The following is a 72,089-nucleotide window of genomic DNA, read 5'->3' as shown; positions in this document are numbered from 1 at the left end:
TTCCCATTAAACAAAGATCTCATAGCATCTCCAGGGGGCAGAGGGGAAGCTGTATGATAATGTGTCCTCTAGTAATTCTGGAGCACGAGACCTGTGTGCAGCTCAAAGACTTGCTTCTAAATGCTCAAACTCCATTAATATGTATTATATATCTTATGACACAAAAAGGAATTTTCCTCACCTTTTTCCCCATGCGTTTCAAATTTTTTGAAAAGATACGAATTTATAATCTAAGCATTATTTACATATTTTCAAATCTCCAAGACTACTCAATGTGAAATTTCCCCAAACCTCTCACCCTTACTCTCCAGGCCTCCTAGCCAAGATAATCTGTAAGTACAAATGCAAGTCACATGGTGAGGACTCGCCCATTTCCCTTCTCACGAGGGAAGCGTGGCTCTGACCCAGAGCATTCTCTCCACTTGCTTGCTATTAGACCGGCCATTATTTCACTGTATCTTCTTCTCAGCCTTCCTTTTAGGACACATTCCCCACTCCTGGCACCTCTGCTCCACCATTGTTGTTTCCCAGCTCATTTCCCTAAAACTTTCCTTGCAGTGGCACCTGTGACTTGGCTTCTCCATGATATTTTATGTGAGTGAGGGATTGAACAGATGGGGTAAGCTAGAGATAAAGAGAAAAGACACCGAAGAGGGAAGCAAAGCAAGATTGGAGGAGAGTGGGTGGGAAATGAAGAGGAGAGATGAGGAATATGAAGAGCTGGGACAGAACTGCAACTGGAGGGGCAGAAAGGGAAGCAAGACGATATTAGAGAGGACCAAATGGGGTATGCAGAACAGGAAATGAGAAAAATGGAGGAACTGGGTAAGATGCCTTGAGACTATTAAAAGATAAGAGGAAGAAAGTGGGGGATGAAATTAGTGGGTCAGACCTGAGAGTTGTGGGCTTCCCAGTCTACGCTGTCCAGAAATAATTAACTCCAGTGGCCCTGATGCCATCATCACAGTCCATCTTCTCCATTAAGGAGGAAGTGATTGATGTTTTAAGTTATGCTGAAGGTACAAAAAATAGCACATAGAGGACTCGTTTTCTCTTTCTCTAAACAGAGGTGCTCCTAGAATGTCAGGAAGAAGGTTTACTAGATTAGAAAACAGAAGAAAAGAGTGCTGGGTATTTTCTCCAGCTACAGATCTAAAATGTCATCAAAATTTGTGGCAAACTGCCCAACTGACACTCCCTATTTTTGAGTCATGCTGGCTGATAGTGTCACAGACATCGGGAAAAGAGGTCTTTTTCCATGTCTTACTGCGTCATCAGACAAACTTCAGGACACAAAGAGTGAGTCTCCTTCAAGGGTCAAGAAGACTGTTGGGGAAGTCCTGTGATGTGATTCTAATCTCACTTCTCTCACTCAGAAAGCTCTTCACCTTGAGTCAGTTGATTACTTCCTGTGGGTCTGTTCTTGACCAAAAGCGCTAGGTAATATTAAGGTTCTTCCACTGCGAATATTCTCTGAGTCTGTTAGTTTGAATGAATGGAAGGACTGTATCTATTTACCCTGAGAGAGCTACCACCTCTTCCACCGCCACTTCTTTTGCTGCATTTAACACCTGCAGCCAAGCAGAGCCTGCTGTTTATCTCCAAAGATCTGGCATTTCTTTTAGCTGCTATTTACTTCAAGCCTCAAGGACATATTTTTGTCTTGGCTTCCTTGTCACTCGGGTGGAATGGAGCAATTGCGTCCATTATCATAGAGAATGGCCAAGGCCTGATTCCCAGCTCTGTGTTCACCCCCTTCAGGATCATAGGGTTTCTTTAACAATTTAGGAGACTCTGTTTCTTTTGGAATTTTTCTCCCTTTTTATATTACAAACTGAAAATATCCTTGCTACTTAAAAATTCTAGTATAATAATACATCATGTTGTAAATGTTCAAATAGTACAGAATGTCATCACCACCCTTCTGTGCCATCCCCACAAAAATCTCATCTTTAAAAGTAACTACTTCATTTCATGTTTAGCTTTTCAGCAGTGAACACACACAAACACACACTCCCACACATACATTCAAAACCATAATATTTTGTAATTTTACTTTCCTCTGTCTATATTACATAGTATAATTCTTACATGTGAGCCTACAAATCTACCTTATCATTTTTAAAGCCTGCACAAGATTCCATTTTATGTAAAATTATAATCTATTTAACCAAACCCCTATTGATGTAATTTAGTTCCTGTTTTTGCAACTGCTAATACTTAGATTAGTAATTATATATCTATCTGATATCTGAAATTATGTGATACTGAGATTAGTAATCATGTATCTCTCAGAATATCTAAAATTACTTCCAGCAGCTAAATTCATGAATGTAATTTGTGTGTTTGTGTATAAGCACACGGTCACTAAAGGAGATATAAAATTTCAAGTTGGATAAGTATTCTGTCTTTGTATTTGCCAAAATAACTGTACCCCATTTTACATCCAGAAGAGCAGGGTATGCAAATGCTTCTTATGACACATCTTTGACTTCATTGGATGTTACATATGTATTTTTTATATTTGAAAATTAGATGAAATATTGTATTATTTTAAATTTCAATTTCTACATGTATGTGTGTGGTTGAATAATTATGTACAGTCATGTGTCACTTAATGACAGAGATATATTCTGAGAAACAAACTGTTAGGTGATTGTGGTATGTGGCATGGCCCACTAAACACCTGGGCTATGTGAAATAGCCTGGCAATAGCCTGCTGCTCTGACCACTGCCATGTGCGCAGCCTTGTTGACCCAAACATCATTATATAGCACATAACTCCATTTATTTGTTACTTGCATTTCTCCTTTGCAAATTTCTTGTTCATTTTTCTTTTGTTTTTGCCTGTTTGGTGGTGGTTTATCTTCTGGTAAATGATTGGTAGAAACCCTTTCTGTTTTAAAATGGTAATACTTTGCCTTATATGTTGCTAATGTATTTTCAAATTTCCCATGTGTCTTTAACTTTGTTTAGAGTACCTGCTGCCCAAATTAAGTTTTGTATCTTATGAACTTTTTCTTCTTGGTTTTATGTCATGCTTAGAAAAAAAAAAGCTTTTTCATCTAAATGCTGTATATACCTGATGTTTTTCTAGTATTTTTACATTTTAAGTCAAATATTTAATATATTTAGAGCTTATTATTGTGTATGTTCTGATTTTTTCCTAGTAGATAATTGTCTCAACACAATAAAATACATTTAATTACATACACAGTGTATGTGATATTATATATAAGAGAAAAACATAAATTCATCAAAAGTAAAAATATTTGAACTGAGACCTGTGCTGCCACCCAAAAGGCAAGTTTGCATTTGAAGCACAGCCAAGAGAACTCCTTATCAACACACAGGAAATGACCCAGCCAAGAGAACTCCCTATCAACACGCAGGAAATGACCCAGCCAAGAGAAGAATTCCCTATCAACACACAGGAAATGACACAGGATCAATAATCTCCTCTAGAATCCCCAGCAGAACTTCATCTGCATATTGTCCAGAATTACCCAATCTATGAAGAATCAATAAAATGCATTCACCAAAGTAAAGAAAATCCAGCAAGTCCAACTCTGAAATGAACTAGATGTTGACACTAACAGAGAAAAATTTTAAGCTGCTGTTACAATTACCCCAATTAGGTAAAAAATTGGACATGTTTTCAATAAATGAAAATATCAGCAGAGAAATAGAGACAATACTGTGTATACTGTGTACACAAGGATACAAGGATGCAGAGTGGAAGGATAGAAAATGGAAACTCAGAAATGTGAGTGGGGGTGGAGTATGAGAACAAATTACTTAATGGGTACAATGCACATGATTTGAGTGATGGAAACCCGAAAACCCTGACTTGACCACTATGCATTCTATGCAGGTATCAGAAATATGAGTGGGTGGGAGGGGGTGGATGATGAGAAATTACTTAGTGGATGACAATGTACATGATTTGAATAATGTCCCCCATCTCAAGATCTCAAACTTTAAAGTCTCCTTTACTATATAAAGTAGATTCCAGGATTTAGGTTGGATATCTTTGGGGCCCATTCTTCTACCTACCACAATCAGAGAGGAATTCTTTTCAGTGAGTGAATTCTTTCCTCTTGATTCATAGATGTGATTTCTTCTCTCAGACTATGCTGAGAGCTGACTTTAACTGGAAGTACTGAGGGAAATGTAAAATGTTCTTGAGAGGACAAGAATCATCTCACGTGACACATCTGCCTCATATCAGATATGTGCATGGTCTTCAGGCAAAAGGAGATTGCTTTCCTCCAGCGAGGAACGGGCTTCTGTCCTGGCAAGTGAATTCAGGGAAATTCAAGGATTCCAAATTCTCATGCTTATCCACTGAACATCCCCATTCCAGAACTCAGGGTCTCACACCTTCCCTACCAGGGCCCAGATTTTAACAGAGGAGACCTGCCCGAGCCACACATGAAACCTGTGTAGTAGCTCTCCTGCCCTACAATGAAGTCTTGGGGGTGACTTCCACACTGGGTGCCAATGGCTGCAGAAGATTCATGTCTCATTAAGTGTTGCCACGGAAGGTTTCTGGTTTGTGAAACATCCCCTGAGCTGATACGAGGCTAACCTGGGACTGTTCTTCTTCTAGTCTTCCAAGAAAGCTAATAAAAGTCTTAAAATTCTAAAGGTCTTATAATTACCATGGTTCTCATAACATTATCGTGTTAGAGCTGACATATAACCTAACATTTCGTCTTCCACCTGCACCTCATCCCAATCTATCACAAGCAAGTCTTTGTAATTATGATGTCATCCTCTAGGGTTAATGGCCAAACCCCATACCCAAAGAGTAGTGAATAATGAATGAGCCTGTCTCAGAATTCCCATGGGAAGATTTGCTTCCTGGGGCTGCTCGCAAAACCAAGACTCTTAGTTGGGTTCTCTGCAAAGCAGAGCCTGAGACAAGATGTGCATGCGTGGTCTAATCAGGAAGTCGTCTCAGGGAGCATGAGTGAGAATAACGATTTGAACGGTGGAACCAACACAACTGATTCACAGAGAGGGTGAGGTAGAGAAGGGAGAATTGTCCCTTACTAAGGGCACATGACCAAAGTCCTCTATGGACAGAGAAGGAAGATCCATCCCTTTGTGAGGAGCATATAACTGAAGCCCCTGTCATGGAGGCAGAGACTCAGCTGTGCAACAGCATACACAGTGCCTCCAGTATGGGGTGAAGCCAGCAGCTGGCATTTCCTTCTTGGCCCCACTCTCCATTGTGAAGTTGCCCTCTGTGTTTTTAAGCTCCCTGTGTGCTGAGACAGAGTAAGCTCCCCACTGCTCATGGCATCAGAGGATCCCAGGGATGAGGTTACTCTGTCAGCTTGCAGTGGAAGCCTGCAGGGAACTGTCCCCTCAACCACGGCTGAAATCTGAAGACGGGTTAAGCAGATGTGAGGCAGAACATCTTATATGTCTGCTACAATCTATTTCACAGAACTGCAAAGACTGAAAGAGACTCCAGGCTTGTCCAGTTCTTAGCACATTGCCATGTACATAACACACACCCATGAATGGTTTCCATTTGTTTGTTTTTGCTGTTTTGTTGGGATGGGTTCTCACTTTCTCACCCAGGCTGCAGTGCAGTGGTGCAATCATGGCTCACTGCAGCCTCCACTTCCTGGGCTCAAGCAATCCTTTAACTTCAGCTCCAGAGTAGCTGGGACTACAGGCCTGCACGACTATACCCAACTGATTTTTGTATTTTTTGTAGAGATGGGTTTTTGACATGTTACCCAGGATGCGTTTTGAAATTCTGGGCTCAAGTGATCCTTGTCTCAGCCTCCCAAAGTGCTAGAATGACAAGTTTGAGTCACTACACCCAGCCACAGATACTCATAAATGTTGTCAATTTATATGTGGATGAATTGTTGAACCTCTATTAGCACCTTAATAAATTTCATATTCACAGCAGTGGTCTGTCCAGGAGGATGAGGAAGCTGAGGCCCCAAAACTGACTTTGCAGCTTGTACAAAGTCAAACCTCTAATAATTAGAAGAATATGTTTGTCTACACTGCTTTCCCTCCTGCACCAGAATTCCCTGGTGGGAGAAGAAAGAGCCCTCTCTCTTGGGCAAGGGAATGTTAGCTGAGCATTTGTTAGTGGGAAGATGAGTCAAAGGAACACACGCCTACACCTTCCCACAGTTTCTGTTCATTCATCTGTGACCTTCACCACGGATCACAATTCCTAAGGGCCTGGCTTAGAAAATAGTGTTGGTCAGCAGCTTCCCAGGAGTCCTTCTAGCATCATAGGGCTCATCTCCCACCACCTCCAGAATCGTTATAGGATCCACAAGACACAGTCCCAGTGGCTCCCACTAACAAGACCCCAAGAGAGCAGGCACCACACTACTGAGGACTCACCAGGAAGCCGGATTTGAAGAAAGCTTTTCCCTCTTATCTCCCTTCTGGGGCCTCTCTTCCTCCCTCTGTGGAGATCTCATTTGGAAGGTTGGTAATTGAGACAGCCTCACATTGGAGACATCCTCTTGCTGCAGAGGCTCCAATGAGGTGTGTGTTATTCACTGAAAACTGCAGGTCAGTCTCTAGTCACTGCCTTCACTGTAAGCCTAGGTAGAGGAGTGTTTGTGGAAGTAGCTGTATGACCTAAAAGGGCTGGCAGGCTTCATGTTCTGTAAGGAGAAAAGCAATGAAGAGCAAAATGAGAAGCCACTATCATGCCTCCCAGGCTGCAAATCTGTCAGCACTCTCTGTCCTGGCTAAACATTGGAAACACCTGGGAAGCTTTAATGATGCACCTATACCCAGGTGCCAAGAACTCAACCAATTAAAACAGTCCTTGGGGAAAGGCCTTGGCATCAGTATTTTCTTCCTGAGGTTTCTCAGGTGACTCCAATAATCTTGGGCCCTGAGCACCTACCTAATCTAACAAAAAGTCAGGAAATGTGGTTGGAAATACTGAACACCCAACCTTCGCAAGATATCTCACAGTTTCCTAACTTTTCTCGGTGTTGCCTTTTAAAATATCAAGTCTTCTCCCTTCAGGATTATCAGTAATTGTAAAATAAGCAGGGACTATGCTTTAATTTGAAGGAGTGGCCAAAAAGAGCTAATAGTTGGAAGTGTCTGTCCTGTAAAATTCTGAAACAGCAGTGATCAGGTGGGTGCTTTAACAAATCCTGGGTCTTACCTTCAGAGATTCTGATTTAATTGGCCTCGGGGTATAGTCTGGCCATATGGACTTCTTAAAGCTCCCCATATTTCTACAGTTCAGCCAAGGTTGAGACTCACTGCAATACACTTTCATAGGGCATCAGAGAGGAATGAACGGTAGGCTGATCTCCTAAAATCTTTACACAGAAAAAAAAAACACATGCAGGAAGGTAGTGTGAATACTGATAAACGACCTCAGGATTTTAAGAGTCACGAAACCCATCTGATTGTGCTTTGACAATTGGGGCAGCAATGGAATCAGAGACCACTGGACACATTCCTGGTAATGAAGAAAAGACTCAAATCACTGCAGGATGTCAGAGAAAAGGCATTTACTGGTGAGCCCGGAGATAGCGCATCACCAGAAATGGAATTTGGTTGACAGGAAGTAAAATAGCCTGGGAGAGCTACTGTCCACATCCAGAACCCACCCAAGGCTCTTCTGTGGATAGCCAGTATCGCAGCATGCAAGGCAGGGACTTCAAAATGTACAATTCATAGCCATGGAGAGGACAGGAATAGTTCGATCATTCGTTAAAATGTATATTAATAATCATTATAAAAATAATTTTATGTTGAAATTTAAATTCTCCAATGAAAACAGCTAAAACCATTATATTGCTGCTTCTCTTTGAAGACCACATTTTAAGTATACAGTTTTGCCTTTCTTTTTACTCATTTAATAACTCACCACAATAATTTGCTTGATTTTAAAGTCATTTTTGTTAATGTGAACTTTTTAAAATTATTTTTTCTAGTGTATTATGATATAGAGAAGAAAACTACATATTATTGTATAATATTTTTATATTTACTTTTTATCTTGCAACTTTCCTATACTTTCATATTTTTAAGAGTTTTCCAGCTGGGTTCGGTGGCTCACACATGTAATCCCAGCACTTTGGGAGGCCGAGACGGGTGGATCACCTGAGGTCAGGAGTTCGAGTCCAGCCTGGGCAACATGGCAAAACTCTGTCACTACTAAAAACACAAAAATTAGCCAGCCATGGTGGCAGGCGCCTGTAGTCCCAGCTACTCAGGAGGCTGAGGCAGAAGAATCACTTGACCCCAGGAGGAAGAAATTGCGGTGAGCCGAGATCATGCCACTGCACTCCAGCGTTGGCCCGGAGGCTCCAGAAACGGGTCCTGCTGCTCACCAAGGGAGGGGCTGCATTCGGGCCATCCTGGGCTCCTATGACAGCGAGCTGACCCCGAGCGAGTACTTGCCCTAGCTGACCCGGCGCATGCATGCGGGAGGCCGAGGACTTGGTGCAGAAAGTGCACTGCCACAGCGCTGAGATGGAGGCTCAGCTGTTGCAGGCCCTGGAGGAGCTGGAAGGCTCGTTCTCTAGCTCCAAGCCAACCAGTGTCCCCTGCATCTTCACCTGGCACACCAGCTTCCTCTGCAGCCCTTCCAGCTCCTCCTGGAGCAGCCTGTTGGTCTCTCTCATCTGACTGCAGGCGCCCGCTCTCCTCCTGCAGCTGTTCCAGCCTAGGGAGTTACACCAGCTCAGACTTTACAACTGCAGCATCCTGCTCTTGCAGGGACAGCTTCTGCTCCAGACCCTTAATCCTCTGCTTGTGGTCTGCTCTCACTTCCTGGTTGGCCTGGAGTTCCTGGATTTTCTGATCAGCTTCCTGCCATTTTTTGTGCTCCAGGTCCAGCTGGGCCTGAGTGTCAGGACTCCGGAAGACCTTTCCAGATGCATGGTGGAGCTGCAACAGAGGGAGCTTGCCTTGAAGAACAAGAACAGCGCTGGAGATGAAGCTGCAGATGCTAAAGTCTCAGTCCAGCTGCGCCTCCAATATCCTCCTCTAGCCAACTCTGCTCTCCCTCCAGCTCCTTGACCTTCAACCTGAGCATGTCCACCTCCTCCCTGGAAAACAGTCTCTCCCAGCTTTGCAGCTTGGCCTGCAGCTGTTTCTCTGACTCCAGGCACTTCACCTGCATCTCCTGGTCCATCAGGCTCCACTGCAATTTCGAGATCCTCCCCTTCAGTACGCGTTGATTGTCTTGCCGGCCTGGGCCAGGCTGTTCTCTTCCTCACGCAGCCTCTTGCTGGTGATGCCCAGGCTCTGCCGACACTGCCTGTTGGCTCAGCTGCTTCTGCATCTTTTAACCTCCGCCCGGGCCTCCCACTCCTGAAGCTGCAGGCTGTGTGTCAGGAGCTCCTGGTTGTGGTGGACCTCGTGGTGTTTTCTCTGCTCGTACTGCAATCTGCAGAGAACCTGGGGCCGAGGTGGGAATATCCAATCCAGACCCTCCCTCCACACGCTGAGAGATGAAGTTGTTCAAAGCTTACAGGGTGGATATAATGGTGGTGTTTTCCCGCAGGTTTTCCATGGTTGCTTTCGAGATTAGGGAGACTGTCCTGCAACTGGCTGTCTGCAAGCTGGAGCCCAGTGGGACTGATGGTGTAATTCTCAGTCTGAGGGGCAGGGTAGAGTATAATCAAGGGCCCCGTGGTGGTAAAATCAGCAAGGATTGCAGAAATTCAGAGGAAGAAAAAATTGGCGCTGGCTGGAATAGGACGCAGAAGCTTCGCAAAAAATATGATGGATGGAGGGGGGAAGGAGGGTCTTGGAGGAGACAAATAATTTATATAATGTCCTTATCACTAGTTAATACATAGAATACTATTTGATACATTTACCAGGAAAAAAAAAACACATTTTTTATTCCTAAACAAATATAATCATACTTGTAAGAGATAAGAATAAATGGAAAAATTTTAGTAATTACATAGAGTACACTTATTTTAAAATTCTATAGTTCCCCTCAAGATAGTGATTGCCCTGGTTGCAAAGCATTATTTGCAGTTGTATGTCAAAGCCGTGTTGTGTCTAAAGAAAGACTACCTGACACTTGTTTCCAAATTGTTTCACTTACAGAATTTGTGCTTTTCCTAGTGTCAAAGGTTTTTAAGTCAGAATGACTCCATCTTGAGTAAGGGCTAAGAAAACGAGGCTGGGACTTGCTGGGCTGCATTTCCAGAAAGTTAGGCATTCCTAGCCTCTAGATGTTTGCTGTTAAGGGAAGAGATTGATAATGCTTACTTAACAGGCCCAGACTTGAGAGTGTCCTGATATCCCCATATATTGAGAACAGAAGCATTCCTAATTTTTCATTAAAGATAATAGTATCAACTCTTGCAAAACACAGGAAAATTAATCCTTTATTAGAAACCCATGATATTTTTTTAAATGCTAAATTTAAACAAGTATTGTCCCTAGCATGACCACATTCTTCCTCTTACTTCCACGAATTTCTGACTCTGTCTGAGGAGCAGCTGTTTCTTCACCACTTTACTTTCTCGAGAAACTTACTTTTACTTTGCACTGTGGACTTGCCCTGAATTCTTTCTTGCACGAGATCCAAGAACCCTCTTTGGTGTCTGTATAGGGACTCCTCTCCTGTAACACTAGCAAGGTCCCTTCCAGAAAGCTCTGATTTAGCAGCACACTTAGATGGGTGCAGGATGGGAACATTCCATAAAGACATATTCACACTCATTCAAAGTCCTCTGCATCAACTCCCCCAGACTTTGATGTATCCTACCTTTAAAATCATGCTATGTCCCAGTCACTCTTGGTTGCATTCCCTTCTGATCCAGTTGAGGAATTCCTCTGGGAAAGTAAAATCTGTCCACTTGTGTTCTGTGTCAATTATTCCCCAACCTGGGACCTCCAGTCAATTATTTCCCCTCTCTCTGGTCCTTTCAATCATTCCCATCCTACTGGTACTTCCCTATCAATGTTTCTAGTTATTATCTAAATGTCATGTACCTCAAAACAGATACATCACCTTTCATGACCCTATTTCAATCGTTTTAGGTTTCACTGAAAGTTTCTCTACCTGTCCATGAATGAATGATCTCCATTTGTTGTCTCCATTTGTCTTTCACATATTCCAATTTAACATTTATTTCCACGACTGACATTTATTTGATGAAGATCCTCTGAATAAATTTTACTTCTACTATGCCTGCTTTCTCTTTAATGTGACAATTGCACTAATGGAAATACAATCACATGTGCCTGTAAATCTCCCAAGTTGTCTCAACTCTCCAAAGAATTACACCATGTCTGTCCACAGTCACCAACAACAAAACTGAAAAGTGACAAGTTGAGCTTCAGGCTGGTGTTTTTCATTACACAAAATCCACATTATATTTAATTAATAAAACTAATGCTTATAAAGTTAACAATAAAGGAATATAACAAACACCTGAAAATACTTCTATTCAAAATCATTTTCCAAGAATAAATGTTTACATTTTATTAGAGAAAATAAAACAATCATAATACATGAGATTTCTTTCAAAACCGTTTTTTTACTGGCACGTGTTCTTGTCCACATGCCAGTGGAGACAGATCCATGAGTAGCACTATTATTTAGATGACCAATTGCATTAATTCTTCATATATTAGTCATTGACAATAGACCCTACAAAGAGTGTATTTCCCATCCTTGTTATAAATTACCGTTTTCATCATCGTTACTTACTCAGCAGTTTTTAGACATATGTTCTCATGGACTTATATGGAATTCCTGAGGTTGAACTTGCTGTGTGATAAATCTTAGCTTTAAATAGAGAGTCTGCTTAAACAGGGTAAGTTGTAAGTTATCTGACAAGGCAATGGATTTGATGTGGAAAATGCACGTTTTCTCACGTCAGGGCCCCTGAAACTCAGGGTTCGAATAGCCTCAGATTACAGAGCCTTTGATAAGTAAAAGAAACAACAAGACTTTTGTAAACCCTGATATTATTAGGAAAGCATTTTTTTTAATTTCCAAGTTTATCAGTAAGATTATGTCTACATAGAGCTAACATTTTTGTGAATTGCCAAGTATGTATTTGGCTCATTCATTGTTTCTTTTTGTCCACAGTTATACAAATTTTTATTATTATTATATCAAAATAATTTAAACCATCTGTTAGGTGAAGCAGTCCCCTTTTCCCAAGACACTTGGATAAAATTGAATCAAAATTTAATTCCATGTCTGAAGGAAGCTTAACACCCTCCTCAGAGGTCTTGAAGCCTCCCAGGTATGATTGAGTAAAGCAGATTGCTCTCCCCATTGAAGGTAGACCTCATATCATCCCTTGAAGGCCTGAATGGAATAAAACTTTGGCTAATAAATAATTTGTTCTCTATGACAGTCTTTGAGCAGGGCATCAGTGTCCTTCTGCCTTTGGGCTCAGACTGGGACTGGAAATTCCACCATCAGCTCTCCTGGTTCTCAGGCTTTTGGATTTGGGCTGGACCTACGTTACCAGCTTCCCTCCGTCTCTAACTTGCCAACTGCAAATCCTGGACTCCTCAGTCTCTGTAATCACACAAACCAATTCCTTATAATAAATCTATCTATGTATCTACCTATCCATCTAAACACTTAGTTAGTTCTGGGGTTTTTTTCTTTCTGAAGGTACTTGACTAATATGAATTAGTACTGAGATTAGTGTGATTTAGTACTAACAGTGGTCATTAGAGAGACAAAATTTTAAGAATAAATTTCCTGAATTTGTTCTGAAGTTTCCAGAATTGGCTCTCTAATCTCATCAGAATTAAAGATGTGAGTGGTTCTGTTTCCAGTGGTAAAGAGAGTGCTGACAGTACCTGGCATGGTTGGAAATACAGATATGCAAAATATCACCCTTGGATAATCCTAATCAACTCTTTATAAAAAGCATGGATGTGGATGACGGTATACACGGCACCTTCAAACATTTCTGACAAACTATTGAATATAACAGTTTAGAACTGGTTGTTCCTAATGGTGCTGGACAAAGTGTAGAAAGAGAAAGATGAGCTTAAGAATTAAAATTCCCAGCTCAAATGCTACCGAAATGATCTGGAAGCTTCTATGTGTGCCCTGAAGGAGACATTTATCTCCTGTAGTTTCAGGTCCAAGATTGCTGAAAATGAAGCCCAGAAATGCTTTCTATGACTGGCTGAATTACAATTCAGTTTGAACTACCAGCCTTGTAGAGTATTTACTGTTAAAGTGAGGGCACTGATTGAGAAGGAATGGAATCCAAATATTGGAGTGGAGATCTGATATGTGGGAAGACCCTGATGAAGCTGGAAACATTGAACCACAAAGTTATTTTCTGCTGGAAGATGCCTCCCCAGCCCAGTGGGAGCAGCCTCTCTACCCCCATTTGAAGCATTAACCTCTCAGGGACTGACAAAATTCTAGTGGCCTCCCCTAAGAAAGCTGCCATCAAGACAATGCTGAATATTCTCAGGAACTATGCCCACCACCTTTATTTGCTTCTAGATCTATAACTAGACTTATCTCAGCAGGCCCCTAAAGCTGAGGTATAAAGTGTGGCCCATGAGCATGTAGTGCTCCACTCTACAATAATTATTTGAGTTTTTAAAATTATACAGACAGAAACCTAGGAAACATGTGAGAATGGTTATTAAGGGTGTGAGATAATGGTGGAGGAACACCACTTTATCTCAGGCTGAAGTTATTGGTATGTGTTTCCTAAGTATAGATTATACATCTAATGTGCATCTCAGGAGTCAGAAAGGGCTTAACACTTTCTTTGGTTTACTAAAGCCTAGACCAAAAGGTGGCCTACAGTGAGTAAGTTGGAAATGCCAGACCTGCCTTGGTTCAATGTATAGATACTCCTCTATTTACCATGAGGTTACATCCCATTAAAGATATCATAAGTTCAAAGTATTACAAGTCAAGATGCATTTAATGCACCTAACCTACCAAATATCATAGCTTAGCCTATCCTACCTTAAACATGCTCAGAACTTACCTTAGTCTACAGTTGAGCAAAATCATGTATCATCTAATCACAAAGCCTATTTTATAATAAAGTAATGAATGTCTGATCTAATGTATTGAATACTGTACTGAAAGTGAAAATCAGAATGCTCATATGGGTACTAACCGTTAATGTGCACAGCTGAAAGTGCATGCAGCCTGAAGAACGTTTGAAACATTGAACTAAAATTAATTGCTGGCATTGGTTTCTCTCTCTTCTGGTGAAGCTTGAGAATGAAAGTGATACAGTGGGCTTTGGGGACTTGGGGGGGAGAGTCGGAAGGGGGCAAGGGATGAAAGACTACAAATGCGGTGCAGTGTATGCTGCTCAGGTGACGGGCACACCAGAATCTCACAAAGCACCACTAAAGAACTTACTCATGTAACCAAATACCACCTGCATCCCAATAACTTATAAGAAAGTAAGAAAAAGCATTTTAAAGTACAGACACAAAAACCACTGGCAATACGGCACACTCACAGTACACAGTAGAGTGGGGGTTGTTAGCCCTTGTGATGGTGTGATTGGCTGGGAGCTGTGGCTAACTGCAGCTGCCCAGCATTACAACAGAGTGTCATACAGCAGATCTCACCTGGGAAAAGATCAAGATTCAAAATTCAAAGTGTGGCTTCTACTAAATGTGCATCACTTTCACACCATTGTAACATGAACCATCTTAAAGGGGACCATCTTTAGAGGAAAGGATTCAAAAGCGTAGGGAGATTGGAATGTTAGAATAGATTCGTCATTTCAGATCTAACCACCCACGCTGGAAGAGAACAGAAGAAGTACTACTTTTCACTGCTTTGTGAGAAATGAATTTGTAAGGAGAGCCTCAGCAGCTTTGTGACTGCTCTTCACTGCAGGCAAGACCTTACAGTGGAGAATGAAGTCACTGTTTGGGAAACCTAGACAATGGGAGTAAGTGGATCCCAGGATGGCAGGAGCCAGGGGGCAATGCTGAAGTCAGAGGGGGTGTGGTTCCTGTAAGGGAGGCGGACTCAAGGCAGCAGTCACAGTCATCTCACTCAAGCACATCTAGTACAGCACAGTGTTCCCAGAAGTGAAATACTCTGGAAGACTACTAAGTTCTTACTTTCTCTGTATATGTAAGGTTGTTCTTGTATTGCTATAAAGAAATGGGTGAGACCAGGTAATTTATAAGGAAAGAAGTTTAATTGGGTCATTATCTTACAAGAAGCATTAACACTGAGATCTGCTTCTGGGGAGGCCTCAGGATCATGTCAGAAGGCAAAGCTGGAGCTTTCATGTCACCTGGTGAAAGCAGGAGCAAAAGAAAGAGTAAGGTGCCACACTTGTAAACAGCTAGATCTCATGAGAAGGCACTCACGATCACAAGGACGGCACCAAGGGAATGGTGTGAAACTGTTCATGAGAACTCCACCCCCATGAGCCAGTCACCTCCCACCAGGACCCACCTCAACCCTGGTGATTACAGTTCCTCCTGAGATTTGGCCGGGAACACACATCCAAACTGTATCATTGTAGAAGCAGACCTACAAACAGAGTCACAACTCCTCAATTAATATCCAGATTAGAGCCACTTTACAGTGCCAGAACCCCCTGAATGAAAGGGAGGCCAACTACTCTTGATGAAGGAGCCCCTACGCTGCAAAAAAATCACACTGTTAAACTTTATCACATCTTCCCCAAAGGTAAGGTACCATTTAGCAGGCGAGCTATGCAATGGGGAAAAGGAAATAATCAGGCCTCTTAGAAACTACTGGACACTGGTTCTGAACTGACTGTAACTCCAGGAGACCGAAACCCCCTCTGTGGGCCACCAGTCGGAGTAAGGACTTATGGAGATCAGGTGATTCGTGGAGTTTAGCCCACGTCTGTCTCATAGTGGCTCCAGTGGGTCCCGAAATCCATCCTGTGGTTATTTCTCAGTTCTAGAATGAATAATTAGAATAGACATACTCAGAAGCTGGAAGAATTCCCACATTGATGTGTAAGGGACAAGAGTTGTTATGGTGAGATAAGCTAAATGGAAGCCACTAGAACTGCCTGTTCCTTGGAAAGTAGAAAACCAAAATATTCTGCCTTCCTGGAGGGGTTGCAAACATTGATACTAGCATTTAGGATTTGAAATATGCAGGGGAGGTGACTCCCACCACATCCCCCATTCAATTCACCCATTACAAATGAGTTGTGCAGAATGACAGTAGATTACGGTAAACTTAACTAGATAGTAACTCCAATTGCAACTGCTGTATCAGATGTGGTTTCGTTGAACAAATTAACATATCCTCTGATATGCAGCCATTGACATGACAAATGCTTTTCTCCTCTGTATCTGTTCATAAGTCTCATTACAAGCCATTTTCTCTCAGCAGGCAAGGCCAGCAGTCCATCTTCACTGTTCTGCCTAAAGCAGATATATCAACTTTCTGGGGCAATGTTAAAATTTATTTTGCAGGATCTTGAGTACCTTTTGCTTCCACAAGATATTACTGGTCCATTACACTGATGACATTATGACCATCGGACCTAGTGAACAAGAAGTAAGAAGTATTCTAGCCTTACTGGTAAGACATACACATCAGAGAATGGTAAATAAATCCAACTAAAATTCTGGGGCCTTTTACCCCCGTAAAATTTTGAGTGGTCCAGTGGTGTTGGACACGTCAAGATAGTCCTCTCAAGGCGATGTTGCTTTTGGTCTCTCCTACAACCAAAATAGAGGCTCAACACCCATGGATCTCTTTGGATTTGAGAGGCATCATATTCCTCATTGGTGTGTGTTACTCTGACCCATCTACTGAGTGACCTTGAAAACTGCAGCCTTTGAGTGGGACCCAGAAAAAAAGAAGGCCATGTAGCAGTCCAGGCTGCTGTGCTAGCTTCCCTGCTATGTGGGCCATATAATCCAGCAGATCCAGTGGTGCTTGAAGTGCCAGTGACTGATAGGATGCTGTTTGGAGACTTCGACAAACCCTGTAAATGCATAACAGCACAGGCCCTTGGAATGTTGGAGCAAAGTCCTGCCGTCTTCTGTGGACAACTCCTCTCCTTTTGAGAAACAACTCTTGGCTTGCTACTAGACCTTAGTAGATACAGAGCTCTTAACCATGGGCCACCAAGTTACCATGTGATCTGTGCTGCACGTGATGAGCTGAGTATTATCTGATTCACCAGGCTATGAAGTTAGGCATGCAGAAGAGAACTCCAGCATTTAATGGAAGTGGTATACACATGGTCAGGCCTGAGCAGCCTCTGAAGCACAAGTAAGTTATATGAAAAAGTGACCCGAAGGCCCATGGTCCCCACATCTGTTACACTGCCTTTTCTCTTTCAGCCTGCCCCTATGGTCCCATGGGGACTTTCCCGTTATCAGTTGACAAAGGAAGAGAAGACTTGGGCCTGAATTACAGAGGGCTTTGCATAATATGCAGAAACCATCTGAAAGTGAATAGCTGCAGCACTGCTGCCCCTCTCTGCGACATCCCTGGACAGTGGTGAAGGAAAGTCGTCCCAGTGGACTCAACTTCAAATAGTGTACCTGCTTGTTCACTTTGCCTGGAAGAACAAATGGCATAATGTGTAAACCTAATTAGATTGGTGACAAGGAGACCTAGGAAAGAGATCTGTGGATGGACCTCTCTGAGGGAGTGAAAAAAACATGGTGATATTTGTGTCCCATGTCGATGCTCACCAAAGGATGACCTCAGCAAAGATTTTAACAATCAAGTGTATAGGCTGACTCGTCCTGTGGATACCTGCCAGCCTCTTTCCCCAGCCACTTCGGTCATCACCTAGTAGACTTAGGGGCAAAGTATCCATAATGGCAGGGATGGAGGATTAGCCTACATGGACTCCCACTCACTAGGGCCAACCTGGCCATGGCAACCATGAGGGCCCAGTGTGCCGGCAACACAGACCAGCGCTGAAGCTTTGATATGCACCTGGGCTGATCAGCCAGCTACCTGGTGACAGATTGATTACCTTGGATCACTTTCATCATGGAAAGGGCCATGTTTTGTTTTTACTGGAATAGACACTCTGGATTTAGAATTGCCTTCCCTGCCTGCAATGTTTCTACCAAAGCTACCATCCATGGACTTACAGAATGCTTTAACCACAGTCATTGTTCTCCAAACAGCAGTGCTTCTGATCAGGGAATTCAGTTAATAGCAAAAGAAGTGCAGCAATGAGTCCATGTTAATTGAATTCAAGTTCACTGGCTTTACTGTTTCCTACCCCCCTGAAGAGGCTGCTTTTGTAGAATGGTGGAATGGCTTTTTGCAGACTCAGTTACAGTGTCCACCAGGTGGCAGTACTGAGCTGGAGAAAGATTCCTCAGGAGTCTGTATGCTTTAATTTGGCCTCCAAAATACGATGCTGTTTCTCCAAAAGCCAGAATTCACAGGTCCAGTAATTAACGGGAGAAAGTGGAAGTGGTCTCACTCACTATTATTCCCTCCTGATCCTACAACTTTACGATCGGCTGGCCTAGAAGTCTGGTTCAGATGAAAAATTGCTTCCATCAAGAGACACAACAGTGCCTTTATAGAACTGGAAATTAAAACTGTTACCCAGTGACTTTGAATTCCTCATGCTTCCAAATCAACAGGCAAGGAAGAGAGTTACTGGGCTAGTTCTGGTTACTGATCTTAACTAGAAAGGGGAAACTGGACTCATACTTCAAAATGGAAATAAGGAAGGGTGTGTCTGCAATACATATACCCTTAGGGGTCCTTGGTATTATCATACTTTGTAATTGCGGTCAATGGAAAATGACAATCACCTAATCCAGGCAAGGCAACTAACAGCCTAGACCCTTCAGGAATGAAGCCTTGGGTCATCCCAGCAAATAAATAATCACGACCAGCTGAGGTGGTTAGTCAAAGAAGGTAGCCATGAATTCCAGCTGTGACCACATGACTAGTTACAGAAATCAAGATTGAAATTGTTATCAGCATTTCCCCTTTTTTGTTATGAATACATACGAATGTATGTGGGTTCATTAAGCAACTATTATTGTTTTTCTGCTGTCTTATTCCTGTTTAACATAGGATGTATTGGCTATATCATTGGATTTAAGTGTTGTTGACTTTATGTTATAGTATTTAAGTTACAGGATATCAAGGAGAAAAGTAAACATCATTCAAGGATTATACCTCCTTTTCTGGGGAAGGGGTAGGTATGTCTTCAGTTGTACATGGGTTTATTATATATTAGACAGAAGCATGAGCTTGCTATTTATTTTCTTTGTTTGGAGATTAAGTACAGTTTAAGGAGATACATATGGTGCCAAATTGACAAGAGGTGGACTTGTGATGAATAGTTTCATGTCAAAATTCGACTATGCTATGAGGTGCCCAGATATTTAACAAAATACTATCCCAGCTACATCTGTGATGGTGATTTTGGGTGAAATTAACATTTGAATCAGTAGACTGAGTAAAGCAGGCTTCTCTTCCTAATGTGAGTAGTCCTCACTCAATCAGTTGAAGACCTAAATAGAACAAAAATTACTCTGACCTTCCAGTAAGTGAGAGAAAACTCCTGCCTGGCTGTTTGAACTGGGTCATAACTTCTTTCTTGTCTTCAGACTAAGCTCAATCATTGGCTCTTCTTGGATTTTGAGCCTACCAGTTCTCAGACTGGAACTTACACCATTGACTCTCCTAGTTCTAAGGCCTTCAGACTTATACTGGAACTATCCCATGGGCTCTCCAACTGCAGAGCTTGACTTCCAAGCCTCCAGAATTACCCAAGTGAATGCCCTATAGTAAGTCTTTCTCCTTCTCTCTCTCCCTCTGTCTCTCCTATTCATTCTGACTCTCAGGATATTCCAGACAGTATAGTCACCTCTGGCTGAAAATTCCAACTTCTTCACTTCATAGATTATTTTTTCTCTGTGATTCAAACATCCTAACTCATAAATAATAATCCACATATACATATAACACATTCATTTATGTTTAATAGCCTTACAGAAGACATGGAGATGTAGCCAAAATTACTGTAAACATAGCCTTATATTCTTTAAAAGTTAATTCCCCACTGTTTTGCCAGCTAATTTACCTCTGAGCATTTCCTAGTATGACCCTCGTTCTCTTTCCCTCATCTCCCACCTTGTCCTCCCTTCTCTTCTATCTTCTGTCTTCTCAGGAGCAAAAACTACATTCATCTTCTTGTCTCACACAAGATAGTTTTGGTGCCCCCTTTGTTGCTTTAACTCTTGCCAAAGGGCATAACTTTGAAGTTTCCATTTTATCCTAAGCAGCTCATCAAGCTAGTACTTCTACATTAGGAATTCTCCTCTGATAGGAATTCTACTGCCAGCCATTAAAGTTATACACATCTTGGTCTCTGCCACAATCAGAACAACTACCATTGACTGAGAACTCATGCTCCAGTCACTGTTATGATGTGCTTCACTGACACTCTCTCGTGTTCTTACAGAAACACCACATAGTCATGCTTTTTCTAACTGCGGCAGATGCTGCTGTGTTTCTAATCAATATCCATTTTCCTCTTATTTTAAATTAAAGGGTGCTGTTCCATTCAGTCCCACTTTACTAGACTTCTGCATCCCCCCGATACTGTTAGTGTTGGTAGTCAAGGGCTCTCAATTGTCCTGTTCTCCTTAGGCCTTCTCCAGACTGAAGGGAGCTGCCTCACCTGGACAGCCTGTAGCTGGAGACTGACTGACACATGGTGCAAATGACTGTTCCTCTTGCCGCAGGTCAGGCCAACTCTGTGACGCAATCCATGCTCCAAAACTTTGGGTGTCAGACTAAGCCACACTTGTGTTGAGATCATCCTGGCTTACGTTGTCTCACCCAGCTTACTATTCCCCTCTCATAAGGTTATTCTCTCAAGAAAAGGTACAAAATCATTGCCGTTGCAGGCTCTGCTTTTAGAGGACCCAACCTGATAGACTGACTGCATTGCAGAAAAAAAATAATGAAGACCATCCAGTTAACAGAAGGAAACCAATTAGGGAATCACTGGAGGCTGGGTGAGTGGCACCCACTCCGAAATGGTAACAGTGGACACAGATGGGACTCAGATTAACCAGTTCATTTATTTTCCATAACCATATTTTATTTTCTTTGTGGCAATTATCATTCTCTGCTATTATAGCATTTTGTGTCTCTTAAAGGTTTCTTGTTTTTGTTTTTGAGACGGAGTCTCACTCTGCGCCCAGGCTAGAATGCAGTGGCTCAATCTCCATTCACTGCAACCTCTGCCTCCCAGGTCCAAGTGATTCCCCTGCCTCAGCCTCCCAAGTAGCTGTGATTACAGCTACGTGCTGTCATGCCCAGGTAATTTTTTTGTGGGGGTGGGGGTTATTTCTGGTAGAGATGGGGTTTTATCATTTTGTTCGGCCTGGTCTGGAACTCCTGACCTCAACCAATCTGCCCACCTCAGTCTCCCAAAGTATTGGGATTACAGGCAAGAGCCACGACACCCAGCCTCCCTTAAAGTATTTTTAAATATCTACCTTTTTAAAAGTTTTTATCTACCTTTATAGAGATACAAGAATGAGGACCTTTCCTAAGTACTGTCATATTCTCCCAGTCCCTAAAACAGTACTGTCAGATAATTATGCTAACTACACTACATATTTGTAAAATAAGTGAATGAAAAATGAATGGAAGAAGACTGATTGAGATTAGCTTGAAGGCTATATGGGATTGAGAGAGCTGATTAGGTAAGTTGAGATAGATCTGGGAATATCAAAAGAACTCTGGAGAATGATCTGATTGGTATATTAATTAAATACTGGAAATTCAGGAGAGAGAGTATAGGGCCTAGGATCATATTTGGGTGACTAAGCCCTTCACTTTAAAAGCTCAGTGTAGAACTTTCTGTAAAACCTTATAACTTGCCATGTTCCTTTTTGGCATTTTGGGTGATGCTTAAGAATGTTAAAGAATAAAAGACTCTTTGTGTTACCTGTACAGTGTATGTAGTAGAATTGTAACCTATTCCAGTTTTCATCTTATCACCAGCAAGCTTTTTAAAGCAGTGGAAACTACTTTTTCAGAAGGTAAAGCAACCTGTTTTGTTCACTGGGTGATTACTTGCTGTGAATACTTAATGATCATCTGGCTTGGAAACGTGTGTGTGTAATAAACTAGACTGCTACTACCTGTTAATTGCACTTTATAATTGCATTTTATCTCCTCTGCACGCCTTCAGAATCCTGGCTCATATCACAGTAAAAAGGTTGTGTACGTAGCTTGACTGACAGAGCTCATTTATTAAAGCTCTAGGGGGTTATGTTACTAACTCTGCCTCATGTGTTTCTATTTTATCTAATATTCTCCATTCAGATGTTCGCAAAAGGTCCATCTTTTAAATGCATAACTGAGGTACATATATGCTGTTATTGTTATTGTTGAAGCTATTGTTGAATAACTTTAGTTATTTAAAGTTAGTAACTAAGTTATTTTTATTGTTATTGCTGTTGAAGTTATTGATGGTTCAATCACTAACTTTTAGGCAACAATTGGTGGATCATTTATTTATTTATTATGACATCTTCTGCTTTATTTTTCTAGGAAAACAATGCTTTTACTAAACGTGCACAGGCGTGGGGATGGGAAGGCAGCAGGAGGAGTCAGGGAGGAGGGGCCCCTGCCTGGAGCGGGGAGGCTGACAGCAGCCACAGCCGGGCGTCACTGGCACGAGTTCCTGGTGACCCCTCGCTAGGCGGCCGCATTGCCCAGGATGAAGCCCACGGCCGCCGCACTGCCCAGAACGAAGCCCACGGCCAGGGACACTGTCTTGCAGAAGGCGCCGCGCAGCTGCTCCACGTGCTGGTTCAGGGTCCGCAGCTGGTCGCGCAACGGGCCCAGGATGCTCATGAGGCGGTGCGGGTGCCCCAGGGTCGGCAGCAAGGCGGCGTTCAGAGGCCGGGGTGCGCGGTCCTCGGGGCTTCCTGGAGCGCGGGAGGCGTCCACAGACCTCTGAGGGGACCGGTTGAAGCGGGGCGTCCAGGCGGGGTCAGCGTGGGGGCTGCGGGTGGTCGGCAGCGGGGCGGCGCCTGCTTGGCCGCGAGCCGGCTCGGGTGCGTTGGGGATGGACCTTGGCCTTGCTGGCGGCGCCCAGACCCCCGGTAGCGGCGGCGGGGCAGTTTACGCCCGTGGTCGCTCGGCAGCCCGGTGAGCTCCGGGGTGTGCTCGTCGAAGAGCCCGGGCGACTGGCCTTGCACCTGGGGGAAGCTGTCCCGGAGTAACCGGTAGTGGCAGCTGCGGCCCTGGCGAGGGCGGTGCACCTGCTGCCGGGCCAGCGCGCCCAACACGCGGCGGGAGGGGGCCAGCGCCTGGCGGAGCAGCGCTCCCAGCAGCAGCTCCGTCTCCCGCGCGCTCCAAGATGCGCGCGGCGCCGAGCCCGGGGACACCAGCTACAGGGGCACCGCCAGCGCGATCGGCGAGACAGGCCTCCGGGGCAGGGTCACCCGGTCGTCTCCAGACGGCGGTTCGGGGTCAGGACTGGCGGAAGACGGCCTCAGGGGCCAGAGCCGCATCGCCGGGTAGGCGCGCGCCGCCCGGGCCGCCCGCACGCGCTCCACGTGGTGCGAGCGGCGTCCGCAGGGTTGCTCCGAGGGCTTCCAGGCCATGAGCTAGCTGCCCGCCGACGTGCGGGCCTTCCTGCGCGAGCACAGAGCCTGCGGCTGCAGCCGGACGCCCGCAAGGCCAGGTGCATCCTGACAGGTCAGGAGCTGCCCTGACGCCTGCCGGAGTTCCAGGTCTACAACCGCGGCAGGAAGTACCAGCGACTGGTCCGCGCCTCCCCGGCTTTCAACTATGCAGAGTTTGAACCGCACATCATGCCCAGCACCAAGAACCCGCGCCAGTTGTTCTGCAAACTCACCCTGCGGCACATCAACAAGTGCCCAGAACACGTGCTGAGGCACATCCAGGGCCGGCAGTACCAGTGAGCTCTGTGTAAATATGCAGAATGTCAGAAGCAAGGGCTGGAGTACATTACTGCGTGCCTGGTGCACCGGAGGAGAAAGAGGGAGGACCGGATGGACGGTGATGGGCCTCGCTTGTGGGAAGCCTTCTGGGAGCCCATGTCCAGTGATGAGGGGGGAGCTCCAAGTGACGACAGCATGACAGACCTGTACCCACCCGAGCTATTTACCAGAAAGGACCTTTGAAACACAGAGGACATGGATGGCACTGATGACTTTTTGACAAACGAAGAGGACAAGGAGGCAAAGCCCCCAGAGCGTCCACTGATGAAGGCAGGAAGGAGACGGACATGGACTGGGGGCTGGTCTGGAAGCGCAGGAAGAAGCAGTTGGGCTCCTTGAAAAAGAAGTTCAAGAGTCATCCCCGCAAACCTAAGAGCTTCAGCTCCTGTAAACAGCCAGGTCAATAAAAGCACATGCTGAGAAGTTTCAAAAAAAAAAAGCTGTTTTCACGCCCGTCTCGGTTGTGGAGCGCCGTGATCGTGCACCGAGGCCCAGAGTGGTCGCCGCCCAGGTCCCGCCAGCCCGCAAGTCAGAGCATGGCGGCCATCCCCTCCAGCGGCTCGCTCGTGGCCACCAACAACTACCCGCGTGAGTAGCCCCTGCCCTCCACCACGCAGACGCCCCACGTACCACCTGCAGGACCCCTAAGGGCCAGTGGGCTGGTGGTCCCCGCACCCCGCCCTGCTGACGGAACCTCTCCTCTCCAGGCCACCTGGGTTCCACTTCCAGCAACAGCTCCTGCAGCAGTACCGGGTGCCCGGCAGAAGCCGTTCCCCACCCCCCGGGTATCCCCAAGGCTGACCCGGGTAACTGGTGGGCCAGCTTCTTTTTCGGGAAGTCCACCCTCCGGTTCATGGCCACAGTGTTGGAGTCTGCAGAGCACCCGGAATCCCCCCCTCCCCCAGGCCTCCCGCAGCGTGACCACCTGTGGCCTGGCTCAGGACACCCTGAGGAAGCAGCCGGGTGGTCAGACCAGCACAGCCAGCGCTGGGCCTCCATCCTGACCTGAGCGATGACCACCAGATCCAAGCCTGTGGAGGCGCTAGGCCACCAGAGCCCCTCCCGCCCCCACAACCCCTGCCACCCCGCCGTAGACTAGGCGGCTGCAGCCAGCAGACCTCCACATCCACACAGCAGACACCAAAAAGGAGTGAGGGTCCGGCTCTCCACCACCCGGCCCGCCCCAGCCCTGAGCAGCTTTCCTGACACCTGGAACTGTGCATCTGACACCAAGCAGAAAATAAACTCCCAGCAGCCACAGACACACACACACACACACACACACACACACACACACACAAACACACACACACACACACACACAAATACACACACACACGACAAAATCCTGACTGCGGGATGTTCAGCCGCCCCGCTGCCGACCGCCCGCAGCCCCCACGCTGACCCCGCCTGGACGCCCCGCTTCAACCGGTCCCCTCAGAGGTCTGTGGACGCCTCCCGCGCTCCAGGAAGCCCCGAGGACCGCGCACCCCGGCCGCTGAACGCCGCCTTGCTGCCGACCCTGGGGCACCCGCACCGCCTTATGAGCATCCTGGGCCCGTTGTGCGACCAGCTGCGGACCCTGAACCAGCACGTGGAGCAGCTGCGCGGCGCCTTCTGCAAGACAGTGTCCCTGGCCGTGGGCTTCGTTCTGGGCAATGCGGCCGCCTAGCGAGGGGTCACCAGGAACCCGTGCCAGTGACGCCCGGCTGTGGCTGCTGTCAGCCTCCCCGCTCCAGGCAGGGGCCCCTCTGCCCTGACTCCTCCTGCTGCCTTCCCATCCCCACGCCTGTGCACGTTTAGCAAAAGCATTGTTTTCCCAGAAAAATAAAGCAGAAGATGTCATAAAAAAAAAAACTCCTGACCTCAGGTGATCCACCTGCCGTGGCCTCCCAAAGTTCTGGGATTACAGGCGTAAGCCACCATGCCTTGCCCAGAAAGATTTCTTCAACATGAAAAATGGAATTACTGAGAACAAGAATGAAACAGTTAAAGATTCGTGTTTTATTGCCAGAATGCTTCCCTAGAAAGTTGTTCCAGCTTATACTTCCAGTAGTATTGCTGGCATTGAGATTTAACAAAATCTCCTGAGTATTAAAGGGAGTTCCCAATGACAATAGGACAGTTCTCTTAAATGTTACCTCTAGGGACAGTTAATCCTGCTTTTAAAATTCTAAATTTATGGTTAAAGATCTGGTAATGGTTAGTACAGTAAGAGAGATGAAAGGGAAGAGAAACATATCAATGTGAAGAGATGTTTCTCTATAAACCATAGAGACAAAGAGAATCAAATGTTGTGTCACACAGACATCACAGCCACTCATGTAATCTCAATGTATGGTTCCATATGGAAAGAGCAGCTGAGGCATGACCAGCTTCAGAGGAGGCTGCTCCGGGGTTCCTGTGTGAGTGCTACAACCTGCAGTTGTGTAACTTGGAGGATTAAATGGGGCTGAAAACAGGAGGATGTATTGAATGTCTGTTTTAGTGCTTTAGGAGTGGTTGAACACAACCCCCCATGTTGATTTCTGTATAAAGAACACAATGTCCATTTTCCATAGAGGATGAAACAGAAAGCCTGTGCACTGGAGATCACTGGGACCAATTGAGGAAAGGGGACAATATTGAAAACAAAGCACTTAATGAAAACTTAGATTCCCAGCTTTTTCTCACTGCTCAGCTTTTAGAATCCTGGCAATAGGGCTTCCTTCCTCTAAAAAGAGAATTCAAAAATATTCATCTGTGGGGATTAGACCAGCTCAATAAAGATAAGTCATAAAAATCCTGACATTAGGCATTTCCCCCAAAAATAGATCTAACAGCAAAATAATGGTCCTAGTGATAGGTTTCTAACACTAAATAACTAGAGGGATTTTAGGTCAAGCATGTGGGCCTTTAACTGGTAAGTAACAACATTTGATCTAAATCCTGGGGTACAGTGTGAGTTCTGGAGAGCTCTGAGTGGTGAAGAGATGACAGGGGCTTCATGGGAGACTTATCCAGCCAGGAAAGAGAATTTTAGAAGGTTGAGCCTGAAAGCAGGGAGGGCATTACAGTGCCGGAGGGGGAGAGGGGATTAGCATTCCTCCCCCCCTCCGGGGGAGAAGTCAGGGAGATGATTAGCATTCAGTCCACAGGGCTCCTGGGTTTTTCTGAGTCTAGAGACTTCTTAAAACATTTGGTATTTCTGGGGTTAATGTCTATTATGTCTTTTCTAAATGGCATGCCTTCTATTTCTTATAGGAAAGTTCTTGTTCATTATAAGATAATTAGGAACTTTCTGAAACTCTAAAGGAAGCTGAATGTTGCAAAGTAAGCTCACGGCTGAAGATATTCTTCCATTTTCAACAATGCTCTTATCAAACTGGGCAAAGAGAAGACTGAGTAAACACACCAGAGTGAACCTGAATCAGGAGAGGCTCAAGCTCTCCCAGGAGCTCCCCTAAAGGGTTTATGTAAGTCTTAGAGGATCTTCTGCAAAATGAAGTTCTCCTAGAAGCAATCACCAACTAGTTCTTTTCACATAAAATATTGATTTCCTGAAGGTAAGAGAAAAACTTAAACACTGAAATTTAATAGAGTTTATTTGAACATTCAGAGGTTCTATTTATTTATTTATTTATTTATTTTGAGACTGAGCTTCCTTCTTGTCATCCAGGTGCAATGGCTCGAGTTCAGCTCACTGTTGCAACCTCTGCCTCCTGAGTTTAAGCAATTCTTCTGCCTCAGCCTCCTGTGTAGCTGGGATTACAGGTGCCTGCCACCATGCCCATCTAATTTTTATATTTTTTGTAGGTATGGGGTTTCACCATGTTGAACAGGCTGGTTTCGAACTCCTGATCTCAGGTGATTCACCCATCTTGGCCTTCCAAAGATTACAGACATGAGCCACCACACCCAGCCCATGTGAAGATTCTCGAGTGGGGCAGTACCAGACCACAGCAGTCAGCGCTCCATAAGGAGGGGCAAGAGGGGCAACTTCGATTGAATATTTGCAGAAGCAAGACAAAGAAAACAATTCTGATTGGTTAGTGTGGAATGCCCCTATTGAGGTTAGTTGGTGGTTTCCAATTTGTACAGTTTCTGATTTATGCAGTTTCTAGTAGGAATTTAAAGTGCTGAGCCATGCTAGTGACCTGTCATTTGAGTATTTTTTAATATACATGTATATTTAATTATTTTTTAAAACCACAATTGGAAAAATTCTTTGCCACTGGGTAGAATGAAATCTGACAGGAAACCCTATGAGTTTTATTAGTGCCATTATTGTTTTCTTTGGCTCCATGTATTATGTTGGTAAAATGACAAAAAAAGGAAAAAATTATAAAAGGCAAATATTTTGTACAAAAATACAAAGTTTTAAAAGCTCTTTAAGTATATTTCATATTATCACTAGGAGTTGGCCTATATATCTGTACGTTTGCGTATTTTTCCTACACTTGGGATTTAAGAAATGTATGGTACTATTTACACAGTATATGCTTAAGTTTTTCCTATAGCTCAACAACCAATGATAGCCTTTTTCTGATTGGAGTGCTCCATACTTTGGAAGATGTAATTTGCATAATTGCATAGTTACTGATGGAGGAAAGTCTATGCGATTCAGTCCATGTGCACACTGAAAATCAGCACATCACACTGGGGGAACATTGTAGTTCCCAAGTCTTTGGGTAATGACAGATGGTAAAAAAACACTAGCTGTCAATTTTTTTCAGTAATTGGTTTTCAGTGCTTTTTTTTCAATCTGATGAGAAGGTGATGCAATTAGAAAGGACTGTCCTTTGAGAGCTGGCTGAAAATTTGCTCATGTGATTCCATCACAGTCTGTTATAATGCAGATGATAATACTGTCTCCCTGTCTTTTTCACAAATGAAGTTATTGATGTCTTCAGACTGGAAATCGTTCCACTGCCCAGCATAAATCAACCTAGCACAGTCTTCTCCTGGCCCATGGCCATGACCCCAGTTATCTGGCTGTCCAGCTTTCCAACTTTTGTAGTCTGGAGATGCCCCATCCAGCCACTTCCATTCATTTTCATTCTCTGAGTCTGAGGCAGATCCAGTGGCTCTCTCTCCCTACCATCTGTTTTTTAATCCATTGCTGTTCTTCTCTAGTGTTTATGAAAATGAGATGTGAACACTTGTGTTCACAGAAAAGCTTTGCATCCTCAAAAATTTCTTTCTCAACGGAAAAATAGTAGCATTTGTCTGTGAAGTTCTTCCAGTGAGGCAGGCAGCCATTATCCTCTGGTGCAGGGGTGGGCTCATTCTGCAGGGCCAGGGGCACCACTGCTTCTGATGGGCTGGGGGGTCAGGGAGACCCTTGGGCCCTGGCATGCCTGGTACCCCAGGCAAACCTGGCAGTCCCCGAGGTCCAGGCACCCCAGGCTCCCCCATGGTGCCCTGTAGTCCCTGGAAGCCAGGAGGGCCATGGGGGCCAGGGAGTCCTTCTTTGCACGGTGGGCCTGGGGGGCCTGGGTCACCACTGGGGCCCTGGGGCCGGGCTTCCTGGGGAAACCACAGGAGTCTTTGGGTCCCTGGGAGCCTTTAGAGCCTTTGCTGCCACACTCTCCAGGGGGACCGACTGGTCCCATTGGGCCTCTCTCACCCACAGGGCCGGGTGGTCCAGGTTCCCCCTTCTCTCCTTTCTGTCCCTTGTTGCCAGTTGGACCAGGGGGTCCCTGGGATCCTCTGTCACCTTTTGGACACTGGGGCTGGGTGGACCTTGCAGTATTGTAAAATTCTTGATGAGCTGACCATGCTTGGAGTCTACTAGCTTCATTTCTTCCATAATCACTGATAAGTTGCTTACTTCAGTGTCTAATCTCACTCTCATCAAAACTTGTTGCATCCTGAGAGAAACAGAATCCAAACAGATGTTGGCCAGGGTATTATTCAAGGAAGTCAGATCATCCTTGTGTTTGGTTAGGGTATCCATGCAAGTGGTCCTGACTTCATTCAGATTGCTAGTCAGCATCTCCAGGTGGTGGGCTGTGTAACTGATATTGCTAATGATATTTACAATATCCATCTCAAAGAGCTGGAAGTGTTCCTCCAGTTGGTTGAACCTGATGGCCGTTCTATTCTCTGCATCCTTGTGTAAGTTCTGCAGGTCTTTCAGGTTCTGCTCGTTGGCCTGAGAGATAGTGATGTTCTCCATCAGATCTGTAAATGAGTTGAGCTGGCTGTTCATATCCTCCAGGGTGTTGTTGTTGGCTTTGGCCAAAGCAGAATTATTGGTAGCCAGCATCTGCAAGCTTTGCACTTCCTCCTTCAGTCAATCTGTGTCCTTCTTGGCTTGAAGAAAAACCTGCTGCAGATTTTGAAAGTCATTCTTGATTTGCTGGATAGCCTGGCTTGTGTCATCCACAGACCGCTGCAGATTCATGATGAGGTTCCTCTGCTGTACCTGGGTCAGGTTCAGGTTGTTGAGGTTCATGATGACCACGTTATGAGAATACATTTGGTTCTGCAGATTACCCTGGAGCACACTGGTATCTTGCTGCAGATTCGTGACATAGCCATTGTACGCCTGGAGGGTTTTGTTTACAGTGGTGATGAGGGAAGTTATTCTCCAAAGTTTCTTTTAGTTGACTCCCTGTCCACCAGTGCATCCCTGGTAGCCTGTAACTTCTCCAGCATATCCTTGTTCTTGCTAGTTTTTTTTCCTGTAATCTCACCAAGTTGCTGACGAATATCTAGAATGTCTGATCTGAAGGTAGAGAGTTCTGAGTTGGTGTTAATAGCTTTCTTCCCAGTTTAGTCACCTAATTTTTTCAGGTCACTTTCCACTGCTATGAGCTTGTCATCATAGGTTTGGCGAGATGTCTCCATGCCACCTGTGACATTATCCATTTTCTCTACAACTTTATATCCCAAAATGGCTACTGTGATTGTTAGCAAGGCACACAAAATGTGTAATAATATGATAGAAAACTTCAGTGCCAGTTATTTTTACGTTTGGTACATTGTGTTCCTTCCTGAATACCAAACCACTTGTAACCGAAGGACTGCACCTCCTCCTCCTCTCCGAAGTCGCCTTTCATGGTGACGGAGGGGACGCACCTCCAGCCAGAGAGCTCCGCGCGAGCGCCACGCCGCTGCCGAGAAAGTTGTCCTGAGAGGCCACTCATTGCATGCCCACGGCAGCTGCACTGCCAGCCGGTTGTCTGCGCCCAGGCCCTCCCTCGCCGTCGCCAGCCCGCGCTCCCAGCCAGCGTGTAAGTATTTTTAATACTAATTAATGATAGAAAACCTGAAGACCTTGACAGCATCTGAGATTTTGTGATTTTTAATGATTTAGAAAAAACAGAAACAATCCTAATAATTGTCTTCCTCTTCCCATCCCCTTTCTGGACATGGTGGAGTGCTTTAACACACAGGACTGGAAGAAGAGAGAAAGAGCCATCGGGAGGAGGAGGAAGAGATGTAGACAGCAAAGGAGGAGAAACGGAAGCAGGAGTGGGGAAAGGGAGCAGGGAAAGAGGAAGAAGAAAGAGGAGGAGGAGAAGAAGAATCAAAAAGTAAAACAGATCCAATTGAGAACTAAAAATCACACTCGGTCTGGGAGGGGCGGGGGAGAGGAGTAGGTGGCCAGAGGCTGTGTACCCTGACCCTTGGACTGCCTGAGACCCCGGCATCCCCAAGGCACCTCCAAAGATGATGGGGTGTGGGGACTCAGAGTTGGAGTCGGTGGACGGGGAAGAAGCCGCGGCGGTCCCGGGGCCACCCCCGGAGCCCCGAGTCCCGGAACCTCGACCCCCGGTGCCCGAGCCCGGCCTGGACTTGAGCCTGAGTCCGCGCTCTGGCATCCCTGAGCCGCGGCACGGCAGCCCTGGGCTGCGGAAGAGGCGGGCGGAGCGGCGAGGCGCCGGTCGGCAGCGGCGGCAGGTCGGTTTCCGCCGGGCACCACCTTCCCCGGTGCGGTCCGAGCCACAGCCCGCGGCGCCGCAGGAGCTAGAGATGGCCGCGCTGCAGAGCAGCCTGGCCTTGGGTCTGAGAGCCGCAGCCGTGCGGCGAAAGCCGTGGAGGAACAGCTGAAAAAGTCGTTCCAGATCCGCTGCGGCCTGGAGGAGAGCGTGTCCGAGGGGCCGAACATGCCGCGCTCCAAGAGGCTCTTCCGAGACCTGGTGAGCCTGCAGGTGCTGGAGGAACCGGTTCTGAATGCCTCGCTCGGGGAGAAATTGGCTCTCCTGCCGCCGCAGTCTCAACCCCACCCCAAAGGAGCCACCTCGGCCAGGGCCAGACATGACCATCTTGTGTGACCCAGAAACACTATTTTATGAATCTCCACACCTGACCCTGGACGATCTGACCCCTCTCCGGCTTCAGCTCCGGCCCCGCCCTTCAGAGGACACCTTCCTCATGCACCGGACACTGAGGCGTTGGGAAGCGTAGACCCCAACCATCCTTGGAGGGCTAGTTCGTATTTTTGTGTTAAACTATTTTTCAGAATAAAGTAATTTTGCTAATAAAAAAAAATCACACTCAACTGTTCTGATGAAAACGGAACACTTCTGTAAATTCAAATGAAGCAGCCACCACTGAGGCACAGATAAATGTGCGGGTTTTTTTACCATGTGTAGAAATGCATGAGGCATGGCAGTTATCGCCTTCCAGAAAGAGAGCTTATTTAGAAAAGTAAACATTCTAGATAACAATGAACAGGAGTTAGCCTGAGATAGGATAACTTAAAATGCAATATTCAGTGCTTTGTCAGAGGAAGAGATGAGATGCAATGAGATGCAATCACGCAGTAAAGGAAGATAACAAGAAAACCTTGCACTGCAGGAAGTTTCATTCATCTACCTGCGTTCTTCCTCTAAGGTCAGTGGACTTCCTTTCAGAGTCATGAACAACTATTTTAAGAGTCATAGATAACTTCAGGATTTCCCAAATGCAGCTTTGCATCAAAATCACTAGCCGTTTTTGGCATAATTTTGATATTATCATTTGCTAAGTCTCACATAATATTATAGTGTTATACTGAAGCGATGACTTTGATAGATCACTTTGGTGAGTAGATTTTGGTTTGGAAATCAGAGCATATGTCTACTGATTGTGTAGACACTATATTTACCATTATTTTACAAAGAAAAAATGGTCCCTGGACATGAAGTAGAATGTCTATTGCTTTATAAATTTCTAAAAGATAGTATAGCTTAAGGAATAAATACATAAGGGATGATAATGTTTTATCAATAACTGTTGTCACTTCTGCTGCATTGCACAAACACAACTAAATTAGGCTTTGATTTATTCATCCTGATTAATTCAAGACATTTTATGTAGATTATTTTAAGAAAACAGCCTATTCTGCCAGTACAAACACCCTGAGGTCAGCAAGGTCAAGTCTCTGTAGAGTCAGGTTGACCCATTGTGTAGACCATTTACAAAACTAATTACATTTTCAAATAATGTATTTATAGGTATGGAATAGATTATTCAAAATTATAAATTAGTTTTATAAATTCAAATAATGACATTAGTTTTTTTTAGTCAGTGGTTTCTAATTGAGTTTTAGTAACACGTTTTCATAGTTACTGCTTTTACTCTTTCCCCGAGAGATGTGCTATGGGCTGGTCACTAGTCACAAGGATAAGTTAATTGACAAGTTTCTAAATACCTCATTTTGAATAAATGGATTTTAGTGGGCATACTCTCTGATAATCAATAGTGAAGTCAAACATTTTTATAAATACATAGACATTAATTTCCCTTTTGAAGTAGCATTGAAAGATGCAGTTAGAAAGAATTTTTAGAGTATGTGTACCTGCATGTGTGAGGGAGAGAGAAGACATGACTATATGAGAGTAAGGGTATGTATCAATGTGTATGTACCTTCACTAATTCTTTGAAATTTGTGTAGATGAGTGTTTATGTGTATATGGAGTAAAAGTGGGAGCAGTATACCAAAATTTATCACCTGATTTCATGGGTCCAAGAGGCAACATGATATTAGAGTTCTAACTATATTGCTTAGCCATATTTAGGTATAAGGCCATAAAACATATGCAAGTTTCCAAGATCAGACAAGATCAGGCATGTTCAGGGGTGGTGAGGCTGTGGGTCACACCCAAGTTTAATCTTCTCTGCTGGTAATAATATCTGAAGTTGTTCTGTTGAACCTCAGCATTGCAAGCTCTAGCAGATTATTCTCTACTCATATAAAGGTGAAAAGCATATGCCATTCATTTACTGTGACTCTTCCAGTTCCTCTTTTAAAGAGAACTCACAAAGCTAGAAGATGGCTGCTTTATAAATTATGTGGGCTCTCCAGAGTTACAAGTGACTATATCATGAAAAATTGAAATGAATGCATTTCATTTAAATTGTCAAATTTCTTGCCATAAAGTTGTTCGGCACATATTATTGTAATCCTTGTAGTATCTCTAGGGTCTGTAATGATGTCTCATTTTACATTCTTGATATTGATAATGCTTTCCTTTTTAAAAAAGTACTCTTGCTAGGTGTTTCGCAGTTTTTAATAATCTTTTCAAAGCATCAGCTATTGGCAGCACAGCTTTTATTATTGGTATGTGTTCTATTTCATTGGTTTTTATTTTTTCTATTTACTTTTAATGCTCAATATTTTATTTTCACATAGTTAAAATTTTATAAAAATTAAAGGTACATATAAGGCTTTGACTTTAAGAAATTAATGCTAATCTAGTAATAAAATGTTTTTTATTTTTATTATTTTGAGACAGAGTCTTGCTCTGTTGCCAGGTGCCAGGCTGGAGTGCAGTGGCGCAATCTCTGTTCACTGCAACCTCCGCCTCCTGGGTTCAAGCAATTCTCCTGCCTCAGCCTACTAAGCAGCTAGGACTACAGGCACACACCACCACGCCCAGCTAACTTCTGATTTTTAGTAGAGGTGGGGTTTCACCATGTTGGCCAGGATGGTCTCGATCTTTTGACCTCACGATCTACCTGCCTCAGCCTTCCAAAGTGCTGGGATTACAGGTGTGAGCCACCGCATCCAGCCTAAAATTTTTTTATTAGCTAAAATATTTCTGCTTTTTCCAAGATGAATGATTTCCCAATGAAGGAGTTTTGATTCTAAGAAATTACTCTTTCCTCTTCTTGACTAAAATTTTTAAATGATGAAATCAAGCACTATTCTTTAAATGTCTCATGTAATATTTACTATACACTGCTGACAATCTTTTAAAGCAACTAAGAATGCTAAAATGCTGCCTTTGAGGTAATCAGCGATTTCACAGGAAATATGATACTATTTGGTGTTTTAAAGACATTGAAATTAATTTCAGTCCTTGAAAATATGTGTGTATATATATATATATACACACACACACATATATATATATATATACACACACACACACACACACACACATATACAAGTATATATATATACACACACACACACACACACACATATACAAGTATATATATATATACACACACACACACACACACACATATATATATATATATATACACACACACACACACACACACACACATATACAAGTTACATGAGAAAACAGCTTTGGTATTTCAAGAGGAAATAAAAACTGTTGTGCCAAACTGTGATAGGTTTATATCTATATTTCAGTTATGAATTCATGTTATTAAGGTCTTTTAATTCAAGAGGCAAAGAAATAGTTTAAATATTGGACTCTAAGTGAATACTCTGTCTCTTAGATGATTAAAGAAATAGAATGTTCTCCCCTACTTTTTATCATATGGACTAATGCTAGCAAAGCACTTCAGCCATCCTCTAGGAAATCATCTTGTTTTTCTACACTGTTTTTCTCTCAGTTATGCACATGTTCTATTTCCTGGGCAAAGGTGGAAGGGGAGCTGCTCTGGAGAGTCTCTGGTCTCACGGCAGACCCTATGAGCAAGAAATAAATGTTGAGGAGGCCAGCCACTGAGACTGGGAGGGTTTATTTGCCATTACAGCACAGCCCATTTTATCCTGGAAAATGTACCATATTAACATAAAAAAGACATTTTATATTTTAAAAATATAGCTCACATTAGAAACAAAAAGTATTTATAACCTGATGTTAGTATAATCATTTGAAAATATTACTGGAGATTGTGCTAGTGGGTGCAGGTGGGGTGAGGGTCAAAGCCGTGCTGCAGAAATATGACCTGGACCTTGAGTCAGAGGAAGTTTTGGCCCTGAGTCTCTTGGCCATCAGAGCCAACTGCAAAATCAAAGTGCACCAAATACTCCCATTCCTGCTATACTTTGTGATGACCTATAGAGATTCAGAAAATGCCAGCCACCCAGGATGTTGCTTTGACCTTTTCCTTCAGAAGGTTTGCCCATCTGGGTCATCATAGTGGAGATAGTGACTGGACTGAGGCTCTGATCATCTACTCCTAGTGTTCATCTTCCTGGTGCAATTCCCATTCATCAGGACAAAGAGAGAAGAAGCCCTTTACTGCATTGCCTTCCTGAGGGTTGTGGCCTCTTAGGGCGGGCCTCCATCCTCACTGCAGTGTGCAGATTATATTGGATGATCATCTCGGTACTGGGCCTCTCCTGCCTATAGGGATCAGGTTTGGTGGATAAAGAGACCAATTCACCACTGTGAGAGTTCTCTGAGCTGACATATGGTGAGTGGGGCATTTGATGGGTATAGTTCTGGTCTGTGGGACTTATTGCCATAGGTTGGTCAGTGCTGTCTGGTGGTGAAGAGAAGCCATGTTTTGATGGCTTCATCCACTGCAGACACGATACTCTGTATCTTTTCTGGTGCTGACTCTCTTCATACCTTGCTACAAGTTCCAGAAGTGGAAACAGTAAAACATCTGCCTCTCTGTCACCATCTTTTTCTCTGTGATCATCTGAAGAGACTGTATGACCATGAGTCTCTTCATCAGAGCTGAGCTAAGGCATGGAAACCTGTGAGATCACCACATTTTGCCCATCTTCCTATCATTACTGAGCATGACTTGCTCTTCTCCCTTGTCATCTTCTATGTCATCTTCAGTTTTCAGTGAGCCATCATTCCATCCTGCTAGCAAATACACAGGAATGTAGGACACGAAGAGTCAGTGCATAACCAGCAAGACCTTCTGGATGTATGAGCACAACACGGCTGTCTGAATGGCACAATTTCCCAAAGGTGCTTTAGGAAAACCTACCTGATTCTCCTCTTAGAAGAAACAGGTATCAGCCAACTGAGATAGTGGTGCTCCATGATGAGACTATCCTAAATGCTACATCAAGTTACATTGGAAACAGCTTCAGTGAAAGACATTAGCTCCATAAGCAGAACTTATCAGTGGGATACATGATATGGTTCTTCCCTGGTATGGTTCTTCTCTAACCTGGTGACCCCATTTGCACATTTAAAATTAGTATACTAAAGACTGAGGGGCTGGACATGGTGGCTCATGCCTGTAATCCCAGCACTTCAGGAGGCCAAGGAGGGCAGATCACCCGAGATCAGGAGTTCGAGACCAGCCTGACCAATATGGAGAAACCCTTTTCTACCAAAAATACAAAAATTAGCCAGGCGTGGTGGTGTATGCCTGTAAACTTAGCTACTCAGGAGGCTGAGGCAGGAGAATCACAGGAACCCGGGGGGCAGAGGCTGCAGTGAGCCAAGATTACGCCACTGCAACCCAGCCTGAGTAACAGAGCAAGACTCCATTTCAAAAAAAAAATACTGAGGGAAAAAAATGCAGAAAGTTTCAGGACAGGGGCACAGGGAAGGGAGTTAATTAAGAGTAAAAGAAACAATCAACTGGACTCTCTCACACACATTTTATTTCCTGGTTTTATCTTTTTTGTTGATGAAATAAATGATAGCTGAATACAGCTCACAGTTGGAGGCTTGAAATACTAGATGAGAAATTTCATGCCAATTTTAATAAAATGATAGAAAAATTAATTAATAAAACTGGATAGAAAAATTAAGTGACATAAACTAATCGGGCACACTGTAATAATGTATCTGTCTGAGAACTGATGTTTCTGCTGCTTTTTCCTTATCTTGACCTATTCTTCTTGGTTGCACGTCAGTCACATACAGTAGATGCCCTTGTTCATCTATAATTCAAGTGTACTCCTTTCTCTGGGCTAACATGGTTGTTTTCTTTCCATTTGTTTTCAGAAAACAAATTTTATTTCCTTAAAGTGAACTGAGCATTTTTATCTTAATAAATTATCCCTGTATAATTTTATTATGCTAGCTTTTTTACTATCCATGTCTTCAGAAAATATTATTTATGTAAAAAAATACTCATAACACTTATGTATCATTACATTAATCTTATCTGCAATCCAGTCATTTTCCTTTATCATTTCTTACAAAAACAACAATAAAATTTTGTCACAAGTAAAATTTTGTAGATCACCATCTCCTTACACTGCCACACCTGGCTAAATGTTGTTTTGCTTTTAGTAGAAACAGGGGCTCCACCATGTTGGCCAGGCTGGTCTCTAACTGACCTCAAGTGATCCACCAGCCTCCGCCTCCCAAAGTGCTGGGATTACAGGCGTGAGCCGCCAGACTTGGCCGACCCATAAACTTTTTTTTTTAACAATGGCTTACATTTCCTTTTTTTTTTATTTATTGAAACTACTTGTATTGCAAGGTTTTCACGGCTGAAATATGGAACTGAACATATTCTTTTTTTCTACAAAATTATCGTATAAACTTGCTTCATTTTCTATCTTATTGCTAGTAAACCTTACAGGGGCATAGTTAGTAAAATAAACCCGTTAAGGACTAAATGCGTACAGTATGCTGCAAGGTACAAAAAATAAGCTAAAAATGAGCATATATACCTACATCTGGACCAATACAGTACTGAATGCTGGCAAACATTTATCATGATACAGAAAAAAATTAATAAAAGGAGATGCAGTTCAGTACTGAAAGGGTTAAATAGAAACCCTAATATACTATTGTTCCTATCCATTCCACATTAGTTCTTGAAAACAAAATCCTAAGTCTGACACAGAAAATTACACACAGTTGTTCAGTACTCATCAGAAACACAGCTGCTTTTGAAATCAAAGTAACTTGGTTAATAAGTGAACAGCATTTTGCTTCAAAAGGAACTCCTCCCCAGTAAAGTTTCTGGCTAGCATGACTAGTTAGGTTAGTCCCAAGAATGGCATCGGAAGTTTTCTGTGAAAGCACAGATGGTACCAGTTTCATTAAAAACAAGAAAACAAAAAGCGAACCAGTTACGATTGCAGATAAGTCTGTGCAGTAAGAGTGACAAACATTTCATGATTAATTCGTGTATAAGGATGCCTTTAATTGCCACAGTTTAAAGGAAGTAAGCAGCAAATTAGATATTATATTAGTGTTCAACTCTCACTCAAAACATAAAGGGCATTTTCAAAGCCTTTAGCTTGCCTTCCCAATCTATGTGATAAATTAAATGGAATGAATAAAAGCATATAGGATCAGAGACTCAGCTTCTACGTGTGTGTTTAGAAATGGCATAGAGTCGTGAGAGCATAAGTTCCAGGCTTAGACCAAAATAAACCTGGAAGAGTATGATGGTGAGATTAATAAGTAATAAGTGTGGTCAGGCTTGGAACCTGAATGCATTTTAGAGCAAAAGCTCAAAGGTGAGTAGGGAAGAGAACAACCTATTAAGTAATGAGGCATACTATAATACTGTGATATAAAAAAAGGTAGGGTGAAGTGTACCTTTTATGAAAGCTTATTCCAGTTTTTTTTTTATATAATATATAAGTTCCTTGGTCCATAAAAACTATGTTAGACTTGTGCCTTCTAGTTTGTTCTACTTGTATTCCAGCCACATTATTGACTTATTGCCCATTTAAACAAAAACAAACCAATAACCAACAAAACAGCTGAAAAATTTCATTTCCAATAGTTTCTACATTTTGAATTTTTTTTTTGTTTTGCTTTACTATGGCTTCTGCATTTCAAATCAGCTCTACAGATAGAAAGCAGAGTCTTTGAATAGTATTTTGAATGGTATCCCCTGGTATGAAAAGTTTTCCCAAGAAACCACAAAAGACTGTTCATTTTTTTTCTCCTTTTTTGTCAACAGTTTGCCACACTCAAGTCCGTTTAAGTGCTAATAAAAAGATGATAGGGTGACGCTGTTGCTGTGGATGATGTGACACTGGTTGAATTTGTGCTGGTGTTTGTATAACTTCCCACACTGTTTGAATTTGATTCATGAGGGGGCACCTGGCTTGAACTGGCTGGAAGGATTGCTCCTGCTGCACTGCAGTGTGGCTGCAGCCCTGGTTCTGCTGTGTAGGCAAAGGTAAGGATGGCAGAATAAATAATTCCATCATTTAGGACCAAAGTTACTGCAAGCTGGACTGGTTGCTGGACCCATCTCCAGCCTTCTCAGGATACAGAAATGTCTGGAAGGACACAGCATACTCTCTCCACACCTGTACATAGTTTCAGCATCTACATCCCCAAACCACACTGGTAAATTTGGAGGGAAATTCTGTCCTGTAAATTCAAGCATTGCTGTGTCTCCACCACCATTCAACTGAAGGCTCTCTACGACAGGCATAGGCATGACCAGGGCAAGGACAGGGTCCATTCCTTTGTGAAATATATACTCTGCCTTATGTGTGCTAATGATTGTCCATGAAGTGCCATAAATTATCATCTTTACTTGGTTCTTTTGGGCATGGAGTAGCCTGAAATTGAATTATTCTCTCTTGAGAAAGGCACAAGTACATTCTTTCTGTATCCCTAAGGTAAAATGCATGTTTATGGAGCTGTGACACAGGATCATCTGCATCCAATAATGCGTTCTGCCTATCAACTTTCCTAATTATCAATCTTGGGAGTGCCATGCCAGTAACTGAGCACACAAGTTTGACTGTTGGTCCATAATGGATGTAGCTATCGCAGAGTGTGAATTCTTCTCCTGATTCGTCATCATCCAAGAGATGAATGTAAAATGCTCCCCATTGCTGTGAACTGGCATGAAAATTACCTCCTTCCACATGCAAGTATCTGGTACTAACTGTCTGGGATTGTAGTCGATTAAACAGAGCCACCTTGGAAGGCACCTGTAGTCCCAGCTACTCAGGAGGCAGAGGCAGGGGAATTGCTTGAGCCCAGGAAACGGAGGTTGCAGTGAGCTGAGATTGTGCCACTGCACTCCAGCCTTGCAATGGAGCAAGACTCCGTCTCAAAAAGAAAAGCCACCTTTGTTCCTGAGGCAATGCATAAGTCAGCATTTTTCAATTGCTGCTTTTTTTTGGAAGGTTGGGAGATGACTTTTATCTGCTTGCTGAGGAACACACCATTGTCACCACTCTTGCCATAGAACATCATTACAGAAAACAAGAAGTGTTTTCACTTGTCTGATTCAGATATGTAGTGTTCTGGCTGTGCAATAGTTCTCTCCTTCCAAATTTAGCTGCTGCATTTCTTGGTCACTATTTCTATCTCAATAAATGCACAGTGTTGAGACTCTTGTTCAGAAAAACCATCACGTTCCATTTCTTCTTTTTTTCTTTCTTTTTTTTATTTTTTATTGCATTTTAGGTTCTGGGGTACATGAGCAGAGCATGCAAGACAATTGCGTAGGTACACACATGGCAGTGTGTTTTGCTTCCTTTCTCCTCTTCACCCACATATGGCATTTCTCCCCAGGCTATCCCTCCCCACTTCCCCCTCCCACTGGCCCTCCCCTTTTCCCCCCAATAGACCCCAGTGTTTAGTACTCCCCTCCCTGTGTCCATGTGTTCTCATTTTTCATCACCTGCCTATTAGTGAGAATATGCCGTGTTTCATTTTCTGTTCTTGTGTCAGTTTGCTGAGAATGATGTTCTCCAGATTCATCCATGTCCCTACAAACGACACAAACTCATCATTTCTGATTGCTGCATAATATTCCATGGTGTATATGTGCCACATTTTCCCAATCCAGTCTATCATCAATGGGCATTTGGGTTGATTCCAGGTCTTTGCTATTGTAAACAGTGCTGCAATGAACATTCATGTACATGTGTCCTTATAGTAGAATGATTTATAGTCCTTTGTATATATACCCAGTAATGGGATTGCTGGGTCAAATGGAATTTCTATTTCTAAGTCCTTGAGGAATCGCCACACTGTCTTCCACAATGGTTGGACTAATTTACACTCCCACCAACAGTGTAAAAGTGTTCCTTTTTCTCCACATCCTCTCCAGCATCTGTTGTCTCCAGATTTTTTAATGATCGCCATTCTAACTGGGGTGAGATGGTATCTCAATGTGGTTTTGATTTGCATCTCTCTGATGACCAGTGACGATGAGCATTTTTTCATATGATTGTTGGCCTCATATATGTCTTCTTTCGTAAAGTGTCTGTTCATATCCTTTGCCCACTTTTGAATGGGCTTGTTTTTTTCCTGTAAATCCGTTTGAGTTCTTTGTAAATTCTGGATATCAGCCCTTTGTCAGATGGGTAAACTGCAAAAATTTTTTCCCATTGTGTTGGTTGCCGATTCACTCTAGTGACTGTTTCTTTTGCAGTGCAGAAGCTGTGGAGTTTGATTAGGTCCCATTTGTCTATTTTGGCTTTTGCTGCCAATGCTTTTGGTGTTTTGTTCATGAAGTCCTTGCCTACTCCTATGTCCTGGATAGTTTTGTCTAGATTTCCTTCTAGGGTTTTTATCGTGCCAGGTCTTATGTTTAAGTCTTTAATCCATCTGGAGTTAATTTTAGTGTAAGGTGTCAGGAAGGGGTCCAGTTTCTGCTTTCTGCACATGGCTAGCCAGTTTTCCCAACACCATTTGTTAAACAGGGAATCCTTTCTCCATTGCTTGTTTTTGTCAGGTTTATCAAAGATTGTATGGTTGTAGATATGTTGTGTTGCCTTCGGTGCCTCTGTTTTGTTCCATTGGTCTATATCTCTGTTTTGGTACCAGTACCATGCTGTTTTGATTACTGTAGCCTTGTAGTATAGTTTGAAATCAGGTAGTGTGATGCCCCCGCTGTGTTCTTTTTGCTTAGAATTGACTTGGCTATGCGGGCTCTCTTTTGGTTCCATATGAAGTTCATGGTGGTTTTTTCCAGTTCTTTGAAGAAAGTCAATGGTAGCTTGATGGGGATAGCATTGATTCTGTAAATTACTTTGGGCAGTATAGCCATTTTCACGATATTAATTCTTCTTAACCATGAACATTGAATGTTTCTCCATCTGTGTGTGTCCTCTCTGATTTTGTTGAGCAGTGGTTTGTAGTTTTCCTTGAAGAGGTCCCTTACGTTCCTTGTGAGTTGTATTCCAAGGTATTTTATTCTTTTTGTAGCAATTGCGAATGGCAGTTCGTTCTTGATTTGGCTTTCTTTAAGTCTGTTATTGGTGTAGACGAATGCTTGTGATTTTTGCACATTGATTTTATATCCTGAGACTTTGCTGAAGTTGCTTATCAGTTTCAGGAGTTTTTGGGCTGAGGCAATGGGGTCCTCTAGGTATACTATCATGTCGTCTGCAAATAGAGACAATTTGGCTTCCACCTTTCCTATTTGAATACCCTTTATTTCTTTTTCTTGCCTGATTGCTCTGGCTAGAACTTCCAGTACTATATTGAATAGGAGTGGTGAAAGAGGGCATCCTTGTCTAGTGCCGGATTTCAAAGGGAATGCTTCCAGTTTTTGCCCATTAAGTATGATATTGGCTGTTGGTTTGTCACAAATAGCTTTTATTACTTTGAGATACGTTCCATCGATACCGAGTTTATTGAGGTTTTTAGCATAAAGGGCTGTTGAATTTTGTCAAATGCCTTCTCTGCGTCAATTGAGATAATCATGTGGTTTTTGTTTTTGGTTTTGTTTATGTGGTGAATTACGTTGATAGACTTGCGTATGTTGAACTAGCCTTGCATCCCCGGGATGAATCCTACTTGATCATGATGAATAAGTTTTTTGATTTGCTGTTGCAATCGGCTTGCCAATATTTTATTGAAGATTTTTGCATCTATGTTCATCATGGATATTGGCCTGAAGTTTTCTTTTCTTGCTGGGTCTCTGCCAGGTTTTGGTATCAGGATGATGTTGGTCTCATAAAATGATTTCAGAAGGATTCCCTCTTTTTGGATTATTTGGAATAGTTTTAGAAGGAATGGTACCATCTCCTCTTTGTGTGTCTGGTAGAATTCGGCTGTGAACCCGTCTGGACCTGGGCTTTTTTTGTGTGGTAGGCTCTTAATTTCTGCCTCGACTTCTGCCCTTGTTATTGGCCTATTTATAGTTTCAGCTTCCTCCTGGTTTAGGCTTGGGAGAACACAGGAGTCCAGGAATTTATCCATTTCTTCCAGGTTTACTAGTTTATGTGCATAGAGTTGTTTGTAATATTCTCTGATGATGGTTTGAATTTCTGTGGAATCTCTGGTGATTTTCCCTTCATCATTTTTTATTGCATCTATTTGGTTATTCTCTCTTTTCTTTTTAATCAATCTGGCTAGTAGTCTGTCTATTTTGTTGATCTTTTCAAAAAACCAGCTCTTGGATTTATTGATTTTTTGAAGGGTTTTTCGTGTCTCAATCTCCTTCAGTTCAGCTCTGATCTTAGTTATTTCTTGTCTTCTGCTGGGTTTTGAGTTTTTTTGATCTTGCTCCTCTAGCTCTTTCAATTTTGACGATAGGGTGTCAATTTTCAATCTCTCCATTCTCCTCATATGGGCACTTATTGCTATATACTTTCCTCTAGAGACTGCTTTAAATGTGTCCCAGAGATTCTGGCATGTCTTGTCTTCATTCTCATTGGTTTCGAAGAACTTCTTTATTTCTGCCTTCATTTCATTGTTTACCCAGTCAACATTCAAGAGCCAGTTGTTCAGTTTCCATGAAGCTGTGCAGTTCTGGGTAGGTTTCTGAATTCTGAGTTCTAACTTGATTGCACTATGGTCTGAGAGGCTGTTTGTTATGATTTCAGTTGTTTTGCATTTGTTGAGCAGTGATTTACTTCCAATTATGTGGTCAATTTTAGAGTAGGTGTGATGTGGTGCTGAGAAGAATGTGTATTCTGTGGATTTGGGTGGAGAGTTCTGTAAATGTCTATCAGGTTTGCTTGCTCCAGGTCTGAGTTCAAGCCCTGGATATCCTTGTTGATTTTCTGTCTGGTTGATCTGTCTAATATTGACAGTGGAGTGTTAAAGTCTCCCACTATTATTGTGTGGGAGTCTAAGTCTCTTTGTAAGTCATTAAGAACTTGCCTTATGTATCTGGGTGCTCCTGCATTGGGCCCATATATGTTTAGGATCGTTAGCTATTCTTGTTGTATCGATTCTTTTACCATTATGTAATGGCCTTCTTTGTCTCTTTTGATCTTTGTTGCTTTAAAGTCTATTTTATCAGAGATGAGAATTGCAACTCCTGCTTTTTTTTTGCTCTCCATTTGCTTGGTACATCTTCCTCCATTCCTTTATTTTGAGCCTTTGTGTATCCTTGCATGTGAGATGGGTTTCCTGGATACAGCACACTGATGGGTTTTGGATTTTTATCCAATGTGCCAGTCTGTGTCTTTTGATTGGTGCATTTAGTCCATTTACATTTAGTGTTAATATTGTTATGTGTGAATTTGATACTGCCATTTTGATGCTAAGAGGCTTTTTTGCCCTTTAGTTTTTTAGATTCTTCATTATGTTGATGCTCTTTAGCATTTAGTGTGATTTTGGAATGGCTGGTGCTGGTTGTTCCTTTCTATGTGTAGTGCCTCTTTCAGGAGCTCTTGTAAAGCAGGCCTGGGGGTGACAAAATCTCTGAGTACTTGCTTGTTCGCAAAGGATTTTATTTTTCCTTCACTCATGAAGCTCGGTTTGGCTGGATATGAAATTCTGGGTTGAAAGTTCTTTTCTTTAAGAATGTTGAATATTGGCCCCCACTCTCTTCTGGCTTGTAGTGTTTCTGCTGAGTGGTCTGTTGTGAGTCTGATGGGCTTTCCTTTGTGGGTGACCCGACCTTTCTCTCTGGCTGCCCTTAGTATTTTCTCCTTTATTTCAACCTTGTTGAATCTGACGATTATGTGCCTTGGGGTTGCTCTTCTTGCAGAATATCTTTGTGGTGTTCTCTGTGTTTTCTGCATTTGAGTGTTGGCCTGTCTTGCTAGGTGGGGGAAATTTTCCTGGATGATGTCCTGAAGAGTATTTTCCAGCTTGGATTCATTCTCTTCGTCCCCTTCTGGTACACCTATCAAACATAGGTTAGGGCTTTTCACATAGTCCCACATTTCTTGGAGACTTTGTTCATTCCTTTTTGCACTTTTTTCTCTGATCTTGGTTTCTCGTTTTATTTCATTGAGTTGATCTTCGACTTCAGATATTCTTTCTTCTGCTTGGTCAATTAGGCTATTGAAACTTGTGCATGCGTCGTGAAGTTCTCGTATTGTGTTTTTCAGCTCCTTTAATTCATTCATATTCCTCTCTAAGTTATCCATTCTTGTTATCATTTCCTCGAATCTTTTTTCATATCTTTTTCAAGGTTCTTAGTTTCTTTGCATTGATTTAATACATGTTCTTTTAGCTCACAAAAGTTTCTCATTATCCACCTTCTGAAGTCTAATTCTGTCATTTCATCACAGTCATTCTCCGTCTAGCTTTGTTCTCTTGCTGGTGAGGAGTTTTGGTTCTTTCTAGGAGGCGAGGTGTTCTGGTTTCGGGTGTTTTCCTCCTTTTTGTGCTGGTTTCTTCCCATCGTTGTGGATTTATCCACCTGTGGTCTGCGTAGTTGCTGACTTTTCAATTGGGTCTCTGAGTGGACACCCAGATTGTTGGTGATGAAGTATTTCTGTTACTTGGTTTTCCTTCTACCAGTCTAGCCCCTTTGCTGTATGACTGCTGAGGTCCACTCCAGGCCCTGCCTGTCTGGGGTGCACCGATAGCAGCTGTGGAAAAGCGAGGGATGCTACCAGTTTTTTTCTGCTATCTTTGTCCCACTATGATGCCTGCCAAATGTCAGTTTTTTGGATATAGAGGGGTCAGGGAGCTGCTTGAGGAGACAGTCTGTACTTTGTAGGAGCTCAAGTGCTGAGCTGTGAGCTCTGTTGTTCATTCAGGGCTGTTAGGCTGAAAAAAACCCTTCTTTTCTCAGATGCTCTGTCTTGGGGGGGGTTGAGGCTTTCCTTTTGAGTAACCGCCTCGCTGTCCTGCCCAGCTAGGAGGCAGTCAAGTCACTGTTTGCCTGCCGAGGCTCTGCCCTGCTTGTGTAAGGTTCACCCTGTTGCTGCAGGCTCTGCCCTTCTGCTGTGGTCTCTGCCCTGTTGCCATGGGCTACGCCCTGCAGCGGAGTCTCTTTGTTGTACCGGGTTGTTTCGGCAATGGCAGGCTACGTCAACAATGGGCGTGTACCTCAGTGGGGGCTGATTGCCTCGGTAATGGCGGACGCCATTCCCCCATGGAGATGCCCTTTAAGAAAACCTCCTCACTGGAGCATTTGGAATCGCCATTTTGTTTGTCGCACTGCACTAGCCCAAACGCTTTGTCCCTGGGATTTCCTGGGCTGGCTCACTGCCCAAGTCCCGTTCAGTCTCAAGTTCAGCCCTCTCAGGTCTCAGTTTGCTGGTTCAACAGGGCACCCGTAACAGTGCAGTTTTGTATGGAGTGCTGTGGAGTGCCTCTGCACTCCGGCGCGGGCCGGAGCCGCACCAGCTGCCAGCTACACCATCCAAGACCTCTGCCTGGCGTCCCACATCTCTTTTATACCTGGGAATTTCTCCGTTCTGTGGGCAACTAAGATCCTTCTGGAAATGCGTCCCCGACTCACACTCTCCGCACATCCAGCGAGAGCTTCAATCCTGGGTTGTTCTCACAGTGCCATCTTGAGTCCTCCCCCCCCTTTTTTTTTCCATTCATTGCCCATGAGATACACAGAAGGAGAAGGGGGAAAAAAACCTTTTTTCATTTCCATATGACTTGTGAAATTTTTGCATGAAGAATAAGTACTGTTAGATCCCCTCATGCTTTTAAATAATTTCACATAGCTTCCCTAGCAAATTGTTTAGGTGGATGCCACTCATCAAATTTCCTTTTTTTTTTTTTTTGAGACACAGTCTCACTCTGTCACCAGGCGCCAGACTGGGGTGCAGTAGCAAATTCTTGGCTCACTGCAACCTCCACCTCCTTGGTCCAAGCAATTCTCCTGCCTCAGCCTCTCAAGTAGCTGAAACTACATGCATGCACCACAATGCCCAGCTAATTTTTGTATTTTTAGTAGAGACTGGTTTCACCATATTGGCCAGGATGGTCTCAATCTCTTGACCTTGTGATCCACCCACCTCGGCCTCCTTTGGGAGGCTGGGATTACAGTTGTGAGCCACTGTGCCCAACCTAAAATTTTCTTTTAATCGATGCCACAGTACTTAAAGAACATGTTAAGGTGAGTCACAGCTTGGAACCCTTTGATCATTCTTCTTTCATGTTGAGATCATAATGGTTCTGAAAAACTATAGTGCTTCTGTTTGAATGATAGTCTCATAATTTCAGTAAGATTCTGCAGGCTGTATAGGAAGCATGGCAGCATCTGCTTCTGAGGAGTCTACAGGGAGCTTTTATGCATGGTAGACAGCAAAGCAGGAGCAGGAAACTTACATTCCCATAAACTCTTAAATTATTAGTAATCACAGACCATGATAAAATACTAATTTTTATGTAACAGAAAAACCAAAATTAAGAAGTCAAATAAGGGAAAGAAAATCCAATGTTACATGCCTCTGAATATGATTCAGTTGGAAGTACACTGCACCACCTTTGAAATATTCTTGCCAAAAAGATATGAATGTAAAATAACTTAAATCTGATCATACCTCTTGTTCTGTCAGTTTAATTGAAATACATGTTAAATTATACCATAAGGATGCACTAAGCCAAACACAAATGTGAGAAATTCTACAGGCAAGTGGCCTAGGTTTTTCTGCAAATGCATGGAGTCAGGTGGGAAGAAGACATTGTGATAGATCAAAATGGTAAGAGTTAAAGAAAGAGGAAAGAAACACAAAAAGCAGCTCAACAGAGGCAGGTTTATTTTGGAGAATAAACCTGAGAGTTGCTTCTGGCCAATTTCAGTCAGGAACAGATTAAGAGTATTTATTGGTGAGAGAGTTTATCACAGGCTTGGAATGTTTCTGTGTTGGGGAGAAGTTTATGGCAGATTGAAATGTCTCTGGTCAGATGGGAGGTTATCTTGGGACTGGCATCTCTCCAGCTGGAGGGGAATTTGTCTGGGGGCTGGCGTGTCTCTGGTCATGGAGGGATTTATCTTAGGGTTGGAATGTCTCTGGTTGGAGATGTCATTTGTGGTTTATGGCCATGCTGACCTTAGCTACTAGGTTGATGCCCTTTGGATTTAAGCAGTTTTTGATGAAGAGGAACTTTAGAATGGCAGTGCTTCTCCATGATGGTGATGCTCCTGCTCTGTCAAAAACCTCTATCCGGCCGGGCATGTTGGCTCACTCCTGTAATCCCAGCACTTTGTAAGGCTGAGGTGGGAGGATCAGGAGATGGAGACCATCCCGGCCAACATGGTGAAATGCCGTCTCTACTAAAAATACAAAAATTAGCTGGGCATGGTGGCTCATGCCTAAAATCCCAGCTACTCAGGAGGCTGAGGCAGGAGAATTGCTTGAACCCAGGAGGTGGAGATTGCAGTGAGCTGAGATGGAGACCCCTCACAAAAGAAAGACTACAAACTTAGAATCACAGGCATGCATCACAAGCAACTGCAGTGCTATTAAACGACTATTAATGGATCAGCTGTGCCAGTCAGTGCCCTTTCCTCACATCCTGCAACTCCTGGCAGTAGCCAGCAGCAGTTATTTAAAAGAGACCAGCCAAGCCAGTTCCCAAGTGAGTCCAACCACAATCAGCCCAGAGCCAGCCTCATGGCTCCCAATCTATGGTACTGAGGATAAATTTCATTAATTACATTTCCAATGAAACAATAATTGCCTTTAGTAAACTATAGGAGCATAAGTAGAAATGATATTGTAGTAAATGTCTCATGTCATTACTTCTGCCAGATATACCTCTGCCCTTGCATTTTCAAAAGATATTTTCTGCATCCTTTTCTGAAATATATTTTTATAATCTCAATTTCTTCAAAAATATTTCTTTCTTTCTCTCTCTCTTTCTCTCAACAGAGTCTCACTCTGTCACACAGGCTGGAGTGCTGTAGCATGGTCTCTGCTCACTGCAACCTCCTGCTGGGTTCAAGTGATTCTCCCACCTCAGCCTCCTGAGTAGCTGGGATTACAGGCATCTGCCACCACACCTGGCTAATTTTTGTATTTTTAGTGGAGACAGAGTTTCACTATGTTGGCCAGGCTGGTCTCGAACTCCTGACCTCAGGTGATTCACCCACCTTGGTCTCGCACAGTGCTGAGATTACAGGATTGAGGCACCCCTCCTAGCCCAAGATCCTAACTATAATTATCTCCCTAGCCACTATACTGAGCATTTTATTTAGTGCTCTCTTATACCATAACATATACATATAAGAAAAACTGTCATATTCTACATATTTATTTTTATCCTGTTTTCCTCTAAAAACTATTAAGGCAACTTCCAAAATATGTACTACATAATGAGATTAATAAACAGGCAAAGCAACTAAAGCAGTAAGAAAATCTAGCTTGGATTTGTATGGATTAAAAAATAAATACACAAAATATAACATGATATTTGGTCCAATATAGGCTTCCCATGCCCCAGAGACGTCAGGGATGCCCGGGTCTACAGCCATGACTGGGCAGCTGCCATTGCACTTGGGAGTGTGGGGCTCCCTCCACACCAACTCAGAAGGGACAGAGCTCCTACCTGTTCCCCGCTCTCACCTGCTCCAGAGAGCATGCAGCCCCATGGTGCTGTGCCTGCTGCAGCTGGCATCTTGGCAGCAGCCTCTCCAGATGGGCCACTCCTGCCATCAACACCACCCAAACAGGTAATGCCACTCAACCAGTTCTGCAATTCCATCTTGGAACAGAAGACAGCAAGAAAGCCTCACTTCGACCCCCTCCATCTCCAACCTGACCAATCAGCACTCCCCACTTCCTGAGCCCCTACCTGCCATATTATCTTTAAAAACTCTGATCCCCAACTGCTCGGGGAGACTGATTTTATTATCCTTAAAACTCTGATTCCCCAACTGCTCCTGGAGACTGATTTAAGCAATAATAAAACTCCAGTCTCCTGCCCAGCTGGCTCTGCAAGAATTACTCTTTCTCTGTTGCAATTCCCCTGTCTTGATACATCTGCTGTCAAGGCAGTGGACAAAGAGAAGGGAACTTGTTGGGCAGATATATATACACACACACATATATACATACATATATATATACACACATATATGTATACATAAAGAAAAAGGCCCAGATTTCAAAAGAGATGGTCCACTATTGGGGGTATTTATTTCTCAGGGGCAGCAAAGTCTTCCCTAGGGCCAGAAACAGGCTGTTGGCCACCTGGCTCCTCCTAGAAATCAAAAACAATTTTGAGAATGCTCGGGTATGATAGGATTCAGTCGTATCCAGATCCCAAATTTTAGACTTGCAGCAAAGTCACTTTATGACAAACTCCAAGAGGCCAACTCTGACCTTTTTAAGTGGGATGAGTAATGTAATCAGGCCTCCTGGAAGCTTTGAAAGCTCCTAAGAGGCTCTAGCCTTAAGGCTTCTCAACTTAGAGTTTTTGATCTCTACATTCATGAAAGACAGGGACTAGCACTCCAAGTACTGACCCAGATACAAGGACCCAAGGAAAGGATAGTGGCTTACTTCTCAAAACAACTTGACATTGTGGATATGGAGTGGTCCTCCTGCCTTAGAGCAGTGGCTGCCACTTGTATGTTTATCCAGGAAGCCAAATGTCTTAAACTGGGCCAAGATTTCAGGTGCACCCCCAAGTGAAAAGTACATTAGAAGCTAAGGGGCATTATTGGTTCACACATAGCAGAATGTGCAGTAGCAGGCCCTACCAGTGAACACTCAGCATTCATGTGCATACATACCAAATGCTTAAACCTGCTACCCTAATGCCCATCAGCAGGATCCCCTAATCTCCAACTCCTCTGCCACCATAGAGGAAATATGTTCTGGCAGAAAGGATTTGCAGAGTGAACTGCTTCCTAATCCTGCAGACATGTGGTTTGTAGATGGAAGTAGCTTCATGGAAAGAGGACAAAGGAGGGCAATATGCAGCTGTCTCCCTACAGATGACCACTGAGGCCCCGCACTACCCTCAGGGATTTCTACTCCAAAGGCCAAGATAATAGCACTAACCAGAGCCTCAGCACTAGCAAAAGGCAAGGCCTTGACTGTTTGTACAGACTCAAGATAGGCATTCTCTGTGGTGCATGCCCATGGTTCAACATGGAAGGTAAAGGGAATTCTAAATGCCAATAACATAGAAACCAAATATGTGACAGAAATGTTGGCATGGCTGTGGGCGGTGGAAATGCCTAGACAGATTGCTGCAGTCTACTGCCTGTGTCATCAGAAATTATAAAAAGGGAACCACCTGGCAGATGTTGTAGCCAAAAGGGTCACACAGGGATGGGAAGTCCTTCAAATATCCTTGCTTCCTTCAGTACCTCTTTATGAATATGAGCTGAGGCGCGCCTCTGGGGGATTGCTGGATGCCAAATGAGAAGAATATTATCGTAGTTCCCTCTCAGGGAGTTGAGCCCTAAATAAGAGAGGCAGGATATGAGTGCCTGAAAATTTGAAGTGGGCTATTATAAATCATGCCCATGTCTCCTTGCACCATGGCAAGGAGGCTATGCATGCCTGGCTCCTCAGGAATGCAAGGTTCCCCAAACTGGAAAGCAGTAGGTAACATGGCTGACAAACGTGTCTTTTGTCAGAAAAACAGACACCAGACCTTCCATACCTCCTTTGGCCAAAACGGTATGATTCAGGGAAACCATACCCGGGGAAGACTGGCAAATGGACTTCACTGTTACGACTTGGCTCCTGGAGGATTTAAATACCTCCTAATTCTTGTTGATACCTCTTCCAGTTAGACAGAAGCCTTCCCATGCCTGACAGAAAAGGCAGAAAAAGTCTTAAAGACTTTGCTAAAGGAAATTATTCCTCAATTTGATCTCCCTAAGTCCATCCAGAGTAATAATGAATTCACTGAATTCATCGTTTCTGCCACCATGCTAGAAATGAATCTGGCCATTCATTTATTTATTCATTCATTCACAGGCCATATCCAGAGGTGAAGTGGTGCTTAGCCCCCCTGAACTGTCATAGGAAAGGCCTTATGAGAGCATGGCAACCTTCTTTCCTGCCAAATAGAAAGATAGAAAGGGCAATAAAGCACATCATTCATATAGGATCGGTGTTATCTGCTCTTAACTATTAAGGCAACCTCCACCCCCCAGTTCCTGCTGAGGTAAAACCTCACCCATACCACCCAGAAGACTGGGACATATGAAGAACCTGAAAGACCTGGGCGCCTACAGGACCAGCTCAGCCCCATGTGGACAGGGCCTCATCTAATGCATCAAAATGCTCATTCTTCCCTTAAACTCCAGGGACTAACTTTTTGGATTCATCACTCAAGAGTGAAGGAAGCCCAGAAACCTCGGAGGCCCACTCCCCAGCATACACTTATGAACCCATCACGGACCTCAAAATGGTTTCTGGAAAGGAAGACTCAGATAAGGAAAATGTGTCCTTGCTATTCTCTTGACATACTAGGCATCCTTAGTAACCTTGTGAGCTAATAGGAATGCTATTATTTGTTGCCTGCTTACACTCCACTGGGATCCTCAGTTGGCGGTGAATCTGTCTATATGACACCTTAAAATAGACATTCTCTTCCCTCTATGCTGCTTTGCCATTTTGGTTCCCATGGCCATTTGTCTCTGGGAGGCCAATGCAGTAGATTTTGTGTCTCCAAGACTCAAACAGTTTCATCTCCAGTTTTTTTACAATAGTATCAGCCCCTTTGAGCAACTCCAGGTGACCCAAAAACTTGTTTGAACTCAACGGCCCGAGAGTTCCATTCCTCTAACTTGAGGGGACTCAACACACTCGGTCAGCATGAAGTAGCTACAGAAGCATGAACTCTGTCTTTAAACCCTCAGGAATGAGAAGTGCAATGTCTCAGGAGGGATTCCTAACCCAGGGTCTGTGAGGTTTAGGGTACACACTGTGAAAACATACCCATTTGTAACTGCTGCATCTTGAAGTTCTTATTTCAAAAAGGTCCAGTAAGAAGCCCATCCCTGGCAAAACAAAAACCAGTTGAATCCAGAATGCCTAAGTTGGAGATGAACTTTGGCGACTCTCCTCTTTAAGGTACTAAATATGCTTTATGGTACTAAAAACTCCATTTAAAATGATTGAAATGGTTCTCCATTTTCCATGTATGTGACCCTGTGGAAGCAAATCACTGACAACTATGCCTTCCCTGCCTTTAATCCACTTCTGTGTAGGATGACTCCGCTAACCTGCCCAGTCAAAGCCCTGCTCTCACCTTTGTTCAGAAAGACACTGCTTTGGGGAATTATTCCCAGTGTCCTCCTTACTTGTCGCAAGTTATAAAAACCCCTTTGTTAAATCCTCCTTACTTGTGCTCATTGGACTCTCACCCACCAAGCGATCAAACCCAGCCATTGCGTGGGTAACATCCAGAACCCCCAACATTTCATAAAACATTATGAACAGAACACAAGAACACAGACTGATTAAACCATATTTATGACAAGTGCTACTAAAATCATACTTTAAATAAGGAGGAACTATTTTAAATCTTCATTTATGGAAATTTTGAAAGCTAGAATTTATTTTTCTCCATTAGAGTACAATTTGGGCTGGGAAAAAAGGAAGAAAACATTTTGCTTCCATGTTCACCAAAACTGTGATTTAAGAGAAGAAACCCACTCTATGAGAAGAATCAGAAACATTATTAGGAAGGTAGAGTGGATAGTCCCACAGAAATACATGCAGCCCCACGCCCACCACTACTGTGCATACACACAGACTGCAAGGTATTCACATTTACTAAGGAGCATAAAGAGTAATAATGAAGGCTATGAGTACTTGGGAAGTTTATAAAAACTATTATCCAGCATATGAAGAACTACTGCCATGTAGAAAAGGGAAACAGGAGTTTGGTGAAGAATCAGAATGAGACAAATGGCAACTGCAGTGCGCTCTGTCCTTGGCGTTTGGTCTTCTATAAATTTACTAGAATGGTTATTTACATGGAGAAGTGGAACATTCATGTAATTACAGACACAACAGCAAAGGCGAACAACTGGTACTAACTCATTTGGTAAAATATATGGTACTACATCCTTAAAGTAGTTACTAAGGTTTTGTTCTGTTGTTCCTCCCAGCATCTCTCCCAAAACCTCCTACCTGACTGCTAAAGGTATGAACACATAAAATGTCAGAGGGCAAGAAACAGGAACACCTTGGTCTCATTGTATGCATTGAGGATCTAGGCTGATGCTGACTGACAAAGGGGTTTTACCAGAGAGACATATTCCCTCCCATTCATTTATCCCTCTGATTTTTGTGGTCATACCTTCATTGAAACTGTTCTTCTGAGAGTCACTGGTGAACAGCAAATTATCCAATTTGATGGGTTCCTTTCATCAAGAAACCCTCCCCATCCTTCTTGGATGATTTTTGGTATTATTGACCTCATGCTTAGTCTTGAAACTCCCGTCTGTCTCTTCTGCCAGTAATCCCTCCCCAGGCCCTTTCTGTGAAAGCATTCCCCAAGAGTCTTCCCTAACTCCTTGCACTCACCCCTTCGCAATCTCATTTGCTCTCCTCTCACAAATTCGCCATCAGCTTTCTCTGTGTAATGATACCTTGTATTTTTCTAGACACTCACAAAGTGTTCATGGCCTTTCCTTCAATACTCAGGACGACCTATCGTTTCAGGGAAGAGGAAACTGAGAGACTCAGACAGGTGCAGTGACCCGCCCAGGGCCTCAAAGCTGGAAGGTGGCAAAGTTTGTAAACTTAACCCTAGCGTGGAAGTCTAGTGTTTTTTGTTTTTATTTACAACACCACAAATGCCTCCAAATAATTCCCAAATACTTATCCTAATTCTATACATTATGTGTATAATGCCTAATGCTTCATCTTCTTCATCACATCCCAGACCAATAACACTTTACCCACCTATTAGATAACCTTACATGAATACCCCATACCTCACCATATTCTCCAAATGCTTCCTCCTTTGACTTCTATTTTTTGTAATATGATCAGTATATTCCCTGTTACAGGTACTTGAAAACTTAAGAGTTAACTTTGATATTTCTACTCTCCACTAATCAGTTGCTACATTCTGTAAATTGTACCTCTCTGTCTCCCAACCAATCCTTTAAATGTGCAACGTTTCTGCCTTTCTTCTAATTCTTGAATTCTTTTCCCTAGGTTCTAGACTATAGTACTATTACAGTAATGGTGTATGGCTACACTAGTGATATTTCTACCTCCAGTCTCCCTCCCCTCTAATTCCCTGTTGCCTGCCTCCAGTGGCTCTGCACTGCCTTTAGAATAATGTCAAGGTGTTTGCTGTCCTTATCATAAGGCTCTATCTTATACAGAGATTTATCCACTGATTTTCCCACCTTCTGCATGCATCCTGGACTAACGATTGTTCCAATAAAACACTGTCTGATCATAGGAACTCAAAGATATTTGCTCCATTTTCTCAAACCTGTCAGGAGTGAATTAGTTTTGTCTTAATATTCGACAGTCAAGAGATCAAAGCCCCTTCCTTTTAAACCTCCATTCTTGTTAGCATTCATTTGAATGAGTGTCCTAGAACCCTTTTCTCTTCCTGTTCTTAAATATCTATATGTGAGTATTTGCCTTCATTGCACAAATCAGTAACTCAAAAATTTGTAGTCATCTGTTTTTATATTTCAGCCAAGATACTATATTATATGCCAATAAAATTATTAAAATGATGCAAATTGATATACTCATTTTTCATGAAAAAAGCTTACCATAAAAATTGAAAATGAATTCTAATAGCTTTTATTCTCACTCAGCATATAAAATATTCTTTGTAAAATAGCTAAGAAGAGCTAACAAAACAGTAGCTTCATGAAACTTGATTTCAGACATTTATAAGTGAAGCAATAAAAATAATCTGTTAAATTTGCTCAGGCCATATGCACTCCAATAATTATAAAATGGAAGAAATATAACAGAATATGCACTTACATATTCTTGGAGTGAGATGCTGAGTCTGCATGGTCCCCGAGAGTGTTAAAGGAAATGAGAAATAAAATCTGAAAAGTAATTCAAATATTAAGTGATCAAAATATAACCTCCATTTATGTTGTGCTATACTCGAAAATTTCGGCCTCAAAAAGATAGCCAAATTATACCATTTTTGTACTTTCTTTGCTATGGCTCACGTAGCCAAACATACAGGTAGGAAAGGAAAAGTAAAGGCAAAAGTCACATGCCAGATGTCATTTTCTTCAACAACATATAATGGGAGGCATTTTACTCTAGCTAATGATGCTGAGAAAAAATTCTTCTTACACAATCATGATACTGAGAGTATTTACAAAACAGAAAGAGTTCATTTATAGATACAAATTAACATCTGTAGAACACACATACACACACACACACACCCCACAACACCAAGCTTCCTGAAACACTCCCACAAATTCCTACAGAATTATCCCTAAACATCTCTGATCTGTTTAGGAAAATATCTCTGTCATCTCAGTAAAGGAAGACTCTGTGGATTGATGCACTGTGTATTTTCCCAAGCACTTTCCTTTGGGCCAAAACTGACACTGCAGCCTTAAGCTACCCAGGATATTTGTGTAGCATGAGGCAAGACAGGTATCAACCTGGCTCTGTCCTTGACTCACTCCACTTTCTCCATTTACTCTGCTCCCTCTGATCTCTTCTGTTTCCTTGTCTAGCCTCCGTGTCTGTTCAGGGAGAGAACACCACACATAAAAGAGAATTGAGAGGTTAGAATTTAGTTCTAACATTGTCACTATGCAACCAATTTACCCTGTCTGGGTCTGGCTTTCTTCATACATAGTAGTTAGAATCCCATGTCCTGTGATCCTTGTGAGAATCCAACAAGATGAGGTTCAGTATAGCATTTTGAAAAGAATGGTGTGCCAAGTGCAAGTACTCTTGCCTTTTCCCCTTTATCTTTTAGCCTTAAAGCATCTATATTGGCATATATTGCCCTGAACTTTAACCAAAATTATATACAAATTACAGTACAGAAGGTGACATTCCTACCACAGTACAGAAAATAATTCAATCATTAAAATTCTAATTTCTTCATCCAGTTCTTAGTGTTTTCCTAGAAGACCACAAAAAGCCTCTTAATTTCTCTACCATTGAATTATTTCAAACAGAAAAAGAGGTTTGGGGTTTGAAGCAGTCAGAATCTATGGAAAAAAAATCAGAAAGGAAGTGATTTGGAAGGCAAAGAAACATGTTCTAGCCATCAATTACCCAAAGAGATAACAGCAGAGTCCTGAAGTTTTTCTGAAGGTAGAAATTGGACTCTAGGGCTTAATAAAAACTTAAAGAAATTATAAAAGAAATAAATAATTGTTAAAAAGTCCTGAAGGCTAAAAAGATGCCTCCAATCTAAACACTGACCTTTGAGGAGACTGCTGACTACCCTACAAAAGGCAGTCACAGCCTGAGCCTTTTCTAATAACGTCTCTTTGTACTTCACCTCACATGTCCTCTGCTTCCGGTACCTTAATGTCCTGGGATCCCACAGCTACCCACTTTGTTTCTATCCCTAATGCCTTTGCATGGATCAATTCATTTGCCTGGAATTCCTTTCTTTGTTTTGATCACGGACCTGATTGCTGGCAAAATATCAAAGTCAAAGAAATAATTACAATGGATACAAACATAGTTAAAGAATGAGTAAGACCCAGTATTTGCTGACAGAACAGGGTGACTATGGTCAAAAATCATTTAAACGCACATTTTTAAATATCAAGAGTGATTTGAATTGGATTGTCCGCAACACAAAGGATAAATGTTTGAGGTGATGAATACCCCGTTTACTTTGATGTGACACACAGTGCATCCCGATATCAAAATATCTCATGTAACTCACAGATACATACATCTACTATGTACCCACAAAAACTAAAAATAAAACAGTAAAAAGAAAGGATTTCTTTCACTTACCTCGAGGCGGAGGAGGGAAAAGGGTGGACAAATGTGGTTATGCCAAATTTTGCTTCTTTTGAAATGGCAGCTGAGGACAATGGATAACAACTGTCCTCTTTCTCTAACAAGACGTGCTGGATTCCCTAGAGCATGGGTCCCCAACCCCCAGGCTATAAACCAGTACTAGTTTGTGGCCTGTTAGGAACCAGGCTACACAGCAGGAGGTGAGTGGCAGGAGAGCCACCATTGCCACTGCCTGAGCTCTGCCTCCTGTCAGATCAGCAGCAGCATTAGATTCTCATAGGAGTAGAAACACTATTGTGAACTGTGCATGAAAGCAATCTAGTTGCCAGCTCCTTAGGAGAATCTAATGCCTGATGATCTGAGGTGGAACCCTTTCATCCCAAAACCATACCTCCCCCACAACCCGGTCCATGGAACAACTGTCTTCCACAGTCCCTGGTGCCAAAAAGGTTTGGGACTGTTGCTCTAGAGGACTTGCCCAGAGGAAGTGAAACCAGTTATGAGACCTTTGTTCAGCATGCACATCTACTGTGTACATAATTGAAAGCTAGAGAATCACTGACAAGAATAATCAGGGTGGGTTTAATTGAAGTGATTTAGTTATTCACCGGCAAAGATGAGTCAAAGCATTTCCCACCCTTTTCCCTCCTCTGCTTGAAGGTAAGTGAAAGAAGCCTCAAGAGCAACACTGTGTTTCTCGGGGTGGAATAGGGTAGAGGAGTCCTTGTCAGAGAGCACACAGCTTCCTTGTCACCACTGGCTAGAGGTTTGCTGAGAGAGCACACACACCCACTACCTTGGCTCTCTGAGGAAACTGAGAATGTGGTCTTTGAAGGAAGTCACCTTTTCAAAGTTCAGCAAGGCAGGGATGCAAACAATTCTGTGTCCCAGCTGACATCATGGAAAGTCAACAAGCTCAAATCATCTTGAAAGCTTACTGCTCAAGAGGATGCCTACCTGAAAAGATGCTGCACCCATCAAAAAGGACGACTCTAATAGCAAAGACATGAGTCAGCCTAGGAGCCTATCAATGGTGGACTGGATAAAGAAAATGTGGTACATATACCTCGTGGACTATGATGCAGTCATAACAAAGAATGAAATCTTATCCTTTGCAGCAACGTGGATACAGTTGGAGACCATTACCTTAAGTGATTTAATGCAGGAACAGAAAACCAAATACCACATGTTCTCATTTATAAATGGGAACTAAATAAACATTGGGTACTCATGGACATAAAGATGGCAGCAATAGAGGGGAAAAGGTTGAAAAACCAACTATTGACTACTATGCTCAATCCCTGAGTGACAGGGTCAATCATACTCCAAAACCTCAACATCACAATAAACCCAAGTAACAAACAAACTCACAAATGTACCCACTAAACATGAAATAAGTGTTGAATTTTTTTTTGGAAAAAGGGTGAATCTAGGTTTTGTGGGCCTGAGGTATATACAATTCTTCTACACACACAAAATTTTGTGATACTTTTGCATCAAAAAAGTAAATTTTGCTTTAGAAAGAAAAAATAAATAACAAAATACAAATTTTTAAAAGCTGACAAATGCCATAAACACCCAAATCCCCACAATAATGTAATATTCTTAATAATTAACTGTCTGACACTCTTCATAATAGTTATACTCCTAATTTTGGCTTCATGTTTTTGATACCTGCTTCATGTAACAATGACAATAGAGAAAATTTTAAAAACATTTAGTCTTTCATTAGGTATGGTTGAATCCATTTTTTTGGTTTTTCATAGTTTATAAAGTTTCTTTTTTCTTCGAATCTTATTTTGGTGATGCCATATAATTTTTTTGGATTGTTATCAAATTTAGGAAACTCTGGCCGGTTTTTATCATGTCTGATTTGTAATATTGAAAGTAATTTTTCACAGACTAGCTCTGAGCCTCACAGGTTTTAGACCTTATTTCTTCTTCATTACCCACATACTTCTGAGGCCAGATGCCATAGAACATTTTGTCAATAAAACCTTTGTCCTAGGCCAGGCACAGTGGCTCATGCCTGTAATTGCAGCACTTTGGGAGGCCCAGTGGGACAGAGCATGGAAGCCCAGGAGTTCAAGACCAGCCTGGACAACATGGCAAAACCTCATCTTTATAAAAATACAAAAAAAAAAAAAAAAAATTAGCCAGGTAGGGTGATTGAGTAGCTGACTAGTCCCAGCTACTCAGGAGGCTGAGGTGGGAGGATCACCTGATCCCAGGGAGGTCGAGGCTGCATGAGCCATGGTCACATCACTGCACTCTAGACTGGGTGACAGAGTGAGACTATGTCTCAAAAAAACAAATACAGAAACAAAAGCAAGTAAATGAACAACAACAAAAAACACTTCATCTCTATACCTTCCTATTACAGTGAATGACGGGAATATTTCTGAAATCCATAGCAAAATTTTGTGACTTAGGAACCACATAAATGTATCCCACCAAATTCTAGTTTAATGGATCCTCAAATCACCTTCCCAAAATTCCCTGTCCCACTCCAAGTTCACCAAACATAAGGAGAATTATTTGAAAGAAAAAATTGGAAAGGAAAGAGGCTTCAGTCTTAACTGTGTTAAAATAGCTTACCCTTATAAATTTTACAAAAGCATATGACCTCACAGACACATTGCTAGGGGCCTTCCTGGGACCTTGGTAGGAGCCTGTGCGAGTGTGGGGCCCTGAAACTGAAGCATGATTTGCTCCAGGGTAAATCCTCTTCTGTGTCTGGGCTATGTAATTGGCACAGGACTCAGGAGGAACCCAAAGGTGTCAGCTGGAGAATGCATAACACACATAAAGGGACTGCCACTTTCCCAGGTCCAGAAATCTCCAAAGGCCATGAAGAGCATTTGAAGGTCTGCTATAACAAAAGGCATTACCCATCAAGAAAACAAACGCCACCAGCTAAGTGAAAAGGCATCTCTCTCTGTTGCTCCTTTACCTGTATTTCCTTGGGAATCTGAAGTAACAGGCATAGTGAATAGGAGAAGAGGGGAGTGCAGGAAGTGGGAAAAAATTAAAACAGCTTGTAGAGCAGAGATTAGGGTGAAGCAAGTGAAACATCCAGGGAGCAAAATTTAAGAGGGTGGGGTGCTCATCCTAGTACTGGCTCGGAGCCCACACTGCTCCCCACTCCTCCTTCTACATCCAGGTCAGGTTTTAGCTGTGGTAAAGGGAAGATGTCCTTATCCGAATGAAAAGTTGGGATTTTGACCCATAGCACATTTGTCTTTCTAACAAGTTTTATTTATAACTGAAAGTGACAGAAAGCTATGAAATTTTCTCAACTTATGGAGCCATTTAGAGGACAAGGGTGGAATGAAGCCACTTCCTGATTGTACCCTAAAGAGCAACTCCTGTTCAATAACTGTATTTAAAGAAGGAAACAGTTGCACTTGTTATACATACAGGATGAAGACCCAACTCCTTAGCTTGGCACACAAGAGCTGCCACTATCTTACCTTCCACCATCATCTCTGCTGGAGCCACAGCTGTTACCCTCATAAGGCAACTCAGCAGGCCAGGCTAGCTCTCTCTGACTTCCTTGGCTTAGAGTCTTCCCTTCCTCTCCCATCTCCTTTAAGTGTCACCTCCTTGGGGAACCTGCTTTGTAACCTAAAATTAGTAGTCCCATCCTCTGAGCCTCACTATATTCTTTTGGCCCTTCTTAGAGCACTGAATACATTGCAGTATATTTTGTTTCAAGTTCTGACTTCCCCCTAGGGTGTAATACCTTTCTAGATAAAGAGCATGACCTATTCAATGTTACTACAGTGTTTAGAATGCAGATCCTGGCATATATGGTTTGTTTCAATAACATTAGTTATGTGAATAAATGTCCTCCTTTTCTTTTCCCATGTAAAAGAACTTCACAATAAGAGTGCTGCCTGTAACAGGAAGCTCGTTTTGTTTAGCGAACGTGTTAACCAACTTACTATTACTGCTTAAGGATGCCTGGGTCATCTATCCCCAAGGATGTCTTCAAGGTAGAATCTGAAACAAACTCCCTTATTTTTTATTAATAAATCAGTAAGTCATTTCAGTCGAGAAATTTTCCCAATTAGGCATAACCAATCCTCTCAGGCAAAATGCTACATACCTAAATATCTTTATTAAAAATTCTGGTGATTTCATGAAGGAAAAATGACCTCAGAGCCAGAGATTTTGGACTCTCGACAATTAATAACTAAACTGTTAGCTAAACACAACTTTCCCCAGGTAAATGTTTCTGAATATGTTCTTCCTCTGCTTCCTTCTGAAATGCAGCTAACTGCTCTGAAGTACTAGGTCACCATTTTAACTAACTAATAACCCAATTTAGTTTTAACCAATGTATCACAATTGGGCAGATTCAGAAAGCACACTCCAAGATTCGCTGGGGGTGAAGTTGTAAATTCTCAGTGATAACTAAACTTGCTGTACTATTCCATTAATTCAATCCCTTGAAGTCTCCTTTCTCTCTTGAATACTAGAAATGTGAGCTCATAGAGTGTTGGAAAACCTCTGCCTTAAGTTTCTGCATAAATTTATCTATCAGCCAGGTAGACTAGTTATTCCTTATATAAATGTGTCTTAAAAATGGGGAAATGCTCATGGGATACCCATGATGTATTTAATAATAGCATACCAGATCAATATAGGATTATACTACTTTTTCAGAGTTAGAGAATCAGATCTAGGGAGTCCTAACAAACTGCCCGAACCTTGATTTTGACCAGTGTCACTTGTCAGTATTACAAAAGTCAAATTACACAACAATTAAATGTGGTAAGTCTTCAATCAGAGTCTTTCATGAATATAGTAGGGATAAAAGTTTCCATATACAGTCATTCTCAGATGCATTCCTTAATTTTTCAAAACTTATCTAAATGCCCCCTTCACTTTCAACAGCATTTTATGTATACCTTTATTGGAACACTTATCATATGACACTATAACAAATCTTTTTTTTCCCTACTACCCTCTCTTGATTGTGACCTACTTAAGGTTAAAAACTGTATTTAACTTTGTGCTCCCAACACTCAGTACAGTGCTGCACATAATAAGTGCTCAATAAATCTGTTGAGTTCATGGTAAAATAAATAAATGTGAGGAGTACCGAAATAAATATATGTCTGAGCAATTCTTGAAGTCTGCTTTTCCCTAATCTTCCCTGTTAAGCAGGTGATTCGATACCTGCAAGTTTCCTTGAGGTCTTTTGCATTTCCCAAAGTTCCAGCTTAAAATGTCCCACTTCGAGTGATTCATTATCCTTTGCAATTAAGCGGGAAGTCAGGCAGAGCTATACCAGGGTTCAGCGGGATTGGGTGCACTACATCTGGTGTTCCCTAAGATAAAGTGGGCATTTGATGGGACTAATTAATGTTCATGTCAATGACTGAGGACTATTTATCTTCTAAGGTCATTGTGGCGGTGGAGTGCGCTATCAGGAGGAACGAATCAATGTGCCATAGAAAGGGTGGGATCTGAAGGAGAGAAATCAGGTGAGGTCTACCCTAAGAAATAAGAGATAAGAGCAAAAATTCAAGAGGACTTCAAGGGATCCAGGTCTACAAAACACTGCAAGTCTAAGGGCTATGGCAATTCTGGAAGATTTCTTAAACCTCTACAACTTGCTGATATGTATAATTTTTGCGAGTTTATGTCTTACTGCAATGGCAAGGAAGTCAATCACCAAAAGGAAAAACAAAACTCTGTAAACACAGGAGGCCTCATCTCAACAGCAGGGCCCTCCTGCTGCTCTGCTTGGCCCGGACTTCTCCCTCAATCAGCCTGCTTTTGCTGGCCCTGGAGATGGGCTCCTGCCTTCCTGCTTCCATCCAGCTCTGTGGACCAAAGCTCCTCTATCTTGGCTTCCACCCCCCTCATCCCATGATCCTCTGAACAGCGACTTGTTCCAACGCAGTGCTCCCATGCACATGCACTCTATCTTAGATCTCTTTCTGTGTGGGAAGAGACTTACAAACCACTCCTTTCCCCTCATAACTGAGGTGCATATATAATTCATCATCCAAATTTGAGAGTGAAAGGGGATGCTGTTCATGTTTATACCAGGGTAACAGGAATAAACTACACCTCTCCTAGGCAAACCCAGAAGAATCTGTAACATCAAAACAGAATTAAAGTAAAGGCTGACAGATTGAAGAAACATGCAATCAAGAGGAAAACAAGATATTAAACTTAAAGAGAAAGAAATCCTCATTTTCTTTTCCTCCTAAGATCTGTTATATCATAGTGTAACTAATCTCACCTAAGAAACTATCTCCTCTTGGGTCCCATATATATGGCAATATTCACATTAAAATAGCTACAGCAACATTATTCATTACAAGAAATTCTTCTTCCATTAGGGACACTTCCTAGAGGAGTCCCATCACCAGACAACTTCTCCCATTTCACTCTAACAGAGCCCTGGGGAAAGGGCCGTGCTGTTCTCTCTCCCATCCGGTTACCTCTAACAGCATCCTTAAGGTGTCTTCTCAGCCCATGGCCCAGACACTTCCCTGATAACAGGTCCTGTGTGCCAGGCTTCCCTCTACATACACTTCTGCAAGTAGCCTTGCTTAGACTAAAACTAGGACTATGTAAACCAAATCGTGGTTTATCCATTTGTTGTTAAATATAAACCCACTATTCAAGAACTGCTCAGAGCTTGCCATAAAAAACAACATTAAGTCAGAACTAGAGAAAGGCTTTTTACATATATTTCAAATGTTTATTTTATTTTGTTAGCCTGAGGCATTTACCCTTTTCCAAGGTACAGTTTACATATTTCCACTTTGAAAAAAATGTTTGAGGCAGCTCACACTAAATTATGAAAATATATTCACAAGATAAAATAAACTTCAGAAATATCCCATAAGTGCAGGGAGCAAAAGGATTCTACCTAAATTTTTAAAAACAAACAAAAATATAATAAAATAAAATTTAAAAAGTAGAAATTCAAGAGCAGTGCAAAGAATATCATAATATCAACAAAAAGAATTTACTCTTTAGTTTCTACTTAGTTGGAAGACCTGGAAAAGCTGGCTTGTTGGAATTAGATTATTCCATCAGAAAATATATTTTAACTGAGAGGCTATAGGAAACAATGTCTGTGGTTGATTATTATCAAAGTCACATTTGAAAGAAACATGAAACACTCCTTTATTTCACTTCATTCCCCCAAGCACAAAAATTGTGCTCTATCCTAATCTTTCAGTCCTCTTAATTTGGGTCATAGTATTGTACAGCACAGGAGAGATACGATTTTCCAGACAAAGCAATAGAAGATCATATTTTGGAAAATGAGAGACCAGTCACTCTGAAATTTGTCTTATAGTCACTGTCTCAAGAGTAGGGTAATTATTAGGAACACTGCAATGGATCCTTGGAGAGTTAGTGCCTTGAGAGGCAAGAAATGAGAGGGCACAGGAAACATCAAATGTGTGCCTTTCAGCTGAAGCATTAGCAAATCTCTGGCCACAAAGGTTCATCGGCTGCCAAGCCAGAGAGAACAATGGGAGAAATGGCAGCCCTGATTGACAGAAGTTTCCAGGGCAAAGCAGAATTATTTAAAGGGACCTCAAGTGGGATTTGATTGCACATCATCATGAAGTGCCAGTATAAATGATTCACATTTCCTGGCAGCTGCAGCAGTAGCAAAGCTGACCAGTAATCCATTGTCTCGGAGGTTTTAACATTTCTGAGTTCAAATCAGCACAACCTTGTAAGTCTAAAGTCCTTCATCTGATGAGTCCTTCATCAATGAGTTAGAAATATTATTTTGAACATAAATAAACATCCCTGCTTATTTATTTACATATTCTGTGCCCATTTGTGCCTACAAAAGTAGAGTTGAGAAGTTACAATAGAAATCACATGACCTGGAAAACTTAAAATGTTTACTATTTGGCCTTTTATGGAACAAGTCTGCCCACCCCTGATTCAGAATACCGCTAAAATTAATTCCTATATACAAATGACCAAGCATGCATAGATTGTCTCACTGAGCAAAGGTAAAGGCGAAGCTTTAAAAGCAAACATTGCAGAAAATCTTGAACAGAGTGTTTTTTTGCAAAGCTAATTGGCTAAAATCTACCAAGGAGGATAGCTTGCCCTTAAGCAGTAGATAAAGTAAAGGAGGAAGGCAATTTCCATTATTTGATGGGTTTCTAAAAAATACTGCTATTTCAGGAGCATGATGCTTCTGTCTCAGTTCTGGCTGCTGGTAACCCACCCTTGGCAGTTTAGTTGTTAGGTCTGTACCATTTTCTCATGGTTTTTTGGTCCCCACTTAAGTCCACCTCAGATACCAAATGAGGTGCCTGATTGACCATAGGGACTTCACTCTGTATCATCAACTCGATAATGGCTTGGGATATTCAGTTAATGATAGTAAAATATAAGCAACAGTATCAACTGAAAGAGGAAGGCAAAAAATCTATTGGCAATAAAAAATTCATTAGAAACCACTTAGAACCCATTTTTTATGTAGTTTATTTTTAAGCCTAGATGTAACCAACAGAACAATATCCAGGAACAGTGGCAGTCACCTTTAGATGGTCAGTTACCCTTTTCTCCAAGCTAGTGATGGTTTCATTTTTTTTTTCTGAAGTATATACCTAGGTGTATCAAGGTGTTTTAGTCATTGTATACACTTTAATCATTATTGGACAGTAAATAGTTAAGAGAAAATCTATGACCCAGGGCTATTTTTGCTTGTCAATTAGGCCTCTAAAGCTTGAGCTGCTTTATTAGTTCCCTGGGCCTTAAGTTGTGGATCCATATTCCAGGGTTTGAACTTCTTAAATGGGAGAAATGCTCATACAATGGGTACTATCCAGTGTCACAGATACATCCTGGTAAATTATTGCCAGGCAGTACTAATCAAGGAGGGAAGTTGCTTTTGAACACATAAGGGAAGATGGCCATATCAAAAATGTAGGCTAGGTTTTGATGTTGTAAGCACAGGAGAACCATCTGAACACAGAGTCATACACACATATGCATGTGGGGATCTCTCCTGCAAGGGACCCTTGACAGGACCCTCACCATCTTGAGCTTGAGCCCATACACATTTCTCCTTTCCTGGGGGCTGCTGAGCTAAGGGAAAAAGAGGAAATCTGGTTGCACTGATTCTATAAACACCTATTTTTGCCTCTGACATTTGCAACAGGATGGCTGAGCTCAGGCCTTGTAGTCTAACAAGACATTGTGTGGTTTTATTAGACAATGTGTGCCTTCCAGTTCCTACTCTGCACAATAACTTTATGACTTGGTTACTTCTGCTAACTCACTCATATTGTTTGCATGTGATCTTATAAGAATAGACAAAAGTTGTCTCTATTTAGAATGACATTTGGAAAGTTCTAGCTGTACCTTGTTAACAATCTTACTTGCTTGCTTGACTGATTTTAGATAAACACATGTTTAGATTCATGACCCCCTTTTTGCAAACTTTATTGTCCCTTTGCTGTACACCCTTTGATTATGAGTCATACTTTCTGTACCCCTTTTCTTATAAATCTTGTTCTTGGTTTTATTTTAAGATACAATGGAATGTACGTCACTCCTCAAGCACTGAAAGGTATATAACCTGTAGTGTGCACAAATAAACTCACTGTTCTGGCATTGCCTGACAGTCCTCCAGACCCCACTGTCTATCTGTCTTGTTTTCCGTGCACTCCCTCTCAACTCAAAAGGTTGAGAACATTTGAGTGGGGCTGAGGCTCTCCACTGGTAGGAAGCCCCCCGACAGATATGCCAAACCCCCACATATGCATGCCTGAGAGTACATTTTGAAGGGACACTAATGTGTTGTTTATGATAATGAGTTGCTCTATCCATCACTCTCTGGCCTTAATGGGTTTGACTATAGTGAAAGACAAATAAATGGGTGAGACTTACTAGATCTTGTCATGGTTTCTGTATAGTAGTATCAGAAATAATTGGATCATAGCTTGCATCATTAATTTCATGTCCATTTGGATCTCTGTCCTCTGAATTTCTTTAAGACTATGTAAGATACCAATAATAGCAGCTAATTGTCATGGTTAACTGAGTTTCCTTATTGACTGAAAAGGAATGTGGCTGTACTTATAGCTATATGATTCTTAATAGAGGAGTCTAGGGTCAAATATCAAACCCAACAATTGTGAGATTGCTTTCAACCATTGCAATTGTTTAAAACTGGTGCATTTAGAGAGTCTGAAGAATTTAAATGAAAGAAATCAGGAGAAAAGGTGGCAACAAAGTATGATAAATGGCCTCAAGTCTTATATGAATCAAAATAGACATTTTTTTGCTCTGAAACAAAGTCAGGGAGAAGCTGATTCATCAAGTAAGTCTTAATACTAATATTTTCTTAGTGTTTTGGCAGTTTTTTTAAGCAACTGTATATCACTTGCTAAAACCTAACACCGTCCATTAATTTCACTCACAGATAAGTTTTTACCCCTTGAGTTATAGCTTCTACAAGGGCATGAAGCCTTCCAAAAGAGTCAGGGCATTTCAAAAATAAAGTGTTAGATTTCTTTTCTTATTCAAAGCTTCTTGAATTCTCATATCCTTGGTTTATAGAAATACTTACTACACTCTATAAGCCAGTCTAAATAGGAACCCCTTTGAATTTAAGAGCCTTCTTAATGTGATTTATTAATATCCTTCAAAATGTTTTTGCTAGAAAACCATATACACTACAAAGCAAAGGAAATGTATCAATCTCTTGGTCAAGGAAGGAAAATTGAGGAGTAGTTATTCTCTAAAACATGGAAGTCATTTTCCCTGGTGTTGAATCTCGGGTAGGCACCTTAGTGAAGAAACAGTTTTCTAACTCTACTGTAAGAAGTTTATAGCTAGAAGTTGTTTCTTTCTCTTTCAGAGAAGCTGTTTTCTCTAACACTTGTTCAACTGGATATAGAAATGCAACTCTAAGGTTTATTTATACTTCCTTCTAGCCACTCAAAGTTTTTTCTCACATTTTGATTTAGCTCATATGGTGAATTTCCATAAAACTCTTCTATTATTTTAGAAGGAGTTGAGCACAGCCATGAACTAAGAACACTTCAGATTTCTTCAATCTTAATAAGGGGACAAAAAACTCAAAAAAAAGCCAGAAGTAATAATTTCCAATCTGCATTTTTAACACACATTTATGCTCTTTTATGTAAGGATTATAAAAACAAAGCTCAGAATTCAGATCTCTTTGCTTTCCAAACCATATAAACTAATTTGATTCATTGAGTCCTTGAATCTTTGCATGCAGTACATTTCTTCTCTCTGAATAGTTGATCTGTCTGAATAAGATGTCCCTTCAGTGCAAATAAAGGATGACATATTATTATGACTGACTAACTTCTGAAAGGGAGAGAGAGAGAATCTGGCTGCAGAAACATAAAGGGCTATAAATATGAAAAGACAGTTGAACATGGCTTCTTTGAGGGAAAAAAAGCTTTTTTCATTTATAGACAGAGACAGAGGAAAGTCAGAGCTTCAGTTTCACTTTTGTATCAAAAGCAAACACAGACACCTATAAGCCCATTATTTTATTTCACCTTTTGAAAATGTCATAAACTTTCATATATAAACAGTGATAGCACAGCTAGGACATTGTATCTAGGCTCCCAGGGTTCATACAGACCAGACAGACCACACAGAGAACTATATTCGCAATGAAAAAGCAAATGGCCATGGTATAGGAAGTGACACAGTGACTTACCAACCTTGTGACTGAGCCTACCAGCCAATGGCCTGAATAAATGTAGTCAGTTTAGTGCAGAGAGACAGGTATCTCAGATGTCAGGAGAACAAGAATCACCAAGACAAACAAGCTGGAGTCCAAGCATTAAGAGACATTCAGGTTTCCTAACTATTGCCACTTAGCAGATATCAGATTCACTGTTTGTACCACTTAATTACAAAGACCAATTAATCAGAGCAAAACAGTAGTTTCTACACTAATACCACTAGCAAAGGGAGTAGAGTTACTATGCCAAAATCAGAACTAGGACAAAATTAGACAGCCAGGAACTGGATTCAGTTCACACAATTTAAGAATTATCTGCTGAACAAGAGATTCAAAGTATCAACTTACAAGATTCATTCTTGAGTTTTACTTTTCTCATAGCATTGATGAATGAACTCAGATGGACAGAACACACTAGAAGTTCCATGAATAACTGTCAGAAAATAACTCAGGATATATAGCAGAGCTGAAGTTTACTTGTGTGTGAGATTTCCATATTGTCTCACTGGACAAACGCAAAGCAGAATAGAACACAAAAGCAGAATTGGGAAAACCAATTTCAAATTTTCCTCACTCTGTTGATATTTAGATTGACTTTGAACTATTTATACAGGATCACTTTGAGAAAAGAGAGACCATGCCTTTCAATATTTTAAGTTTTACATGAATCTTTTGATTTAAAAATTCTGTAAAATTAGTTTCCCAGTGTAATTCAAGGTCTTAAAACATGCATACTTTTTTCATTATTAACGTTTATACTGTTTTTTCACTATTTTAACTTTTTATAAATCTATGCTATGCACGTAATCTGAAAAGTGAAACAAAAAATCTAATTTTCAAAGATAATGCATTATTATTTAAAATGGTAAGAAATCTTCACTTTCTTCTGGAAAATTTAAACCATGCTATAACTACTTGAGAACATTATACAGTAACTAAAATGAGTTTTAAAATAGTTTCATATCATACAGGAACATAAAATAAATGATCTTGAAAACAGGATGCAAAATTATGTAGAGAATATGATTGCAACTACACATATGACTATAAAAACAATTTTGAAAGATATATCAGAATACTAATAGTGGTCATATTTGGGTGGTGGAAATGCTTTCTTTCTCTTTTTTTCCCAGTTTCTTCATTTTTTTCAAAAACTTTCATGATGAGGCCAGGTGCAGTGGCTCATGCCTATAATCCCAGCATTTTGAGAGGCTGAGACAGGTGGATCACGAGGTCAGGAGCTCAAGATCAGCCTCGCCAACATAGTGAAACCCCGTCACT

General features: G+C 42.2%; 4 pseudogenes; 2 read left to right on the top strand and 2 right to left on the bottom strand.

Annotated features, from left to right (window-relative positions):
* The first annotated feature begins 23,593 nt into the window (after positions 1–23,593).
* LOC144580012 (surfeit locus protein 2 pseudogene) lies at positions 23,594–26,419 on the top strand (annotated as a pseudogene).
* A 2,272-nt stretch (positions 26,420–28,691) lies between these two features.
* Positions 28,692–31,001, bottom strand: LOC144580011 (collectin-12 pseudogene; annotated as a pseudogene).
* LOC100385814 (protein phosphatase 1 regulatory subunit 35 pseudogene) lies at positions 30,942–32,436 on the top strand (annotated as a pseudogene).
* Positions 32,437–40,004: 7,568 nt separating this feature from the next.
* LOC100386534 (recombining binding protein suppressor of hairless pseudogene) lies at positions 40,005–47,870 on the bottom strand (annotated as a pseudogene).
* Between the last annotated feature and the right edge of the window lie 24,219 nt (positions 47,871–72,089).

Source organism: Callithrix jacchus, chromosome 17 (assembly GCF_049354715.1).
Source record: "Callithrix jacchus isolate 240 chromosome 17, calJac240_pri, whole genome shotgun sequence".
Classification (NCBI taxonomy): domain Eukaryota; kingdom Metazoa; phylum Chordata; class Mammalia; order Primates; family Cebidae; genus Callithrix; species Callithrix jacchus.
Note: the sequence above shows the minus strand (reverse complement) of the source record. Positions and strands in the feature narration are given on the sequence as shown.